Genomic DNA, 72089 nt, shown 5'->3' with positions numbered 1-72089 from the left:
TATTGTAGAGTAACACTTAGTGATGAAAACACTATATTTTTGGTATATTTTTGGTTTTGTCACTGAAGATTAAGTCACAGAGAAATTCGGTCCCGCAAATTCCATTTGGGTTCTAGTTTAAATATTCCCACATTTCCTCTGTAACTTTAACTGTACTTTGCCTTAGTTATCTTCCTTGTCACAATAACTAGTCACAGCAAAGTCTTCTAAGACTTCATTTATCTCTATCGTCTCCTTTACTTTCACCAAGGCTTTGTATAAAAAATAGATTTTTTTCTGTCATTTATTTTCCTTTCTTTTCTATTAACAACCAGAAGTTTACTTTTGCTCTAACAGGATTTTTTTTTTTTTATGGAAATCTGAAATACAGGCATGTTGTGTTCTCTCTCTCTTTTTAAAATTTTTAAATTTGTTTTTACTAGAAAAGCAGATTTAAAGGGAGAAGAAAAATCTTCCATCTACTGGTTCAATCCCCAGGTGGCCATAAGAGCCAGAGCTGAGCTGAGCCAGTCCAAAACCAGGAGCAAGGAGCCAGGAGATTCTTCTGAGTCTCCCATGTGAGTGCAGGGTTCCAAGGCTTTGGGTCATCTTTGACTGCTTTCCCACGCCACAAGTAAGGAGCTGGATGGGAAGTGCAGCAGCCAGGACATGAACTGGCACCCATATGGGATCCCAGTGCCGTCTAAGGTGAGACGATAGCGTTAGGCTCTCATGCCTGGCCCATTTTCCTTACTTTTCCATTAATAACCAACAGTTTGCTTTTGCTCTAACTGGATTTTAAAAACCATATTTTGTGCATACTGGAACAAAAAAATACACAGTTGTCAAATGAGTTTTGAGAAATGATGGACCCAGCACCCTGGCTCAATTTTCTAATTCTCTACCTCGTTATGGTAGAGAATTAGGCTTTGCATAATTGGGCTTTGCCCATTTGGCAACCGTTCCTGTCCTGAATACTCCAACTTCCAGCCTGTGGCCTTGAAAATCAGTGGATGATGGCCCAAAGCCTTAGGCCCCATCACTCACATGGTAGACCCAGAAGCAGTTCCTGGCTTCTGACATCAGATTGGCTCTCCTCCAGCCATTGTGCCCATTTGGGAATGAACCAGGGAATAGAAACTCTCTGTCTCTGCTTCCCTCCATGAGTTTGCTTTTCCAATAAAAATAAATAAGTCTTGAAAAACAAGAAATAAATCTACACACTCAATTTTGTGGAAATATGGCCTGGGGATTGAAATTAAATATCTTTTTGTGTCACTGGGGAAATCTAGATGGACAGGGAGAGAGAGAGACAGAGAGAGAGACAGAGAGAGCAAGACAGAGAGAGAGAGAGAGAGAGATGGAATAAGATAGGATGTTTATATATTTCTTTGTTTTATGTGATAATTCTTTTTTTAAGTATTTTTTTTATTTACCTGAAAGTCCCTAGATGGCTTTAATGGGCACACCTGGGAAAAGCTGAAGCCAAAAAACAAGGATTTCTGAGTATCCCACCTGGGTACAGGTGTCCAAACATGTGTGGGTTATCTTCTGCTGCTTCTCCTAGACCATTAGCAGGGAAAGGGTTCAGTAGTGATCTATCAAGACATGAATCAGTGTGTAAATTCAATGTTGCTGTATTAAAAGGCAGTTTTAACTAGAACACCCCTAGGTAATCATCTCTAACTTTAAGCCTGAAAATAGTATCTGGAAAAGTTAAGGAAATGTATTTCCAGCATTTTAACAAATATATAGATAACATGTGCAATGAAACAGGTTTATACAAACAGCAGGTCACTTATGGCCATAGACAGCTTTCCAAAATGCAGCCATTCAATGTAGAACTTTAAGGTACTTCTGTGAAGATTATGTAGCTGTGTTTAAGTGAGCACAAATGAAGTAAAATTCAAGCTCAAAGGGAAGTGGAGAAAAGGCAGTGAGAGAGTTGTGAAAGTATTTACTGAATGACTATATTTTTTGGAGCCATGAGTCTTGATTCTTGATTTGTGTTTCACAACATTTTAGGCACTTTTGTATAAAAGTGAATGCAAAATCTGGATACCAGCTCATTTGATACAGAACACCCAAGACTTAGAACTCCAAATATTGAAGTAAACCAATAAACCAAATTATTTTGCAATGTTATATTGCAATAAAACAAATTATTACAGAGTTGGGTAGTATTTCTAAAACTACTAAAATAATAATCATCATTATAATAAAGCTGATTTACACATGAAGAAATGCTACCATTAGTATTGTCAGAAACAACTTTTGTTCATTGAAACATAAAATAGAAGAGTAGTAAAACTGAATATTAGTAATTTATATACTTTTGATTACAGAATTGTTTATCCATAATAATAAATTCTGTATTTATTCTCTGAATGCATTACTTCTTTAAATACTAAATTTCTTCCCTGGACTTTTTCATGTTAATCTATATCTATCTATCTATCTATGTAACTATATAACAATAAATATATAATATGAACATTATATGTTCATTAACAGGAAATATAGCCATGCCTCTATGGTGATGTCCTTGCTCTTACTTTCCAAGCGACAATAATCGACACTTGACTCTTTTTCTTTTACACTGTGTCACAAGAATCTTCCTTAAAGTCATTTTTCGGCTGCATATAAAATTTTGGTATGTTTTCCAATCACAGCAAAGCATAGATATGTCTATAATTTGATTAACGATTTCTTTATGGATATTTGTGTTCCCCATAATGTTTCATTGTAAAATAATCATAAAATAATTTAGACTTTGCCATGCGAAAAAAAATTTCATATGTAAGTTTTCTCAAAACCTGTAACTAACTGTTACAGAACTTGACAAAGACATAGGAAAACAAGTACAATTCTGTACTAATACCGAGGAAAGAATTGGCAATTTTTCAGTATCTAAAGCAAAAATAAAACTTGGAAGACAACACAACAAATTCTTAACTGAAGTTATTTCTGGGAAAAGAAATTGGTTTATAGGAAATGGAGTAATTTAAAAAGAATTTTGCTTGCTACTTTACATAATGTCATGGTGTTTAAATTTTTACACTAAGTTTATGTATCTTACGTCCAGCATGATGGCTCAGTACCTAAATCTTCACCTGGCATGTACCAGGATCCTATATGGGCACCGGTTCATGTCCCAGATGATCCACTTCCCATTTAATTCCCTACTTACAGCCTGCAAAAGCAGAAAAGAGACTGATCTAATGCCTGAGGACCCTGCACCTGCGCGGCAGGCCCAGAAGAAGCCCCTGGCTTCTGACTTTGGATCAGCTCAGCTCTGGCTATTGTTGCTACTTGGAGAGTGAACCTGCAGTTGGAAGATCTTTCTGTCTAGCCTTCTCTCTGTAACTCTGCGTTTCCAATAAAAATATGTAAAACCTAGAAAGTTTGTATATTTTTTGAAATTAAATTATGTTACGACAATCTGTGATCAAACTTTTTTTATTGCTATACATACTATATTTACACCTTGGAAATTTTCAAAGCTTATTAGCACAATTAAACTTTGAGTTTTATCAAATGATGCCAAGATGCACACTTTTATTAAATAATTTCTATTGGCATGTCAATAATTGTGCACGCCTGTAAAAAAGTAAAAACATGTTGATTCATGAGAGGATAGCTACACAGAAAGAAAATTTTTCCCAAATATCAAATTGTTTAAAATCAATCCATTTCAAGGTTTCCATGAGTAACAGACTCATGTGTGTAGTGGTTTCAAGAGGAAACAATCACTAAAAGCAAATGACACTTCCCATGTTGGCTTTAGTAATTAACTTAGTGCTCAATTAACTTTATTTCAGGGCAGTGTTTACTCCCCACTACAAGGATGTGGTCCCCGAGGGAAGTCAAGTATCCCCAGAGCCACACACAATGAAAATCACTTACTCTTAGATGTTTAAATGTGACTTGAGTGTCGGGCTTTAAGCACAATCCAGACATAGCACAGCGCCTTCATTTTCTCAGACTACAGCTCCTTTCAGCATGCCTCCCCTACTAAAGCTGCTGACATTCAAATTGACTTTTCGCATTTATAATAGCAGTTTCTGTCTTGGTTTTAACCATTGTCCATCGAGACCACTGCTGTGATTTTCTGCTGATGCACAAGATAGCAGAAAGTGTCCCGGAAAAATGCACCACTTATTCCAGTCATTTTGCTAAAGGACACTCAAGTGTGGGCGAAGTTGTCAGAGAAAATGACAGAGTTGCAAGCTGCTGTCAGGAATTGCTTCCTCATCAGTGGCCCAATTTTCAGAAACCAGACCAAAAACTCACATGCTCTCCAGCTTTCAGACAAGAAGTGAGCGAAGACATTTAAGCTAAAGAATTCAACAAGGTTGCTTTTAAAGAGAGAGAGCGAGCAAGCAAGAGAGAGAAGAATAAATGATGAAAAGAAAATAGAAGATTAAAAAGAAGCTCAGTGATGCCAGGCTCTGGGCAGAGATGCTAAGGTTTTGAAAAGACAACATTAAGCAGAATCTGAATGTCAATCAACGATATTGAAATTTTTGCGGAGTGCTTTATGTTCTGCATTTTCTTGTCCCTGAGAATGAGGCAGAGAATATGGGTGGAGAGAGTAGAAACAGGAAGAGAATTGAATCACTTTTCTGTAGTAATGAGATGTATGCAAACCAAAAGATAAACACACAGCAGAGATGGGGTGGGGGGAATAGCGAGGAAGACAAAGAGCTTCACCCTCCTCAAAATATATTCCAGGAGACAACAATCTATAAGATGCTGATGGTGTTATGACAATAAAATTAAACAAAGTAGAGTGAACAAAAACCAAATTTGAGATCTGTAAAAAAAATATCAAGCTTCTCAGAAATTTAAAGATACGTCTATGTTTTCTAACTTGCCAAAACAGATCTGTCATTTAGTTCATTTTATATTGGAAAATGTTTTATTGGCACCAAGTACATTGACATTGAAAAGTTTTGAAGAGGGTGGGAAATGAGGAGGAGCAGTCATAAGGCTCTAGCAGTGCTATCATTGAACTCAAGCTATCTGACTTGCTCTTCACTGAATGATCATCTTCTCATCTTTACAGTTGCCAAGACAGTTTTAGAGGACTCATTCTTCTGTGGCTTAATCATGCAAGACCATCCCGAGGTCCTCACTTATGTAAAACAATCTAGAATATGATATTATTGCTTGGGTAATGTTCCCCAGGCCACATATCCCAAGAGGGTTATAATATTAATAAAATCAATGAAGCAACCAAAAATCTTTGGAACTGAACATTGATTCAGAAGATGCAATGGATGCAGTGACAGAGCCACTGGGTTTGATCTTTGATGATCATCAAAGTCTTCTAGTTAAAGTCAAGAGTGAACATCTGACCTACTCTTTGGTACACTACAGGTCACTGCTGAGGCCTAAACCTCAAGTCTGGGTCCTTGGAGACCTTCCAAATGTCGGGACCTCTTTCTACGATACATGCAACTTGGGATTTCTGCTTCATTATGTATGAAATAGAGATTATCAGCCATCCTTTAACAAGACACAGGTGGACATATAGGAAATGATTCCTTTGGAACGATCAGAGAACTGAACTTGCAAAGTGCCACTAAGAAAACTGGAGAGACACAGGGCAATCAACGCTTCAAGCCTGAGATTTGCTCACCTAGACAGAAGCAGATGGAGCAAGAAGCTGGGAGGAAGACTTACTGACGGTGTTGACAAAATGATGGAGGGCAAGGCTGAATGCGTGATGCCTGGGACAGTAATACTACAGAAACTGTACACTGGCTTTCGCACAGTCAATCCCACCAGAGTCCCACAGTGAAAATCCACATCATTCTGGCTGCCATCCTGGAAAAGAACAATCACTGTAACATGAGTAGGGAACAACTTAAAACAAATGTATACTCCTTAGGGGAAAGCATTTACCAACATCTTAGTTTAGGCATGGAATATTTCATTCACTCACACTCCAGCCACATCTAGCATACTGTCTCACATAAGAGCAGAAATGTATAGCCAAGAAGATCCAGGGTTTTAAGGCTGTAGCTTTGGAATTTGACATCCAAGGAAGAGAATAGGGACATGGACAGAAAATTATATATTTTTAATATTTTTTAAATTAAAAGTCACAGTTACATATATAGAGAGAGATACAGAGAAAAATAGAGAAGTCTACCATCTCTTGGTTTACACCTCCAAATGGCCACCACGGCCAGAACCCATATGGAATGCCAACACCACAGGCACAGAATTAGCCTGTATGCCATTGACCCACTCTGTAGAAACTCTGATGAATATCATAACAGGTGAGTAATTCAAGAACAAAAAGATAGAAATTATGTGAGACTTAGTCATGATATTACTAAATAATTCTCCTAGCACATATGTTTAGCAACACCCTCACAATTCTCCAATGTAGAAACTGTTCCTTAAAACTGAGTGGACTATAAGACATAGAATTTGTCTAAGAAAAAGTTCTTAGGGAAGATCCAAGACAGAAGGAGAGGCAATACAAATTCTCTAGGGAAAGGTTGAGTCTCTTCACCAATGTCCATGGTCGATTAGTTTAGTGTCTCACTAGATTAAAATGAAATCTCACAGAAAATACATTCATCTCATTCCTAAAGCCTAATGTATCCAGTTCACTTTAAAACAGTATCACAAGACAGTCTGAAAGGCAGCAAAAAGCATGTTCTGAAGAGCCAACTATCACAGCAAGAGTTATTTATGACAAACCTTGGATTTATCAGGTTATATAGAATGTGCTTAATAATGCTAACAGGCATATACATATATATGAAAAATTTCCTATTAAGAGGAGAATGTTCTTATCAAAGTGTAACTGTTTAAAGCAATAAAATAAGAACATATTTTTAAGGACGGTATATAAGTGAAAGAAATAATGTCAATGTCACAAAGAACAGAAGAGAACAACTTAAAAATGCTTCTTATGAGGACTCCATCCGGGGAAGGTCCTGGGACACACTTAGTTAGGCTGTTACTTAAGACTTCCACATCCCAGTGTGGAGCTCCCGGGAAGGAGGAGAAGAAGAATAAACTACTGATAGGAGTGAGGTACAGCCATGGCATGGATGGTGTACTTCAGAAGAAGGGTGATTATTATTTGTGAGTGAATCCAGGAGGTACTTGCCTGTTTGTATTTCCGCACTTGGCTTATTTCACTTACCATAAGGTCCTCCATATTATATGGCTAACTAGGTCATTCAATAACTATTATATGGCTAACTAGGTCATTCAATAACTGTTTCTTTGCTGTTTCTCTGAACCCACATCCCTTTATGTGGGTCCCCATTCTTTGGCACCAATGTTCATCTGTTCTGTGCTCCTGTGACAGGATACCTCAGCCTGGGTGTTTCATAAAGGACATTTATTTTCTTTCAGCTCTGGAGGCAGGTAATGTGAAGAGCAAAGCTCTGTTTTCTAGCGAAGGACTCCTTATTGCATCCTCATGCTGTGGAAGATAGAAGGGCAAGTAAACCAAATGCTGCATGAAGCCTTTTACTCTCACTAGCGGAGGAGTCTTTACCATCATGCCACCTGCAGCACCACATCTTAGGGTCACGAAGAAGCACATGAAATGACAGTAACAGCAGAGTTGTTGAAGCAGTTCTGCTTCAGAATCATGAGTACAAGTTATTTAGAGAAAGAATGAGAGTGTCCTATTCTGTTTCTCAGGAAAAAGAAAATAGTTCATAAACTTCCTAGTAGACTTCCACATTTTCCAGCTTTGGGTTATAACTTACTGCTAAACTAATTGTTAAAAGATAAGAAGATTGGACCACAGGACTAACAGACTTCTCATTTGGGGTGCAGAGTTACCACAAAGATAAACACTTTGGTGTCCAAGATGTGATACACATACATTCAGTAGCAACTTATCTTAAATTTTGAATTTTGAATTTTTCCTAGGCTACCAGTAATGCAATATGATCCTGTGTGTTGGTGCTGGGAAGCAGCAGCCAACACACCTCCCAGTGCAATGCACCTGCAGCTGTGAGGTACACAATTGCCACCCAGCTGTATCGCTACGCTCTGATGTGTAAGAAGATAGGTGTTTTGATACAGTTTTAATGTACACAGTTCTTATTCTACAGCATGTATGTTAGGACATAACCTGAAAAGTATCTGTTATCCATGTGAAAAATATGTAGGCAATTAATAAAAACTAATGATAAAGTATGAGGATTTATTTTATGCATAAGCAATATGTGGCCTATGACGCACCTGCCTTGTATTCCTGTGTCATGAAATAAGTTCATATTCAACATTTGAAAAGCTCATGATAATTAATTGTTTTGGAAGTGCATCAGCAAAGCTCAGGGTGTCACAATAATTCATCATTATCAAAATACGTTTGTTTAATGAAATAATGTGATAGGGAATATATCAACATGTACATAGGGAGTCACAACCTGGCTTGGCATCTATCTTGTCACAACTGTATATGAAATAATTCACAGAGTTATTCTGGAGAAAACTTTTTTCAGGTAATAAACTGTATCTTCATTTTATTTTCAATAAACTGGATCCAGTTTACTGATTTCTAGTACAAAAATAGTCTATTGATTTCTAGGACACAGACATGATGATAACAGGACATAGGGTGTGTATCCATGTTGTAGTTATCTTGAAGGACAGTATAATATCATGATGTAGTTTTGGTTGCAAAAGTGAAAATCTCCCCAACACAGGAACAAATTTGGCAGGATTGTTTGGAAGCCCAGTAGCATCACAAATGCAAATAAAACTGCATTAAGAATCTAACTCTTCTTTAAAAAGGGAAATCACACATAACATTATATTGAAGCTAGTGTCAAGGCAAGTATAACATGCAGAGACATATACAGTATAAATAAAATGCTGATTTGCTTATGTACATGTGCATATGTTACTATTTTGACTACTGAAGCCATTGTGAACAATGCCATATTTTTTTCTTGCTCAGTCCAGACACAATTCTCACAAATATGGTGATCCAAGTACCTAACGCTAATCAATCAGAGTTCATGGAATGGAGTCTATATATGAAAAGTTATATGTACTGCCATGTTTACACAAGCTCAGTTAACAATAGCTAAGGCTTGTAATCAGCACATCAGCCCACCAATTGATTACTGGTTAAAAAAACAATAAGATGGTACATACAAACTATAGAGTATTATACAGCCATAAAATGAATGAAATCCTATATCCTGCACCAAAATGGGTGCAACCAGAGATGTTTGAACTCAGTGAAATAAACTAGACACGAAAAGACAAATACCATATGCTTTCATGGACTTGTGATGAATATGTGTAAAAAATTAATGTACATGAGTAAAATTTACATGTAGAGATTTGGTTGCTGTTTATAATCGTTGTCTGTGCTCATGTGAAATTATGTAATTTCTTCCACTTATTAACTGATTTAGTTGGTGGAAAATGAAGTCTGTAACTAAGGTAAAATGAAAGTCTGTTGTAAAGATTCAAAGAAGAAAAGGAAAGAGGGAAGTCAGGAAGGAAGAAAAGGAAAGGAAAGGAGAAGGGAGGCAGGAAAGATTCATTACGTGATTAAAGTTGTCAATTTGAAATATTGACATTTGTTCCTCACATAGATTTGATTTTTAACTACATAAATAATAGCAATTGTGCAAAAATGTTCAGTGACATTTTTCCATCATACACACTTCTATGAACTTTTTGAAATTTAAAAAATTGGGCAAAAAAATGAATTTCGCTTTTAGTTTAATTTCCCCACAAATAGCTTGAAGTATCCTTGTAAGATTAAGATAGCACTAAGTTATAATAGTTGCACAGGACTTTTTCTCAGGAATGTTTATTGCTTAGTTTGTTGCCCATGTAATTTATCTTCAATTTCTTGATAATTTTTTTGAGTAGTTTGTGTCATATTTTTTTACTGACGACTTCAAATTAAGTAGCTCCTAAGAAATGCTTGTCTGAGGAAAAATATCTTTTACGTATCATGGGACTAGAATTTTGGACAGCAGTATCATCCTGCTAAAAAACTACAATATAACATAAGGAAGAAGAGAAATAAATTTTCTAAACTTGACAAAACAATAGAAGAGTGATATATATCAAATGGATGAAGGATACAAAGACACGGAACGTAATTGGCAGAAGGCTAATGGATATTAAGATTAATACTAGATTTTTACTTGGTGATAGGAATTGAATTTTTAGTAAATTGTCTTTTGTGGTCAAGAGCATGACAAATCTGACAAGCTATATTTATCTCAATTACATAAATAGGAAAATTAGACTTTAATTGATGCAGTAGCCCAGTTGAAGTCATTTTAAGGATGCAACCTGCTTCTGCAATTCAGACCTCCAGATTTTTGGGGTCCAGTTCTGCCATGTTGTCTGCTAAATTAATGAAGTTTTACTCAACTGAAAATTATCTATACAAGACTCATTTATTAAGAGAAAAATTCCTTAAATACCATCACTGGCTTCTGAAAAAAGGAATTCAATAGAGGTGATATCCATATATTATAACCAGGAAATGATGTGGAGTCTTCATTTCTGATGATTTTTGTCATTCACGACATCATGAGGAGGTAAATGAGCTATACAATGTTGTCTTCACTCCATTGTCTTTCATTACTACACAATTCGAACGCATGAACTTTTCTAGGTCAAATCATTTGCAGGATATGAGAACAAGCTGCAAGCATTTTTTTGAAATCCAAGTGTCATCATTTTGTCATATTAATCAATTAAAATAATAGGCCCCAGCAATTTCTTTTTCATTATTATACATTACCATTCCTTTAAAAATATAGCTTTTCTTCTACATGGTTTAAGATTCAGCCTAGTGAATTGAGCAACTGAATAATTATCCAGTTAGTTGAATCAGGTTAGACTATTGATCTACATAATATTGCTGGAAATATACATGTTAGATTGAACTGATTGAGAGTTTGAAGGCCATTTGGCTATATAAGAAGCCTGTTAAAATTTATACCACTAAAATTTATATCTCTATCAAAGGTAGGCTGTCATTCGTCTCTGCATAGATGTGATCATGTGTAGAGATAAGTTTAGAATCAGAATTAGGCTTTTTCTACATCAAAGTTGGCAACCTTGGCTGTATACATGGAAAGAAACTAACAAGTAGAGATTTTTCAGTCCATATACCAGACTAATTAAATCAGGATGTCTTCAGTTAGGACCCTAGAATTAGTAGTTGTTAAAACTCTACAGATAATTTTAACAGGAAAACGGAGTAGATAAATATTACTCTAAATATTCTTTGATGGCATAAATGTGGGCTTTCCTACTCTCCTTAAAATGAGTGTCACCCACATAAGCATAAATACTCCCATGTCAATTATTTATGTCATTGGAAAAATCTGATCTCTCTCCAGTTGGCTCTTCTGTGGACAATCGTTTAGTTGTATTCAGTGTGTGCCTTTGTGAAGGTCCTGGCAAGATTGAACTATTCAGTCCCAATCCCATCTCCCCCATCCTTCTCACATACATCTCTCTCTTCAGATTATCTTCAGCCAAATGGAAAGTGACTAATAGCATGGCTTCCCAAATCCCAGGTGGACAAGCATATAAAACAGTGAAGAAGGTCACAATTCATTATAATCAATCCTAGATTGATCAGATAGCCAAGCTTCCTAGTGTTCTCAGCGCCTTAATGTTCTTTCTGCCTGGCCGTAATAATGACTCTATGGAAAGACTGAAGTCAGTGATTCATCATAAAGTTTTATCTAGGCTCTTTTATTCTTCACATTTATATAAATGGTGACTTATATGCATGAGCAAACTTCCTTGGAAAGGCATATAAAAAGACAAGAGTACTAACATTTAGCTAAGCATATAAAATTCAAACATGATAATGTGAATCAGACAGATAAGAATTCAACTTATTTTTAAAAAGTCTAGCACAAAACAAATAAATCAACAGCTGGAGCTAAAATGTTTGAGATTTAGAAGACAGAATGAAGTGAACTAAGAAACCTGTCCAAACAAGGAATTACCCCGAGACCTTAGGTAGATACAGCCATACTTGCCTCCAAGAGGCAAGCGCCAACAGCATCATGGGTAATGTGCACAAGGGTGATGCTTTCTGGGCAGTTATATCTGGCCCTGCTTCCCCTAAGAGATTGAACTCAAAATTGGTCTAGCCTGGCAGAGGACACCCATGTATATGAAATTTCAAGGCCTTTTGTTACTGTACCAAGGCCTAAGCTGTTTTAGCACCTAGAGTAACAAGATTAACAGAAGAATTAATTAACCAAATAATCACAACACATCTGCTATTGTATTAAATTAGTATTCAGATAAGATTGAGGGGTAAATAGTTTATCATTTTCTCCAATTAATTGCTTTAAAAATATTATTATTATTATTTTGGAAAGCAGACATGCAGAAAGAGAAGGAGAGAGAGAGAAACATGGAGAAAAGGGAAAAGAGTGATTTTCTGTCTGCTTGTTCACTCCCCAAATGACCATAGCAGCTGAGTCTGATTTAGGGGTCAGGAGCTCTGTACAGGTCTCCCTCGTGGATGTCAGGTGCACCAGCACGGGAACCATCTTCCACTGCCTGCCCAGACACAGTGGCTGAAGAGTAGCTAGGAAGGGAACATCAGGAACTCAAATGGGCTCTCATATAGGACACATCAAAGGTGGGGTCTTCATCCACAGTGCCCCGATATCACCATCTCCCATTCTTCTTTGAACAGATCGCTTTCTTCCATTAGTTAGGTACATACAACTATCCTATAGTCTTGAAGAGTCATTTCATTTTGAATTTCCTTAAATCTACATATAGCAGTAGTTAGTTTACAGTTAAATATAACTAGAGTCATGCTATCTTATTAGATAAATGCTGTACTACTGGGATGTGTATTGTGGTACAGTGGGTTAAAACGCCCCTGGTGACACTCACATCCCATGTTACAGTGCTTGGGGTCAAGTCAAGCCTCAACTATCCATCTAATGTCATTGTAATGGGTACCTGGAATACAGCAAATGACGGTCCAACAACTTGATTCCTAACACCGGCACGGAACATCTAGATGAAGCGCAGCCTCTGCTTCGTGCCTAATCTAGCCTCACTGTAGCAGGTGTCTGGGGAGCAAACCAAGGGATAAAAGATTTTTCTCTTAGTCTCTGTCTACCTTCCAAATTAAACAAACATAAATACATAAGGTGAACCTATGCTTCCTGATAGAATCTTAAGATATTGTTCTAATAATACTATGATAAGGATATGAAGAAACATAACACAGAACGGTGTATGCTCAATACCATTACCTGCCTAGGTACTCTTGCAAAACTGAAGAATATTAGTACAAAATGATGAGCCTAAGATCATGTTGTATTTTTATTATTAAATATTAAAAACAATTAAAATATTTCTCATAACAGAATAAGAAGATAAAATGTGGATTATCTGCATTCATGTGATACATTTGGTAAAAGCCAAATGGAAAATAATGTTTTATAGAACCTCATATCTGAATATTTTAAAATCTTGAGCCCAGTATGGTGGCCTAGCAGTTAATCTCCTTGCCTTGAACACACCAGGATCCCACATGGGTGCCAGTTCATATCCTAGCGGCCCCACTTCCCATCCAGCTCCCTGCTTGTGGCCTGGGAAAGCAGTTTAGGACAGTCCAAAACCTTGGGATCCTGTACCCATGTCAGAGACCTGGAAGAGGTTCCTGGCTCTTGGCTTCAGATTGGCTCAGCTCTGGCTCTGGTGGCCCCTTGGGAATGAATCATTGGATGGAAGATCCTCTTTCTCTTCTCCTCTCTGTATACCTCACTTTCCAATAGAAATAAAATAAATCTTTTTTAAAAATCTGAAATTATGTTGCTGTATATTTTTGCTTATACAAAACTGGCAACAATTATTTTTAAAAATTCAAACCAAGAATAAATAAAAGAATATGTGGCAGCTATACATCAGAAGGGGCAACAGCACAGAAACACACTTCTCAGGCCTCCTTATTAAAAAAAAAGGAAGTGTTTTGGATAATTTTTTTTTCAGTTAGATATTTGCTACATTTCAATAAGTTCAAAATATTTCATATTGAATACATATCTTACTGTAACGGTTATTTATATGAGTTGATTATAAAAATACCATTGAAATCAGAAGTCACTTCCAATGTTCCCAGCCATCTGAAATCCCTATGCTTATCTGAAATCTAGATCTTGAACGTGGCAGATTCCTTTAAACTGTCCAATTCCTAATCTCTGATCACATCCGGGCCTTCCAGTCAGGGGAGTTATCTAGAGTCCTCATTTGTTCATAAACTGTAGGAAGTGTCCAAGTCAGTAGTTGAACTGTGTGATTTGCAAATTGACAGTACATTTGTTTTTTGTTTTGTTTTGTTTTGTTTTGCTTTGTTTTGTTTTTACAAATAATCTTCCTGCTGCTTCTAAGGGAAGTCATTCTCCACTCCTTTAAGGTAAGTAGCACCCTCTTCATTCTTCTGTATTGAAATGCAAATCATTTTGGGTGGGATTTACATTTTTAATTAAGCCCTTAATACTTTAGAGTTAATGAGTTTAATCTAAGACTCTTCTGACAGAATAGTACAAGGCGAACTGAAAGGCCTTTTGATCATTTTGCAAAAGTCTAAGACTTGCACATGTTACTAAAAAAACAGGGAGGGGAAGTACAAATTAGGGACAAAATCATACAAAGTGTTTACTCAAGAGACTTGACACTCACAGAGGGCTGTATAGAATTCCTCACTTTCATTCTTTTCTTACCTTTTAATCTTACCTTTCCCTCACTTTTGTTCAGAAGGAGCTCACACATTTACTGGCCCAATGAATGTACCAAAGAAGCAGTGTTGTCTTGTGTCTTGCATGAATTTAATGATAACTTCTTCAGTCAACTTAATAAAACATGATGGGAAGAATATATTTACGGAATTCCCCAAGTCCTAAGTTAAAACCTTAACCACAGGTGTTTTACTAAAATATCACTGAGCTTCCAAATTCTCTAAAATTGACATCATAACATCTGTACTATGAGCTCCCAAGTTGATCAACTGAATGAAACTGAAGAAAACCTGTGACAGCTGTTAATAGAGTAAAAGTGATCATTTTTTAAATTATTTTATTATTGCAGTTATACGGCTCTCTCAAATTAGTCTAGACACGAAAGGCAACTGTTTACCCATATTGCTAGGAAATCCAGGAATTTTCGTTGCAGATTCAATTGCACTGGGTGTTTGTTTTCATTTTTCTTTTATTCCAGCACTGTCTCTATCGTTTTCTCAATGCCAGCTCCACCTTCCAGTTAGTATTCTCATTGTCACAAAGTGTTTGCTGAAAGTAAACACATGCATTTATTTTCTAATTAATTTTCAGCAGATATATGAAGGGAAAAGTCAAATATCAAAACCATTATGCATGTTTCTAGGTGACATGCTGGTTGTTTACTATTAAAATTACTGACTCTGGGGTCCAGCATGGTGGCCAAGCAGCTAAAGTCCTTACTTTGCATGGTCCAGGATCCCATAAGGCTGCAGGTTCTATTCCGGACAGCCCCTCTTCCCATCCAGCTCCCTGCTTGTGGCCTGGGAAAGCAGTTGAGGACGGCCCAAAGCTTTGGAAATCTGCACCAGTGTGGAAGACCGGGAAGAGTCTCCTGGCTTCGAATTAGCTCAGCTTCAGCCATTGTGGCCACCTGGGGAGTGAATCAATGGACAGAAGAGCTTCCTCTCTGTCTCTCCTCATCTCTATACATCTGACTTTGCAATAAAATACAATGAATCTTAAAAAAAATTAATGACTCTGTAGCCAGGGTCCTGTAATACACTGGCTGGCCTAGGCATTGCTGAAGAATGCCCAAAGAGTAATGAATTTTCCAAGATTAGCATAGATTAACCAGAACTTCTTGAGATAAAGCTAATATCAATCAAATTACAAGGAGGGCGAATAACATGGCTATCCACTTACAAATAAATTATCATCATGAGATTTTTTTTAACCTATTTCATTCATATTAATTATATGGTCATTATTGTCATCAGTATTACTGCCGTTTATATCACCATTTTTTTCCTACCATGTTAAGTATGCTTGTTTTCAGGAAGTAGCTACGATGCCAGGAGCCACAGCTTTGGACCATTCTCTGCTGCTTTTTCAGAGCATAAGCAGGGAGCTAAATGGGAAGGGAAGCAACTGGGCCACAAGCCAGTGTCCATATAGGAGTCAGGTGATGCTTTCAAAGTAGAATTGTCACTGAGCCATCACGCTAGGCCCTGAAGTAAGCTTCAAAATGACTCAAGATTTTAACATAAATGATTATAGCAATTGATAATGCAAAATGAGATTTTTAAATTCCAACTTGTAACAATTCACCAGAACAAAAAGTTTTATTACACATAAAATTATTGTGTATCCATTTGTTTTCTACCTGTTACCATTTCTATGAGAAGCTTCTTCAGCATAATAATGTCACAGGTGCCTCCAGGCATATGTATAAACTATGACATTAATCTCAGACCTATATACTTCATTAGTCCGTAAGGGGGAAATTGACAAAAATTGACTCAATCAATATATTTACTTGGATTTTGAAACTGAGACTAAGTAGTTTCAGGATAGTATGTTTTATTTCTCTAGAGGTGGAGATTAAAATGACGGTGTCATTTCTTGGAATATTCAATTGTTAGTAAACAATGAGTAATGTACGTTAAGTCCATATGCTGTGTCTATGTGAATGCAGAGGAATCTGTGCTCTGAATCAGTATTTCGTTCTGTTTCTGTGATCAAGTTAGAACTCTGCCCTCAGGTAGTATAGTTGCATTATATTCTCATAACTGCTGGTTCTCCTTACATAAACAGATTTTCAGGACTTAGCAAATATGAATAAAGAACTTCCAGTTAAATTTGGAAGTCAGATAAACAATGAATGATTTTTTATTCAGTTTTTAATAAAAGTGTGGCCTGTGTAATATTTAGGATGTTCTTATGCTTAACACTGATTTATTTAGGTCTTTCGTTTTACTCTCTGACCTGACTTCTATGCCTTCACAGATAGCCCTGTAGAGCTGATTACTGTCTTTTACAGCCTAGTTTTTTTTTTTTTTAAGTTTATTTATTTGTATGTGAAAGTCAAGTTTACAAAGAGAAGGAAAGACAGAGCTAAAGATCTTGCATCCACTGTTTCTCTCCCCACGTGGCCTCAACAACTAGAGCTGAATGCTTCCAAATTCAGGAGCCAGGAGTTTCAGGTTTCTGACACAGCTGTGGGATCCCAAGGCTTTGGGCTCTCTTCTCCTGCTTTCCCAGGCCACAAACAGAGAGACAGGAAGTGAAACATCTGGGATACATACTACTGACCATATTGGATCCCAGCAGTTGCAAGGTGAGGATTTTTCCACTGAGCCATTGCACCAGGCCCTGCAGCCTAATACTTCTAAAATGGCATTATTGCAGTTATGACAAATGATGGTTTTTCCACGGTAGGAAGTAAGACACATCTGAGAAATGATCCTTTGAAGAGACCTACAGTGAATTCTTAGTCTTCCATGAAGACTAAGTAATCATATCTTCAATTTAAATAAAAACAAAAACCTACTTTGGCTATTGTTTATATAATTTACACTGGGGTCATTCGTCAAAACTAAGGCACTTGATAGCAGAGAACATAGCATTTGTGTTTAAGCTTCCACAGCACCTAACTCAAATCCAGCCAAACTATGAATACTACGTAAATAGTAGTAAGATTGAAATTTTCATCATATAAATTACAGGCATAATTAGGTCTCCTTTTCTCCTACTTTGATTTTTTCCCCCTATGCCCTAAACTACACCGGAGATTCTTTGAAAGTTGAGAAGCCAACGAGGACCTCACAGTGTTATAATAGATTACAATGAAAAGGAAGAATGGGGTGTGCAGAGGGGTAGGAAACAAAAGCCCAAAGAATAATCTGAATGAAAGCCTAACATTCCCACTAAACACTTTGAGTTCGCCCGCTTCAGCCTCTGCAGGCAGCAATTACATTCCGAAGGAAAATGTTTTACAATTGTAATTACACATAATAGAAGGAATGTATTTTTCCTTCATCCTACTCCCATGGTGAGTCAATTTAATTTTTAAATACAAGAGACATAATTGATTTTAGCCCTAGATTAGTGCTGAAAATGATCTATATATGTTCTTGCTAACGGAACAAGAGAATTGTCCTCCTTGGAGATTTTTACCCAAACCTGTTCATGTAACAATTACTATAGCCTGACAGGTTAGTTTGCAAAGAGAGAGATGCAGGAGGGAAACACCCCACTGGTTAACACTGGAGCGAAATAATTAATATTGTGTTCTTTCCCGTTAATTAGGGATTAGGCACAAATATATCATCATCATCATCATGGAGACCAAAAACTGATGAGAATGGCTGGAGAATGTCCTTTTCACCAGAAAATGGGCTTTTTTTCAAGTGTATCATTGCAAAATCATTTCTGGATTAGGCTCTCATGGGAGAGGATGGATTAAAGATGGACTCACTTTTTCTAGTAATGACAGAGCTATCTCTTATCTGGCAATGAATTTTCTGTCTGGTTTTCTATCAGACCACCATGAAGTTAATGACTACAACAGGTAGGAATATCTCAAGGCGAAGAATAAGTAGTTCATACCCTGCCACTGCAACATCAAAACCAGCCCTTGAGCACTATTTTGAAGTTAAATTCTTACGCTGAATTTTCAGCTAATCCCCCCTAAAGCAGGATTAGTAACTGGGATATTAGCTTCTAAGTCTATAATTCTCAGGTATATTTGCATTTTAATCAATGATCCCAAGAAGGCAGATTTGGCATAGAACCATCACTGGCACTTCAAGGTATTGCAGAGACCTAGGATCCAATCAGACTCCCCTATTCACAACTAGGTAATGTCTAAGCTGTCCGAAAGGATCTCTCCTGTCCTGAGATTCTAGACTGTAAGATAAAAACTGCTAGCATATCCTGAGATTGCTATGACAAACATCCATGGTACGGTAACTAACGTCTGTGACTCTGACTCAAGGAATGGCAGACACCTTCAACTCTAAAAAAAGCAGCTGTAGTGACGATGCTGTAGGACCCTGGCAGCCATTTCATCTGCCAGGGCTTCATTGTAAAAAAAGAGTATTCAATTGGAAGATAACTAAGATAACTAAAATAAAGCTCCAAGACATCCTTTCTGCAGATCAGCAGTGTACTCCTTGAGTGGCACATAAACATATGAGAACACCCAAGCACAGTTGTAACTTTCGTTCATAAGGACAGTCTTGCAAAGCAGTCATTGAAACATGAGCAACCATTGCAAACATGTTCAAGGCATTCATTATTGACAGTTGAACATTGATTCCTGAGAGAGGCACAGATGCGGATGCTTTATTGGGGGGAGGGCTGGCGAGGTGAAAGTAAAATAAGTAAATGGCTAATGTATCAGCAAATTCTCTCAATTCAACTGGTCAGAAAGCTGACTTACATATCTTGCCTCTGTTGCATTGCTTGATGATCAAATGTCCTCATGGAATATATGGTTAAATCTTAGAGGCACCTGCCTTTAGCATCTCTGATATCCCATATCATCCTTGCATATAATTTTACATCAACTCAAGCATAACACTTTAGATACATTTGAGAAATACAATGATAAACATGTGCTTCTACTTCATGCAATTTTGTTTGTATGTTTGTGTCTATGTTTATGTACGTGTTTGTATCTGCTTGCATTCCCAACTAGCTTGTCTTTAGAAGATTCAGAAATCCTGTATTTTGTCTTTAAACAGAGCAGTGGGTATGTAATATGTAGGAAAGTATCTGTATTGTTACAAATACATTGGAATATACAGTTGACTGATGAGCTAAATTATTTGTGAGTGATTTGATGTGCCTTTAATGTTAAAACTCTCAAACTCAAGCATACTCAAAATAGTTGCCAATGACAGTAAATTGGGTCTGGTAAGTTTATTTTAATCACTAAGAAAAGTGGGAAGCCATAGAGGATGATAGCTTTCACTCCAATTCATATGCTCCAAATCCCTGAATATCAATGGCTTAGCCTTAAGTGTCTTCACTTTCATTTCCTTATATAAACTGATTCTCAACAATACATACAATTCAAAAGGCTGGAAAGTGTTAACTAGATATGGTCAAACTTATCATGCATAAATAGAAGAAAAATATATTGATACTGAGGTAAGTGTTTTAAATATTCACTTAAAGAGATTAGGGAAATCTTAGTATCTGAGTATACCTGAACATTGGGTGTACTTTCTAGCTCAGTTAAATAACAAATTAATAAAAAGTCTAATTATTTTTAAAAATGAAAAAACATGAATGACAAATTCCAACTTTGTATGAAAGGAATACTGAACTCTGGAATAGAGAGAAAGAAGGATTCTATGAAAAATAGGCTGCTCTGTGTGAAATACTATCTTTGCTTTCCTACTGTGGGTTTTCCAATAGTTTCACATTCATCTGTGGTTGCACTTACAAGACAACCAGTTCAGATTAAAAGAAATCATTCGTTCCTCCAATTATTTTGCTTTCTAATTTGTTGGCACGTATGCACCCTTTGACATCTCGTATTTGTGGTCTTTATCTGGCATTTAGCCTCTTGAATAAGAATACTTAAATATCCAAAACAGTGACTAAAACCACAAAGAATTACAGTTGGTGATTTTTATTTTGTCTCTTCCTAACAGCATTTACATTTCTTGAAAAATAACGCTATAGTTAGTGCTAATTCCCCACAGTAAATAACATGCGATTTTTATATTAGACAATCATCAATTGAATCAATAAATTCACATCTACTTAGTTTTGACAGTTTAGAAAGGCATTGCAGATCCAAGCCATTGAGCTATGCAGTGATACAAACTGTATCATTGGCCTCATTATCACCTGAGTGACTGGATAGATTACTCACCCTCGGAAGGAAAGTTTTTTCTCTGCCCTATCAATTGATAGCACTGAGCCTATCAACTCAATTGATAGGAAAACTGAAAAGTACCTTATTCATTTTTCAGCTGCAAAAACTATTCAGAATGATTAAGTAGCAAGACCAAAGTTACAAGGCAAGCAAATGCCAGAAACAGGATTTCAGTCTGGTCCTTCTATTGAAATAACAAGGCTTCTGCTTTTAGCACGTAATTTCCAGAAAATTTCAAGCCAGGAATGTACAATTCAGTTTCCTATTCTCTCACTTTCACAATAATACTGGAGTGTATTTCAACTGTCTTAACTTCAGAAGACTGCAGTTAGCAAACAGTAGACCTGATACAGTTTGTATCACTGCATAGCTCAATGCCTTGGATCTGAAATGACACTTCAGTCACCAGTAAGGAAAACCCTGAGGATAATAGCAGTATCTTGAGGTTAGTTCACCCTCTCATGAAGATGAGGCTTAAAAGCAGGAACTAGCTTCTGAGGCCTGGAGAAAAGAGGAGATATGAATATCACACCTTCACCAGAGGCACTTCTTTCAGCTGACCATGCTGTCCAGAGGAATGACCAGCAGCCATGCAAAAGGTCAACCTAAGTTAGGAACCAACGGAAGGAAACTCAAGTAGTAAAACTGAATCTCTTGCTAGTGCTTCCCATTGGTCACACCACGGAGAAAGCTATAGAGGAGGGGTTCTATTCACAGATTTCCAATAGATCAGCCTCTCTGAGGACAGTAGGCAAAAAGTGGTGGAGCCAGGATCCAGAAAAGCAAACAGAACTTTCTAGAAAATCAGCCACAAAGGATAGATTAAAAAATGAGCAAATAAATAAACAAACAGAATTTCTCTATGTGATTTGGGGTCTTTAGAGATAGGGCCATCTATAAAACAGAGTACATCTTGGCAAACTTATAAAAAGAGAAACCTATTAAGTTATCAGAAAATGATTGTTCACTGCTGAGTTCAGCTTAAGCTTATTTTTTCTTTAAGGAAGAGCATCCAGAGCAAACTTATAATGCACCCAAGATATTAATTGGAAAGCAGTTGTAACCAAGAATGAGGGCAGAGAAATCATGGCAGTACATTGAACACAGTGGGTAGCTTTGCTTTGTCAGACCAAAATGGCCCCCAGACTAGGAGTGATGCATTTCAATTCCACTCTAACAGTCATGGCACCCTGGAGGAGGAATGGAAAAGTGCCAGCTAACATGTTTAATTTTGCCCTCTAGAATCAGTATTTCTTCTCTTTCGACTCAATACTCTGCTTTATTCAACATACTGATAGGAAAAAAAAATGCTTCCTAGCTCAAATTCTAATTAATGTTACTTGGTTACTTTCTCAGTTATGACAACATATCCATTTCCACTGACCTTAGAATGTCCCTTATTTTGTATCCCAGGAGCTTCTTCCACTTTCTCTATCACCAACACTGGGTGCCCAGCATGGAGCAATGTGGCATGTGTAGCATAATGAATTGACACATTACACAAACGAATACATAGCTAAGTATTCAAATAAGTTATAAATGACTTATCTTCCTCCATGTTAAGTGAATAAAGAGCAAAAATGAGAGAGAGGAGCATTAGCTCTCTCTTTTAGAGCTGTATCTGTTCTGCAATTGAGAATCTCTATGAAGGGTCTTCAAAAAGTTCCCCGGGTTATTTTGCACAAAAATTAACTTAGCTTTTAATTCCACTTTATCACCAACTTTAGGAGTTTTCTCATTTTTTCAAATGTGGCTCTTTAAAAGTACATGCCTTTATTTCTCTAGTGCTACTGCCATAGCTGAGGTTAGTTTAGCTGTGGGGAAGAAGAGGAGCTGCAGAACTTGAGCTGTGGCACTTGAGTGGGAAGAGACAATGGATGTTTCTTATTTCACGATAGATGGATGTTTTCTCAAGGGGCGGTCCAGCAAGGTTCCAAGGTTTGCTAACCTAATGAATTCTTCAAGCTGCTTGATCGGCCCTCTGCTGCCTGTCACACAGACTATATTCCACAAAACTGACAAAAAGCAGTCGGCAATGTCTGTGACGTCCCACTAAGAGTGACTCATTCAACTGAGCAGGCGTTTCTCTGAGGCTATTCCCAAACATTTTCAAAAGCAGCCTGTTCGGATGAGTTTGAAACAAATTTTAAAGCTTCCTCTCGATGTGAATTCTATGGGTAGCATCAAGGGTTTCTGTGGCTGGAGCCAATGGAAATTCATTGTACAAGTAGCCCATCAGAGGGCAATTAATGATTTGTAGTTTTAACTCATTTCACTATTGTTTTCCAATAATTGTTGAGGCTTTTCTTCTGAGTTTAAGAATATCTAACACTTTTACCTGTCCAGAGACCAAGAGTTTACAACTACTGGGAAAAATTAATTCCACCATCAGGTTTACCCTGTCATTTGAGTAATCTGAAGCAGCTGCAGGTTTGTAACCCAACAGCTCTCTCTGCATACATAATTGTATTAATCAGTGGTTTCTGAATGTACCAATGTTTCATAGAATTTCTTATAGCTTCTTGAAATTAAAAAAAATACCAATTGTAATAAATATGTTGTGATAAAGTCTGGATTTTAGTCCTTCCAGGAGAAAAGTCAAGAAAAATTGCCAAGTAAGTTTCCTGTTTTTCTTACCCTTGGTCCCTCAGAAATTTCAGCCATAATTATTAAACTTGATTTTTTTTTAAAAAAATAGAAATATATGAAAATTTTAACCTTCTTATTCTGTTGTCATTATGAAAGATGTATAATGTTTGAGCAATGCTATGCATTTTGAGGCTTTCTTTGGCTTTAAAATAAACTGTGTAATTGTGAAGAAAAGATAAGCTAAAATATTTGCAATTTCTGGGCCTGGTGACATGGCCTAGCGGCTAAAGTCCTCGCCTTGAACGCCCCGGGATCCCATATGGGCGTCGGTTCTAATCCTGGCAGCCCCACTTCCCATCCAGCTCCCTGTTGTGGCCTGGGAAAGCAGCTGAGGACAGCGCAGCACTGGCCTTTGCAGTCACTTGGGGAGTGAATCATCGGATGAAAGATCTTCCTCTCTGTCTCTCCTCCTCTCTGTATATCTGACTTTGTAATAAAATAAATAAATCTTTAAAAAATTTTTGCAATTTCTTAGGGGCTGATTTAGCTTATTGCTTTTTTTATGTTCTGTGTTTTCCCTTGTTTGTGTTCCTTGCTTTCCTTGTTCATATTTTTAATTTTGCCTGTGGGTGCTTTGTATACAACGTACACATAACTTCTACAAACTGATCTTATGGGATCTAGATTCTGGAGTAGACATGAAAGACATCAGATTAGATTTAGCCGGACTTTGAGTTATTCAGTGAGGGTGTTTACTGTTTACCCTTCAGCGAATCCCCCCACAAGTTAGGATCTGGCCTCTGATGGTCCGGTGGGATTGACAGGAATCACTCCATTCCTTGCTGTCGGTTTTTGCCTAGACTGTTGTATGTGCAGTTGGCAATTGCAGAGACTAACTGCAGTTCTTCTATCTTATTTGGTAGGATGTGGCAACTTAAAGTAGCAACTTAGTAAAAATAAAAAACTTTCCTCAATATAAAAATGGTGATATAAAAGAGGAAATATATAAAGCATGTATTTATAAATCAAGGAAGGTTCAGCTATGATTTCAGCTGAGATAACTAAGTTGCAGATGCCTTGGGCTATAAAAAAACCTTGACAGATCTTTTGGAAATCCATTTCTTCCTTACACTTAATGTAAACAGGAACTGTGTCTGTTACGAACCGTACACTTTTGAAAAAGACTCCACTAGTTCTCAAGGAACCAGTTTCAATAGTTAACCTTGCCACCATCCAGGAGTCTTTTACACTAATATCTTTCCCACTTTATTTCAACCCCCTTTATTTTCAGCTAGGAAGACGCAGAGAGAAAGAGATAAACAGTTATAAAGGAGATTTTATTTTGAAAATGGTTTAAGGAACAAGTAGATGTGGACTACATCTTACATATAGAACGTTCCCACCTGAGTTCCAACCGGTGTCTATAAGAAAATGTAAGCTTTTGGTTAGGTATTCAGTCATGACTGATTTTTATAAATGACCACAGGTTACAAATTACTGGCAGATTCAGATGCTAAAAATGGACTTTAGGAAGTCATTTTTAAATTTACATGTTTTGGGGCCTGGTATGGTAACCTTGTGAACAAAGTCCTAACCTTGTATGTGCCAGGACTCCATAGGGGCACCGGATCGTGTCTCAGCTGTTCCACTTGCCATCCAGCTTTCTGCTTGAGGCCTGGGGAAGCAGTCGAGGACAGGCCAAAGTCTTGGGATCCTGCACGGGTGTGGGAGACCTGAAAGAAGCTCCTAGATCCAGGGTTAAATCTACTCAGCTCCGGCTGTTGTGGCTGTTTGGGGGATCAACCAGTAGATGGAAAATCTTTCTCTCTGTAAACCTGAATTTCCACTAGAAATACTAATCTTAATGAATAAATAAATTTATGTGTTTTTAAAACATTTCCATGATTGTATATACATGAGTACAGTAGGAGATTAAAAAACATGCATACAATTTGTATTGAAATTATTGGTGAAATTCACATTTCTTCCCTTTGTCATCCAAAAATCCTTTGCCACAGGCAGTTTGTAAAGGAAAATAACAGTGTGACTTGACATGGAAAATCACAACAGACAGTCTAGAATCTTGAGTTAACAGTCTTGGTGCCAGAGACTGAGGTCAGACTGTGCAGACAAGGGTCTACAAACCCACAAAGTTCAAGACTAACATCAAGTCCTACAGACAAGGGGCCACAATTGACAAGACTGTGTGCTGTAAGATATCCAGAGACAGTAATGAGACCACATGAACTAGTTTCTGTACTTGGGCTTGCTGTTGTTTCCTGCTCATCAAGCATTGGGTGGCTAACATTAATATAGGACATAGTTATCCAAATTCATATAATTTCAATTCCTGTCATTTAACTTGCCAAGCAGTGCAACAGAAGATTGAGGCAGCAAGCCTTTTAGGTTGAGCTCTTCCATTAGAGAAGAGGGCTTCTCTCTGGCTGCCCTGCTTCTGCAATCTATGCTGGCTTTTATTGCCACAAACCCAAGACACCAGAAGCAGTAAGTGAGCCATATGAAAGGTCTCTATTTCGGTGGAGGAGGTAGCTGCAGGGCAAGAAGAAAGTGGGACCAGACAGAGATGGACAGAAGAGAGGGGTTGAAAGAGACAGGTCATAGAGAACAGAAGAGAGAAAGTCTGAAAAACGGCTCCGTGATGGGAGACAGCCCTGGGTTATTTCCACATGACAAGGTGACCCATGTGCGGGAAATGGCCACCTAGCATATACAGCAACGGGCTTTTACACATTTTAGATGTAGGGGTAAGGGAATGTGTCAGATCCTAAGTTTGTGCATGCCTGTGATGTGCTACCATGGCTGGCGTTGATCTTCTGCGCAGGCTCAGCATTTGAAACACTTCTGGACAGGAGTTTCTGCTTGACCTTGGCAAAGAGAGCATTAAGGCTACTGAAACTCTCTTCTGTTTGTTTTGCTTTGTTTTGTTTTGTTTTGTTTTGTTTTTTTGTGGGCAGAGGGAGGAAGGAATGAGCACTAGGCCCAGGACACATTCTGCTGCTTGGTGTACTTGGCTTCTGATAAGCTCTCTTGTTCTCTGGTGCACTCAGCTCCTTCAGGAGTCTTTTCTGCTAAGCCCAACAGTCTGTATCTTGTGTCTGTCTTGTTTCTGATTTTTGTAGTTGTACACTGCCTACCTATCCAATCCTGATCATGCCACAATGATGGTGATAAGCTATAGAGCTCTCTTATTTGCTCAGAAAATATATAATAGGTTGTTAAAAACTGTAGTCTAGCCGATTTGTGGTGAAACAACAGGAACTTATCCCTTCTACGTAATCTTGATCTGATATCCATTGTCTCATCTCCTTCCTACCCATATCAGACTCGGACAACTATTATTTTTTATATAGGTAGATATTTAATGGTTTATTCAAATGGGAGAGGACACATCTTACATGTCTTTCTGTGTCTTGCTAGTTTTAAATAAAATAATGCTCTTCAGTTATATCTTCTTTTTTTTTTTACTGTAATGATAGGATTTCATTTTGTTCATGGCTGAGTCATATTATCACATTTTCCTTTATCCATTCAACTACTAATTAATACCTACATTGGTTCCAAATCTTGGTTACTTTGAGTGCTTTAGCAAACACAGTAGTGCAATTATTTTATTCCTTGTTTATATACAAAAACATTTAATAATTGGGGAATATGCAAAGATTTTCATTTGAAACTTTTCGCCAATCTGGATTGCACTCATGCACCAAGATTAGTAACATCCCTACAACTTAAACGCATACGCATAGACATCTCCCCCCATACACACACAGAGGCAGGCCAACTCCAACATATAAAGGATCTAAGACAAGAGTTCATAGTGAACTGAGTGGGTTTGTTACCCACTCCTCCTAGGGTAAAATCAGAAACGCAGGTAAGGGAAAGCAATAGCAGTCTTTTCCCGATGCATATCCAAAGAGCTACAGGTGAGAGCAGAGATGATGGAAATACTGCATTTTCATTCTGAATTTCTATTTTCTTTTTCTCCTACATTTCTGCATGTCCTATAAGTTTTTCTATTGGTTCACCTGGAAACACTTCTTTTCTGAAAGATCTTGTATCAGCCACCAAACCCTCGGATTAATTCTAATCATTTACTGCATCTGTGTGGGTACTTGGCACAGTAGTTAGCACTCTGTTTGGGAAGTCTACATACCAGCTTCCTGTTTATGTGCGTCACAGGAGGTAGCAGAACCAGAGAGCAGAGACTGTCTCTCCTCACTATCTCTCTGCCTTTCAAATAAAATGAATGCAAATAATGAAAATTACAAGAGTCAGGAAGTATTAGAAGTCATGTTCTTACAGAGGTACTTATGAATTACTGGAATTGAGTAAATTTAAGAACTAAAACCTTGTGCCTCTTAGTTCACTCTCCACACAAATGTAACTTGACCACCAGATTTTCTTTATTAGCATAATTTTAGTATTCCAGGAGTCGCTTGCTATGAAGATGAAAATTCCTAAGAAATGTGTTACAATATTTCTGAAACTTCTAAAGACCCATCAACTTTTTAATGAAAGTTATAGCCAAAGATTATTTTAATCCGTTGCCTTAAACATCCACCAAATCTTTACTATAATATCACCCAATCCTAATACATTTTCTGCAGCTGAATCATATTTCTTCATCTTAATAAACGCATTGACTTTGTTTTTTTTTCACTTTCTGAGCGCATAGTCTTTGTTATCTTGATAACTAACATACTCAGCTTTGTCTTAGCAGCACGTTATTCTGGTGACATGTGGAAAGCTGGTATTCAACAAATTACTTGGGCTTCTATTTTGGCAACCATGCTAAGAAAGAGTACAAGAACTCATTACTCACCATTGGTTACAGTGGCCTAAATTGTTGGAAATTTCTTTGTTCATTTATATCGAACATGCTGGGATCTTCTGCTCAAGCCAGTTTGGTGAGTGTGTGTCTGACTCTCTTGCGTATGTGTCATGTCTAGTAGTTACATAACCATGTGTTGGATTTTCATCCCCTCAAGCAATACAGATTAATTACAGATGGACAAAAATACCAGCTTCTCACAGACCATAATGATTTTGTTTGTGCAAAGAGAAACAAATGCTTTCTGAGCCAGGAATTCACTGAACTGTGTGTAAAGCCCATAAGAGTTCAGAGAAACTTCCACCTTCACGCTGACACATCCACCACCTCCTCCACACTTGCTACAGAAATAAACACTTGTGTCTATCTCAACTGGATTTCAATTCCTTGGTACTAAGAACGGCTATCTTAAATGCAGTGTGCACAGTTGCAGTGTGTGAAATCTACAATTTGAAGTGAGTCTGTTAGAGATTTACTATATAGCAGAAAAGGACTTGATAATGAAAGGAAGAATCAGGAAAAAAGGCTTGCAGAACAAGGGGAGATTTGAGGCCATGAAGGAATATGATTTGGATATGGCTTTTTTGTATAACTTTGTCTTCAGAAATTTCCTCAGTTTACCATGTAAAACTTTTTTGAAAGCCTCAGTGATTAATTTTTCTGTTCACTGAGGATTTTGATTTGATAAAAATTATTTTTCAAAGTAAGAGGAAGAGCAACAGAAGGTGATGAATTCTGGAGCCAATGCATGAGATAGGAGAAATTCAATCACTTTTTACTGTAATTACTATTTATTTCCTCTGAATTTTCTCTGAAATCACATACTACAGGACTAAGTGCCAATCTCCAAAGTGAGCAGTTTCAAGGATGCACAGTTCTGCTTATTTGAAATAAGCTTGGCAGTCAGGGAGAAAGTGACACAGATAGTTAATGTAGCTTTGAAGCCACTGCCTGGGTTGCCTGCACCCCATACTATAGGCTCTGGCTTCTAGGTCCAACTCCACTTCTGAAAATTCTTCCTGCACATGCACTCTCTACATGGTAGCAGATGATAGCTCAACTAATGGCTATCTGTTGTCCACATGGGTGGCCCTGGTTGAGTTCCGGACTCCTGGCTTTCATCTGGGCCTGTGCTGGCTCCTGTGGACATTTGTGCACTGAAATACTTGTAATACCTCTCTGTTCCTCCTTCAAACAAAATTCAGTAATAAAACAGGAAAATAAATGAGCTTTGAGTTTTGCAGTTAAGTGGCATACAAAACAGATTACGATCAATTAGATATTTGTATATTTATTTATCTTAATTTATTGGTGAGAGAGAGAGAGAGAGAGAGAAAGAGAGAGAGAGAGAGGAGTAGTATCTTTCACCCACTGGATTCTACCATTTTATTTGCATAAAAACTGCTTATATAGGATCCAAGAGAATGTTTAGCACAACTACTCATTAAGTCATGAGAGTTGGTGAAGAAGGGAAACATGATATTATTTTCAATAGAATTGATTTTCTGGAATCTATTTTACCATACAGCAAACTTTATATCAGATGACTGATCAATCATGAGTGTTTACTAGGTTGGGTGTCATGTCTTATAGGTCATTAAAATCTTCTTGTGTACTTGGATACCCAAGCAAAACTTTTATCAAATGTTTGAATACTGTGGGAATAGCCATAATGCTGAACTCAACGGAATACTAAGAAGCCTCGAGACAGTTGGGGGAGAGCAACTGCTGCGGATTGAGTTAACAAGGAGCCACATAATAATGTGAGAAAATTTGCACACACATGTGTGCTGGTGTCTGTGTGTATAAACAATTTATGTAAAATTTTTATGAGAGCTCTAGTGATTATCCCTTGTATAGATAAGAAAATTGAGCTCTAGGAAGCAAGGTACAGAGATCACAGATAGGCAGGAATAACACAGGATTCAAACAGCTGACTCTGACTGAAAAGTCATTGCTCTTTGGAGCTTGCCTGATTCCTTGAGATAAAAAAAGCGGGGCGGGATTTTGTACTTGAGTAAGCAGAGTTGACATCCACAAGCATGAGCACAGTCACTTCATGTCTGTGTCAAAACAAACTGACAGAGGCATTGGAAGGGGAGGACCCCTCGACTGCAGTGGTGACCGCTGCCTCTTGTACATCCTGACCTCCATGTTATAAAATGTAGATTAGCATGACTGGTCCCTTTAGTGCAGAAAGGCACAGCAAGCCACTAATGAACTTTTTCAAGGAACGAAAACTATTCTACCTCCAAATAAATGGGGCACTTAGGATGTGAATGTAAGAAGATGAAAATAATAGACTCAGGTGGGAGAAACACATCTGTGGAATTTACTTTTGGTATCTTCAGGGATTCGCAGTATTACAGTATTACAAAATTGCATGAGCAATATGAAGGGGAATGTGAGAAGTCTGGTCTGCTTGTCTGATTGCAGCAAGCATCCTGCTGGGGATGTGCGATGAGAATGTCTGGATTTCCAGCAGAAGAGCTCATAACGGAGCATACAGTTATGGCTTCACATGAAAAGTAATGTATGGTGCGAAAGATAACGAAGAAGAGTACAATACGATCTGCATGCATTCCTGGGTTTATAGCCAATCAAGTGAAGTATTACAATCTAAGCACACTTAATTAAATGTCTCATTTTGAGTACCATGATGAATACGGGTCATGAAATGGTAAGTGCTGAAAATGGAAAGGCAAATGCCCTAGATTTCATTCCAAGCACCATATCCAGTTCACAGTAGCGCTCCAAGAGGCATGAATTCTGTTCTCTCAACTTCGCCTTAAGTCCTGCAACATAAACCTCAAGCTATCAGCCTTCCCTGTCAAACTCTCCACACACTTGGGAGAAAATAACTTAGCCTCTTGAGTATGAAAAGAGAAAAATGAACCAAACCACTCAATTCATCAGGAGGTAGAGAATGGCTTATTCCCATCTTTACTAACAAATATGAGTTTCCTAAACACATCTTTCTCCAAAAGACTAATAATTTGTTTTTAAAGCTTGTTTGTTGAGGCAACTAGAAATCACCCTTGGTAACTGCTGTTTTTGATTATGAATAATTTGGGGGGGGATACAGAAATTCATCATTTAGGGAATCAATGAAATTGTTCTTCTTAGTAACTTTGCAAATGCAGTCTATTTTGAATACTTCAATTCAAATGTGATGGCTTCCAGAAAACTGTACAAATTTATAATTACCCATCAGTCTTTAAGTGTTATAAAAATGTGATTATCAGCTTTATCCTTTGGCAAAAATTACATTGGATTTTTAAATTTTATTTCCATATATTTGTAGCCTTTCCTGATCTTTCAGAACTTCTCACCAATTTTATGTTAACATATTCACATGAAAAGATCAACAATATACGATAATTTAGGAAAAACATTTTATAAGTATCCAGTAATCAAATGTAGAATCAAAACTGCATGATCAAAAATTACTTAGCACTCACTTTGTGTACGAGAATGAAGCAACTTTTGTGAGTGATATAAAGGGATTTAAAAGTGGAAGTCTAGATTTATCCTGTATCTCAGTACCAGAAGTTCACTCTCTTCACTATTATGTAAATTTCCAAATTGTTCCAAGTACTTTTAGAAATAAAATCTTTGCTTCTATAAAGGCAAAAAAATCTTTCTCTTGTAAAGCCCTTGGCAATTTCCAAACAATTTTCTATTCATGATCTCTCTTCATAGCCACAGCAGACCTGTAAAATTAGTAGGGCAGGTGTTACTGCATACATATATTTTCCTCCTCAGAAGCTTAAGTGTAAAGAGACTGCAACTTTCCATAATACAGAGCTAATAAGTGAGGATGAAGATAATGGAGGAAAAGTATTCTAGCTTCTAATGTGATATTCCTTTTTAGCCATATACAAAGGGTTAGGGTAATTGGACAGTTGGACAACAAGAAAAGGGAGAAGATGGTAAAGGAAAGAAGATAAGAGGTTTTAAGAGAGTTATCCAAAAATAGCTAATGATTTGTTCTTGCCTCTAGACTCCTCTTGTCCTATACATGTTTAATTGGGACAACATTCTCACCACATCTGCTGGCATCCAATCACATTTGTAAAAAAAAAAAAAAAATAGCTGATTCCTAACTCTATATGGATTATTTTTTACATAAATATCCTTTGTGTAAAATTGGAAATAACTGTTCCTCTATGATGGTAATTTGCTTTCACATTATTTCAGTTTGGTATGATAGAGTGTCCTGTATCCATGGCTAGGCTATATGCTTGCTGCAGGCAGTTAGCAAGAAATAAGCTCATTTCTAATCTTCTTCAAAACCACTAAAGATATCAATATAGGTATAAACATGAGTGAAAACAGACCTTCAAACAGAATTTCAACAAAGCAAAATAGAGTCTTTAAAAATTCATGGAGCATCAGTATTAGGAAAAATCTATGTAGAGATTCTATACCATGTTTTTTTTTTAAAACCAAAAATCAACTTATTTTATCTCCATTTTCTGTGAACTTGTTGAATAATGCCTACTTTGATTTTATCTTGATCTGCTACCTATATTTCCTAGCTCCATCTATTTGATTCACATGACAATCTACAGTCAGGTGTCAGATTGTAAAATACAGCTACCATTACTCATCTGGCGCTAATCTTAAAATTTGAAGACAGATTTATTAAGAAATACTTGACATAGTCTGCACAAAAAATGTACAGTTTTATAATTTTGAATTGTGAGTAACCTTTAAATATGTCACTTTGATTACAAAAATGAACACACTATTCCCCATGAAAGGTACCCATGCCTTTTGGAATTCGCTCCTGCTACTTCTTGCTCCAAATACATGTTGATCTGCTTTCTGTCATTGTAGATTAGTCAATATTTTCTACAATGTGGTAGAGACGAAGTCAGATGCTATGTACAGCTTCTTTTTATTTCTTCTTCTTCTTCTTCTTCTTCTTTTTTACTGACCTACTTCCAATAAGCATAGATTCTTTGATACTTACCCACTGTTAAGTGTGCATCAGGACTTGATTTCGTACAGTTCTTGGATGACATTCAACTTAGCAGAAGTGTCACAAGCCATTTATATAATTGTTTCTTTATTGACTGTTGAGTTGTTTTCAGAGTTTGTTTTACATGGGTGATTGCAAGAACGTAGCTCTGAACATGCTGCTCATGTCTTTAAGCAAGCATATTTTTCCATTTCTGTTAAGCAAATATCAAAGTGTTATGATTATCTGCATTATATGGTGGTTGCATATTTAAGATATAGTTTAATAAATGAATATATTTTAATTATTGTGAGGCTGGCATTGGAAATGAGATGCATATAGTAAAAAATAATTCATTTAAGATTGTTGTGTAGACTTGTAAGTAAGGTTGATATAGATAATTTTACAATTGTATGGGTTTACTATTAAAGCTTAATTTGTATCATATCAAGAAATTACTAGATTTTTCCTTTCATCCCTGTGTTCTAGGACATTTTATGTAATGCAAATTTATTCTTTCACTAAATATGATCCAATAGAAAATACTATATTTTTCTGTCAACTTTTCTTGTTCATATTTTGGAATGTGCTTTTATAAGAAATTTCTTATTCTTGGATACTTTAGGCTGAGAACTAAAGCCATCTACTTCACATAGTCTAATTACTATGACTGTTAACCAGGACCATTTACATCAGCATGACTTCACTATCGTTACGAGAAAATAATTGCCCAAGAACATAAAGTAATAAAGCAACCAATAACTGCATTATTGGCTTCAAGGAAGTATTAGAAATAAATTTATTCATTTTGCATATTTTGGAAAAAGCTCCTTTTGATAAGCAATGGGTTGGTCACCTGAATAAAAACATTGCTTTATCCCAACCGTGGTTCATTTATGAAGACTTGTTTCAACACACTCACCCAACAAACTTCAAACATTGTGTCATTTATTTATTTCATCCCAATCAGTCTCCCATCAGAATAGACTCATCTCAGAACTGCCTGATCTCAGAGCCATAAACCGATTGGACATATGTGTCAACCCTTCCCTTTCTGAGACGCTATTGAAACAAAGTCAAGACCGTGCCCTCTCTTTTGGCAAACATTTAGTAGACTTCATTTTGCTTAGTTAATGGGTTATTCTGGGACAGTTGTCATTACTATGTTTTTCTGGATTTCAAACATTTGAAAACCATTTCAAGCTGGTTTTCAACGATTTGAATATAATACTTGCAAATAAAATAGCCCCTTTATAAATATGGTAGAGAGGCTGGCAAAAAAGTTTTAAAAAGTCAATATTTGCAAAGCATATCAGTCTGAAAAATTTGGGACTCTGATGATGTACTTGAACAGTAAGAGTAACTTTTGAAGTATGCCGCCTCAGGAGATTATTACTAAAATAATTTGAATCAGGTCTCTCTGATAATTATTTTCAAGGAACTCTAGCTGATAAATAAAGTGTTTGTTGTCTTTACTTTAGATTGTTTATAATTTCAGTTTCCACTGTTCCCTTATCCCAAGAATTGCTCAAGTAGTTGATCCTTAATTTGTAAAATGTTAATATGTGAAGAATACTTTATGTGAAATGTAACACTGAATTGTGATAAAAAAAATTGTGCACTGAAAATGTTTTCTTTAAAAAAATGTTTTTTTATAGACATGATATGAATGATTTCTCTTTTAGTGTATATTTTCCATTTCCTAAATCCATATTTAGTGGTTATATTGTATATAAAAATCCACCCTTAATCTGCTAGGCTTAGGTCCATTTTCCAAAATTCCCTGTGATTTCCCATTCATTGAATTCTTCTTCATTTAGATTTCTTTTTTCTGTCATCTGGCGTTTTAAGTTCTTCCTCAAATCATTCATTCTTTTGGGCCATTGATTAGTAGGTACTCTGATTCTTTGATTATTGAAAACTAACTTTTTTTAATCCTATAGATACCTTGACTGAAATTGGCACTCAAATTTTGAGTTCTCATAATTTAATAGAACCAAATGAACATGATTTTCTCATTAACCAATAGCTATCAGTAAACTTTTCATGTAAAGGCCTAACTTACAAAAGAGTTTGCAAGCCAGTCTCTGTTTCTGCTACTCACTCTGCAGCTGTGGCACAAAAGTAGTCACAACAATATGTAAGCAAATCATAATTTTATTCACAAAACAGAATCAGATTGGAGATAGTCCAAGGGCCAATGCTTGCCAAACACTGCTTTAAAACTTTTGCAAGTAATTTTTGCATTTGAAGAAATGTTTTTCAACCTTTTCCTTGTCACTTGAATTAAAATATTGATAATATATGCTAAGGCATATGTCTTCCTCAACTGCTGTTGTGAAATGGAGTGCTATTTCAAAGCAGACTTTCAAATTTTTCTTCAGCTAGGGAATGAATTCCTTCTCTTGGCACTTTGTTCTTCAACAATGGGGTTTTCTAATATTGACATGTTAGAACTCCCAAATATCTTTCGCATTTTTTTTTACCTTAAGCTTTCTGTCATTTTGTAATTTTGTTGTTGAAATTTCCTCTACTTCATCTTCTGAAGTACAAATTTGTATCTTATATCAGTTATCTACAGGAGAAATAGTGCTACATCATGAAAAATATCAATCAGTAAGATTGGGTTAAGTGATCAAGTTCCTTGTCTATTGATCAAATGTGACTAGGCTGATGTAGATAAATGTGGGCCATCTCAGGCCTAGCTTTGTTCTCCAGCACAGTATGCTCTCATTGTGGAGGTAGGGGAGCAGAGTGCAAGTGAAAACATCTAGGTTTCAGGAGAGCTTGGCTTAAAACAGGTGTAGCATCAGTCTTCACTCTATCGACAAACCCAAATCAGAAGCCAAACCTAGATGCGCCATAGGGACTAAATACACACCCCTTCTCTATGGAGTATAACAAATTCCAGTGGCAAATGCATGGATACTATAAAGCGAAATAAAATTGGGGAATCAATAGAATCACTAAGTCACTAGCCTCTACACACCTTCTTTACTAAAATTTATTCATTGAATAGCTTTAAATCACAAACTTCACTCTCTTGGACATGTTTTTGCTCATTTGATTTTTCTAGTTGATGATGCTAATATTTTGGTTAGATTTCTACTTTGAATTTTTGAATTTTGTGGCACAATTTCGTATAAAGAATGTTAGCCTCTGTCTTTTTTTCAACTATATACGTATGCTATTTCTTTGAAAAATAGGGATACAGAGACACAGACATCAAATTGCCAATACATGGTTCTCCAAATGCCTGCAACACTCAGGGCTATATAAAAATCAAGAACTGTGCAGTGAGAAATTTAACCAAGGTTTTCCACATTGATTAAAGGCACATAATTTATTCCTGAGATATTATTATTCTCTCAAAACAACTCTTCTACAAGACTAAAACTTTCTCCAGCAAACAGAAATTTCACATGGCTAGACAGAAGTCTTTCCAATCCTGGCAAACTTGAATTTAGCATCCATTCTTGGGCATAGAACTTTTCTGAAGTTATCAGGGTGTATGAGGTGGTAGATGGTATTGAAAATATGAAGGGTATGTGGCAGTGCAAACTATTTTGGTCAGTCATTTATGATTTTCTGACTTGTATCATCTCAGCACTAAAACAAATACTTACTCTTCTTTGAATCATGGATTGAATAACTTTGCTACACAGAGTTCAACTAAGTACTCCAAGATGTACCTAATAAACACAAATTCATGTCCCTTGATGGATCCATTCATAGATATGACTGCCATTAACAGACAGAACAACTGTTAGGCATCCTCACAACCAGGAACATCCCAAGATAGCATATAGAATGATCCATTCCAGAAACAGCCAGTCAAAAACACCGATTGGGACCACACATTGACTCAACTGGATAATTCTCCACCTCAAACACCAGCAACCCATCGGGTGCCAGTTCTTGTCCCAGTTATTCAACCTTGGATCCAGCTTTTGGTTATAGTTTCAGAAAGCAATATTTGATGGTCCAATACCTTGAAACATCGCACCTGTATGGGAGACCCAAAAGTTCCTGGCTCCTGGTCTCCGATCAGCTCAGCTCTGGATGTTGTCTCCGTTTAGGGAGTTAAGAGGCAGATGGAAGATCTTTCTGTCTCTTCTTTTCTCCACAAATCTGCCTTTTCAACAAAATAATTATATCTTTAAAAAAAACTCCAATCATATATTATTTTATAAAATAAAAGCATTTCTGTCTGTTCCTCATCTTCTTCCTGGAAAGATTTTCAGTCATGTACTCTCTAGGATCACTGCAAAAATGTTGCCATGTAAATTATGGTCCCATTGATCAGTACTTCTCCTCAACTTCATGTTAACTTAGACAAGCCTATCTTTACTTCTGAGGACAGTTTCTCTAGGGAGCTGTATATGCTTTTGCATCAAAATACAGGATGACATGACCTCTCTCATAGCCAGGATTGAGGGACCCAGACACCGAAAAGTAAAAATGGAGCATTACCACTTATTATTGCCCCAGCCCCATTTCTCATTATCATTTTTCTTCTTTGCTTACAGAGACATAGTCCTATATGATTGAATATTCTGGAGGAAGGACACGCAATGCTCCCATTGAAATAGTAGCTAGAACTGTGATGCCCTGCTACATAATCACTGAGTAATAAAGGGATTCCCTGTGCTAGGTGAAGAAAGGACTACAAGTGTGCTTCAAGAAGTTAGTTTTAGGCAAAATATTTGGCTGTAGGCAATATTTTAACCATAATTTCACCATTATTGCATAAAAACAAACCAATGACAACTAGAGCAATATTTTTTTTCCTTTTTATTGCTGTTTGAATGTTTTTATTTTGCCTCTTTGTAGCTAATTGTCCAAATCCCCGTTCTGGTTGTTTCCAAGAAATGTCCCTATGGTTTGTCAAACTATTTCAAATCTGTTCTGTATCAATCACATTGAGACATATTCTCTATGCATTTTCTTTTAAAAAATATATGTTTATTTATTTAATTTGAAAAGAGCAGAGAGAATCTTCCATTTGCTGGTTCACTCTCCTATTGTTGCAATATTTAGTGCTGAGCTGATCCAAAGCTGGAAGCTGGAAGCTTCTGGATCTCCCACATGAGCACAGGGTCCAAGTACTGGAATTATTCTTCAGTACTTTTCCCAAGTCATTAGCATGGAACTGGATCTGGCAAGGCAAGGATTTAGCACTGAGCCACCACCCCAGGCCCACTATGCATTTTCCACAAGCATATTTCTTTTGTTATATCACACAGGGATAAGAAAAAGAGAAATACACATAAAACAGCTGAATGTTGTGCAAGATTAGCCAATCTGAAAATGAAAGTCCAAAGTTTCACTGCTGCTCTATCTGTAGTTACTGGGTTGCTGCTTATGGCAGCCAGAATAAGGTTCCTATATCCCTGCACCAGCATGACACAAACACAAATATTCACTTCCAAACTGTCAGAATGATTGTCATGGGCATGTTATTTTAAATAGCACAGGGAAATCATGCTTGTTGATACAACTTAAAATTAGTTACCCATCAGTTGACTGTAAATGACGGTTAGGTTTATTCAAGTTCACACAATATAGTGATAAGGGTTATTGAAAATAAAAGGAAAAGGTTGAGAAGAAAATCAAAATGATGCTAAGTATAATTGGCTCTGAGTGTAGAGGAAAGGGACATGGGCTGAGGAATGTAGAATGCCTCCAAATAAATATGCAAAGTGGATTGAATTCTTTTTTTTTTAAATAAATACATGCGGATTTTTTTTTAAAGATTTATTTTATTTTTATTACAAAGTCAGATATACTGAGAGGAGGAGAGATAGAGAGGAATTGGAGCTGTCGGGATTAGAACCAGCGGCCATATGGGATCAAGGCAAGGACCTTAGCCACTAGGCCACGCTGCTGAGCCCAGGATTGAATTCTAATTAGTGAGTCTGGGAAGGGGCACAAGCCTGATAATACCTTGATTTAAACCCTGTGAGATCTGTGTTATACTTCTGATGTCAAGAACTGTAATGTAACAATAGGCTTATTGCAATCTGTTACAGCATCAATAGAAAGCAAATGCACTGTTCACACAGCAGTTATTCACTTTCTCCATTTCCTTTTACATATACATGTGTACTCAATTGAAACACTACCTTTGCAACTAGATATTGTGTTTTATTCTTTTGGTAAAATCAAGTCCTCTCCTCTGCTGGTTCCACACACATACTCAATAACTGCTCAATATTTCTACCTTCAAAATTCATGCGACCAAAGTTTTCTGAGGTATGCTTTATTATAGGCGGTTGATTCTATCTTCTTTTCGTTTCATGTGAGCATGTTGAGTCAATCACAATGTAATAGACAAAGCTAGGAAATAATAATCCAACAAAAATATGATCTAACATTTCAAAACATGTGTGTATCTACTTTAGGTATGTGCATGAATTAACACATTTAATCTTCATTCCAATTACTTAGTATCTAATCTCCTAAGTTTTATGACTGACTTGGCATTTCCGTTAATTTCTGCATTTTTTCCATTTGGATTTTTTGCAGGACACTGTCTTCAGCATGGAGAGCATAGTACACAGCTTGGTGGCTTGATTACTGTTATGACTCTTTGTTACAACTTTATAATCGTATCACACAGTACGACTCACGAAGCTTCTGATTCTGAGACTCTTCATGTCGGGGGTGCCCAGAGACTAATGTGCCTTAGATTATTGCTAATCCTGTACAAGTTTCCTTCATGACTATATTCGGAAAAGCATTCCTAATCAAGTAATAAGCATACTACTAAATAGGTAGAAGAAAGAGTTCTGCATATGTATCATCATTTCATAGTAATTAGAATTGTCTTCCAAAGTCCTAATCAGTACAATGCCTGGATATTTAAGAAGCTAACAGGAATATCACAGAACTGTCAAGAAAGTAAGCAAAAGAAGTAATCATTAGATATTATTGAATCAATGAAAAGGGGAAGTTAATTCTTTATACGACAGTTCTCATGTCAAGCAATGTTGAGTCACCTTCATAATAATCATTCTAGATGCAAAGGCAGGGACAAGTCCAGAAATGTATTAACAAAAAATCACCAATAACTCTCTGTGCCTCAAAATACGTAAGTTCTAAGCATTCACAGTTGCATGGGCAATGGTTTCTGCAGATGGCTATGGTAGGAGCTTGGCTTTGATGTACCCTGCCTTGTGCATTTATTTAATCATTCATGGTAAAATATCTGAGGCTAATGTTTCTGTTGCTTACATTCAGCCTTGAAAATTATCATCAACTGAATCACAGAGCTCTCCAATTTAAATCCCTGCCTTTTTAGACAGACTTGCTGCAGAAGCTGACCTTCCTACATTAGTGAACCGGGATAAGGTAAAGTAATTACATTATCAGATATCTCTGTCATATGTGAGCAATAAGGCACAATAATAATTGTATTCGACATTTTGAAAGGAGGATATAATTACAAGGCAATCACACTCCTGGGGATTATCCGATCCTGGATACATGTCTTCCCTTATAATGCCCTAAGGATGTGATTATCTCAAGAACAGAGAGAGAGGAAGTGAGAAACCCAGTGAATAATGTTGTATTCTGTTATACAAAATTTATAGGAAAGGGAAAAATGTATTTCATTTGAGCCTGTGACGTGACAGTTCAGAATATTTCAAGAGCAGCTTCAGATGAGTCAAGCTATTTGTGGAAGTTGACATGCCCCTTCAGAAAACTAGTAGATAATGTTAACTCATTTTGTAATATCAGATTGAGTTATATTAGAATTGGAGCCTAGTTTCTTAGCTCAGAGAGTGGTTTGTTGGAGCTCCCCATTCGTGTCCAGCTATGCACATTGTGCTTCCGTTCCTGGGTAGCTCTAAAGAGGACATGAGTCACGAGGCAGATTACCATCACTGGCTTTTGTCTGATAACACTGGAAGGTAAAAAAAAAAAGATGTTTTTAAAATTTAAATTCAAATCCAAACAAATCACATTTCACCTATGGTTAAGTTGAGTTACCAGGCTGATGCAAAAATAGGGTGGGGAAAAAATGTCAACCAAAGAAAGGTCACATTTTTACTTTGAAAAACATGGGGGCTTCAACACAGTCTGTGTGGCTAAACCAATGAAATGATTTTGTGAAGAACTGAAAATTAAAATTTCTTCAAACATCTTAATGCAATTTCCGGGAGAATTTCCTCCAAAGTTTGAAGTTAGAAAGATGAGGTTAAAGAAAAATTATGTGATCATCTTTTAAATCGTACCAAGAAAAGCATTTCAATCATCCCAAAACACAAGAGTTTATGACAATAATTATTGCATAAAATGGGAAAATTTGATTAATTAAAGAAGTTTTAGTTAAAAAATACAAAACTTCTCTTAAGACAGAAGCATCTAGCTGTTAACACATAATCCCATTGTGGAGACATGTTCTGTGATATGTATAAATCTAACATGGATGTAAACGTTTCGAACATTATTTTTATTTAGAGACATTTATAAAAGTTCAAAGTCTTAAGTTATATGAAAATTTAGTAGTCCAATTTAATTCGTTTTTGTTAGTGCCATTCAGCTGTGAAAACACGTGGGTTTCTTGTCCAGTAATATTACTCAGCATCATCTTTATCCATTATGTATAAAGCCTGGACCAGGTGAGTGCTGAAGCTGGATTCCATGAAACATGAACAATCATTAAATCCATGCAATTGCGGAGCTTCAGATGTGACGAGATCTCTTTGGGTGTAATATAAATCTGAACTAAGTGTTGAAAATAAATTAGAGACCCAGAAGTGTCTGCCCTCAAGAAATCTGACATCCTAGTTTTTCTTATCTATTTTTGTTCTCTTATTCCATGTCAAGTTCTCCGTACGAATAAACTCAATTTCCACAAAATTCTATGCAATAGAATTGCAGAGATAAAAGAATTAGGAGTTGGCATTTGGTCAAGAAGTTATAATACTGATTAGGTTGCTTACCATTCCAAATTTAGTACTTTGATTTGACTCCTAGCTCAGCTCTTGATTTCAAACTATTGCCTATGCAAATACGGAGAGGCAACAACATGACTTAAGTGATTGGTTTCCTGCCAGCCTTGCTGCAGATTTAAACTCAGTTTAGGTTCCTTTTGTGTTATTCAGAAGCTGCTGCATGAAAGGAGTTGATGCAAGCAAAGAGTACTGAGATAATATACCTGAAGTTATGCTACATGTAAGTCAGGGATGGGGTTTTGATCTTACCTATGCAAATATAGCAATGTGTATTTCAACTCACTAATATTTCTAATTGAAAAAAATGTGCAAAATAGGAAGGGAATTAAGTTGTTTCAAATACTCTGATAAATGTTTGGAAACATATATGCAGATATGAGGAATTTAACAAGGCACTGTGGTTAATTTTAATATCAACTTGACTGGTTTAGGGGATGCCCAATTACTATATATGAGATATACTAAACACTGTAAATAAGACTGGATAAAATTGCCTGAAAGTCTTAAAATGACCAATTCCTGTATTTTGGAGGAGAAAGAAGAAATAATCAAAAGATCGCATTTGAGGATATTTTAAAAGGGATAATTAGAAGCAAGATTATACATCTACTAAGAAAACATAGTTTCAAAAGACAGTGAAATATAGAAAGTATCACTTGCTGAAGGAAGTGAAATGAAAATCCAAAACATACCATGGTGAATGAGTAGAGATTGACAACTTAAACAAAAAAGAAAAAAAAATCCAGTGTTTTTGTGGGACTGAATCCAGGCTGTTAATAAGTACAGTGAGCCTGACTTGCAGAAAAGGTTGTGTTTCCCTAAGATAATATATCCATGAAAAATGTCAAGAAACATAATTCTGTGAGATTACTGAGTGAACAAGTATGTAACATAAATCCCCACAATAGTAATTTTGAAAGCTTAATTTTTGTGAGAATGATTTAGCCTTTTTCTCTCTTTAAGATTCCAGTATGAGATTGTTTAGTGTATTAGACACTCATATACATTCCAGGTACAGTAGGACATTCAGTAGATGGTATTCAGAAGAGAAATATGACTTTTTTCAGTCTTAATGAGAAAAATGTCTCCCCCAAAATATGCAAAGTGTTAAATTTTATGAGTATAGATATGTATTTTAAGATGTATTTTCTACTTATCCCTACAGTGAAGACATGACCGTTTGTGGATTCCATTCATAGGCATGACTACTTGTTTCCAATAATTCTTCACCAGCTCTGGATAGTGATGGAAGAGGGAGGAGAAAGATGCAGCGATCTGTCTCACTTTGATACAGACACCAAGGTCAATCATCAATTGCCATTCCTTTGAATATGAGCTATTTGAATATTTTGTTTATCTGTATATTCATTCAGATTACTGATAAACACTCATTTAGTTTGTGTATTTCTTTTCTAATTCATTAAATTTTAGTCAAAAAGTTAGATACTGGAGTGTTAACATTTTTCCTGTGAACATACTAACTAAATATTAAATATCTTATGGACAGTCTGGAAAATACACACAGGAGCCCTGACAAAGGTCCTGTGATGACTTTGAAACCAATGTCTCATGGAATGCCTTATTTTAAAAAATGTTTGCTGACAGAAAGGGGTTAAATTTTTTAGTGTTTATGATTTTGAGTAGGATCAAAGATAATGATTAAATCCACTCATACACATTATTACAGAGGATGCTGGTAGTCTCCTATCAGAAGTGAAAGTGGCATTTTTTCTACCTAAACAGAAAGCCTTGCAGAATTACAGATGTGTTACTGAGAAGTCACAATGCCTTCCTCAGCATGGAGTGCAATGAGATACAAGTGAGAAGGACTCCCACAGCCAGCCGAGTTATTGTGTATCTGGTTTCTGGGGCGTTTTTTTATCTCATCTTACTTGCTCATGCCTAAAATTCTTATCCAATTTGAATCAGTGTTCAATTTTCCTGGGAACTAATCATATTCTAAACCAGTATGAGCTTCTTATGCCTTAGCATAAATCAAGTGTCCACAAGCAACTGTTATAACAAAGGAAGGGGAAGAACTTGCTCAGGAGTCCCAGGATTGGAGAAAAGGAAGCAGGAGTGGGAGAAAATGTAGGCAGAAGTTTAAGCCAAGGCTTTTAAATTGAGATGATTTGTTCTGATGGACTCTGCTTCATAATTACCTGGAGATTTTTAGGAAGAAATTTGGGAACACTGCTTCACATCTCCTGATGAAAGGTGAGCAATTTGTCATGCCACATGGTGACGTGAAGGAGACTGTTGAAGATACAAGTCCTTGTTTGTGAAAAGGCTTGGAGATTTTTGGATGCTGTGTAATTGGAGGATTAAGAAAGCAAAAAGAAAGTAAAACAACCTGACAACTAACTATGATGGTAGCAGATGCTCAACACCCTATCGTAAGGATATTCGTCAAACCAAAGTTAATGCTTTAGTGGGTAAAATGTTCTCATTAAACTCTAACAGAAGTCTCCTCCTTCAAGAAAATAAAACACTTTTTATCTTCCAGAGTCTTCAAGGGGAGCTCTGTTATCAGGATAAAACGTCACTAATTCAGTTACTCCACATAGAAATTATAAAATTCCAAAGCAGAGTATTTTTGAGAAAGCCTTTTTCCCTTCATAGAATGTGTTTTATGTATTGAAGACAATAGTGTGATACAAATGCAGTTGGAGGCTTTTCAGAACAGTCTGTTATTATTAAGCATTGTCTGTAATTAATATCAATTAGGATCTATTAAATTTAATAGACTTTGACTTATTGAGTTTAATTCAATTTCAATAAATTTCAATTAAGTTCAATTTGTTTCTATTACTTTTATTAATTCTAGTCACTATCAATTACCTTCAATTAATTTAATTTGATGGCAATATATGTTCAGGTAGTTCTTATTACTTTCAATTAGTTTCTGTTCATTTCAACGGGCTTCCTTAGGTGCTAACTGATTTCATAAATACAAATTTGCAGCTCTGATACAGTTTCTACAATATAGAACAGTCATACAAACTAATTAGCTTTCCATTCAAACTTACAATTACACTACTAATCAGACTGCTACTCAACTCTCACACAATATGTACTCACCTCTACCCATCATCTCCCTTGAGGTAATATATTTGCACAGAGTCTGGAATTTGTAAAAAGATGTCATATTTTTCAACTGATTCGGAGATCTATTACAATTGATTTGTACCTGAAACCTTGCCTGGGATGAAAGTAATGCAGAGAAAGATGAGTAATTTTAAAACTTCACAATAAGGAGCTAGTGTTGTGGCATAGCACACAATCACCACCTGTGACGGCACAGGCATTCCATATGGTAGAAGATCAAGTCTTGGTTGCTCCACTTCCAACCCTGCTCTATCAGTTGCCTGGGAAAAGCAATAGAAGGCCAGAGTGCCATGGGATACCTGGAAGAAGCTCCTGGCTCTTAATATTGTCTGGCCCAGCCTCAGTTATGATCATCTTGGGGGTGAACCTGTGGATGGAAGACATTTCTGTCTAGTAAATCTTGAAACTTTTTGAAAAGATGCAGGAAGACTTCCCACAATCAGCTTGATGTCTGAGGGAAGGGGGTAGGTGTGTCCTAAACCCGTAGCACTGACTATATAAACCCAGTGCTTCACACACAGTTAATATTCAACAAGTATACATGTTTCTCAGGCTTGTTAAAGTCAGTGTTGAACTGAAGAAGCAGAGTGTCATAAGAAATTCTAGGTTTACCATTAGGTGTTCCTTCTCCATAGAAGAAACCATTATATATAATTATCGAACAAAAATGGTACAGGGAAAACTAAGCATTATCAACTATGTTCACTCTGTAATTGAAGCTTTAGATAAATAAGTGATATGATATGTATTTTACATTATGCATTTATAGGCAAGTATTTATTTTTAAAAATATCAATATATAGTTTCTCTGTGGTTTTTAAGAGCATTTTTCCTTCCATAGCAAATTTATCAAAATCCCTACGAAGAAAACACTGTAAATGTTGTTATCTGTATTGAGTGAGAAAGCAAGCCATACGAGATAGAATTGTTTTTCAATACTAGATAAATGTAAGTGACCGAGTTTAGAAAGAAAGAAGTCATTACGAGAGAAGAATCCAGACTCAGTTTTTCAGAATCTCCCTGTAGAAAGAGACCATTCAGATCTGTGTGTGAACAGATCTTGCCCACTTAGCCCTATCATAGTGAATGCTGCCTCTTTCAGAGGCTCAGGCTAACGTAAGTGGGCAGCCATATGTATTTCCCTGAGAAACAGACATAGAAAAAAAAAAAAAAAGACTCTCTTACTGGGCCTTCTGCTCTCCCATTTAAAATTTTCTTAGAAACATGTACCTGTCTGAATGGTAGTGATGGAGTGTAGGACAGCTGGATAAAGAAAAGTATAGGAATGGGACACGTACCTCACCAGGAGACTGGCTGCCCCACGCTAGCAGCAGAGGTCAAGGTGAGCAGGATTCTTCCGCAGAAGAGAACAAGAACTGGGCTCGTTCCCAACTCATCACCGGTCGGCACAAAACTCTGTGAGAAAATCAGGGAGGAATTCAAAGCTGAAACCAAATTAAGTTGCCAGAGCCCTTCAAGTCAGATGTGGGAAATTCTGTGGGAAGGAAGCTAGAGACTTTAATATTAAAAGGAAGATTGGCTGCAAGGAATAACAAAGCCAATGGAAATAAAATTGAAGGAATCTCAACATGGGGACCTCTGCAATCCCAGGACCATCCTTCCCTCAGTAACGGGCTGACAGCAAAGAATGGATAGAAGACAAGGTAGAGATCATCCGAAAATCAAATATTTAGTAATGGGGCCAGGGACAGTAGACAGCTACTCTGTAATCACTTCACCATTTAATATTCTGTTTCTCAAAACCCACTCTAAGTTAACATAATACGTTTCTAGAAATGCTAAATGAGACATGCTCCAGGACAAATTATCTCACTTTCCTACACTCTTTACTCCTGCTACACTCTCCCAATTCCCCACTTAGCAAGACATTATTTATCCTTGACAGCCTGATAAAATCAAATGCTAAGTCTGTAAGAAATCTTCCTCACTGATATCAGTGAGCATCAATTCAAAGATCTTTAGGGTTGAGCTTCCAGCATACGCCAGATATGGAGAGCTGAGCTGTCCTTTCTACCCAGTAATGAAATAGAGAGGTCCTGGGGAATTCTTCCTCCCACTGACCTACAAACACTTTCTTTTTCAGAGCGATCATAGAATTCAAAGGCTATACCACCCCATTTGACATATACAATTCTAATATTTGTATGGTATTGCACATTTAAAAAGTGCTTTCATGTGTCATGTCTTTTGAATCCTATACTAACTTAGGTGTTTCTCTAGACACACTCTGTGAATAGACTACCCAGTCAGAAACTGAAAATAGAAGCTACGATCCTTCTTTTTCTTTATAGTTCAGAATATATAACGTCTGGAAGATAAACGATAAGGGTTTATTATGCGTTGTTTTTAGCTGACTTTTCTAAAAGAATGGATCAATAATCATTTTAATTCATTAGTATTTACAAATACTTGTGAGTTATCTAGAATGCATAAGGTGCTCTGCCAATGCTTTGATCACAAGGGAAGTCTCAGGTTTTTCAAACCAATATGATCTTGTAACTCCCAAGGGTAGATGAAAAGGAAAGACTTCTTTCCTCAGAAAACTTTTCAAAAACCTGTGAACTTCAGCAGAGAGATATATAGCTAATTGTGTATCTATCTGCTGATAATTCTTTCCTGACTCTTACTACTTGATGTTTCAATCTACATTGTGCTTTATATTTATTTGATATTTTTCATGAGCATTTATTTTATTATACACCTTAGCACACTCATCTATTTTCCATCTTCCCTTCATGGTACTGGTATTCATATATATATATATATATATAGGTTTACTTTTCTTGATTCATTGCTTGGAGAGTTTTGTTACTGATGCTTTTGTTACTGATGCTTTTGTTACTGATGCTTACTTTAGCACAGCTCCTTCAAATTAACCATATGTAAAACCTCCTTAAGAAACTTACAGTATAGGCACATATCTGGCCCAATGGTTAAGATTCCTGCAAGAGTGTCTGGGTTTGATGGTTCCTGGTTATGGTTTCTGACTCCAGCAGTTTGATAATACAGATCCAGGAAGTCAATACTGTTGGCTCCAGCAAATGGACTCCTGCTACCTGCTTGGGAACCCTGGACCCATTTCCATAAATTACAGGCAGCTGGGGAGTGAACCAGCAAATCAGTTCTCTCTCTCTCTCTCTCTCTCTCCTTCTATCCCTATATCTCTTCTCATCCCTGTGAAAGAAGAGAGAGAGAGGAAGAAGAAACAACTTAGATGGTTATACAACAGGACCAATTCATTAGTGATCATTTTAAATCCTGTTAGATTCTGCATTTCCCACTATGTTAACAAGAAGAAGTGTTATAAAAGTTACCACATTATTATCTATTCGTTTTATTCATTTAAATGGTTTGCTGATACTCAAAGGTGCAATGATTGTGGATTCTTTCTTGTATCAATCAGAGATGTTTCATATGCACTAAACGAGTTAAAACTATGCAGAAATTTTTTTATGAAAATGGACAGTGTTTTGGTAAATAGTGATGAAACACTGACAGTGAACTTTAGCCTGAGATACTGGATCTTAATGAAGTATGTCAAGGACATGTAAACGTTTTGAACTTGGAGAAATCTTCCTCTTTTACTCCAACTCCTCCAGAGTTGGTTTTTTTGTTTTTTGTTTGTTTGTTTGTTTCACATCAGCCCCTGGGCCAAGGATTTAATTACCCCACAAGGAGAAACCTTAATTTTGCTTGCTTGGCTGTCTGTGTGTAAATATGTTCTGTTAGTCTTTGGCATTCAGTTTATATATATGGGTTTTCCCCACTCCGTAACATCAAAACTCATATGTGTTATAACCATAGGAACACTAAAAAGCAGTGTGTTCTTGCTCACTAGAGTTTAAAATCAGGAATGATATCTTCCTCAAGAGTGTTCTAGAAGATGGCAGCAGAAAATACAATGAAGGAACCCTGGGGAGAACACAGATTAAAAAGAAGGAAGCTTTCCTGTTGTTGAAGATGTGTACTGGTATCTTATTGGAGGGGATGATATCCTGCCAGCTCTACTTTCAGACCAAAGATGCTAGACTCTCCACATGGTCCATGCCCACAATGAAGGACTCATGACTGGTTTTGATCTGTACTACTGCAACAACATGGAAGAATTCAATATGAGGGGAGGGCTTGAGAAAGGGTTAGGGGATTCCAGAGCCTATGAAACTGAGTCATAAAATGAAACAAACAAATAAAAGCAAAAAACATTTGAATCAGTACTAAGTGAAAGGACTGACTATAAGATTTAATAAATAATCTATGATAAATGCCTCTGTAAATTCCTTTCATTTATGAACTTTCTTTATAATTCTGTATTCCTGATATTTTAAGTGATATTAGTTTTTTAAGTTTAATGAAAATTGGTTTTGGACATAAGTAAACCACCTGTCACTATGTAACCGCATGTGCTGCCAACCATGGAGTTCCTGGCTTCAGCCAGTGACTGCAGGTTTGAATGAGTAATGGTTTCCTGAAAATATTTTCTTTGAATTAAAATAATAATAATGGTTTTCAGGATTGTTTTTGTATTCTCTTAACCATGAAGTAAAAATGAAACAATTGGATGTTGTGCAAAAGCTTGTGATGATTTCTGTATAAATAAAGAATGCAGCTTTTTTTTAGTTGTCCATTATGAGTATCAAAAAAAAGATGAAGAAAAGGAAGGAAGCTTCGGGGCTATTAATTCAAACACTCTAGCCTGCTACTAGAGAAGTGCATGTGTGTTTAATACAGGGGACTTTTGTTTATGGAGTTTGCTGCGGTCTTTAAACAAAATGAAATCAAGTAAGATATAAAATGAATGATAAACGCATAACGGGCTCTTAAAGTTTTACAAGTCATTTTGAGAGGCATCTCAGTGCAGTAGACTCAGAGCTGGCCTTCTTCCTGTCCAAGGAGCTCTACTCTAGTTCTTTCAGCAAAAAATTGCCCTACTCTTTAAGATTTTTGTCACGTTCCTGCAAGATTAGAAACTTTCTTCTAGCTTTGTTTATCATGTTTTTCTTATTTAAATTTTTTACATCCTATATTTGTTAATGTACAATATATTTTATGAATTTCATAGATACGATTCTAAGAACACAAAGATACTTACCTCTCTCCCTCCATCCTCCTTATTTATTTTTCATTTTGTCTTAATAATTTGCAATTACAAGTTTTAACTTTTTTTTATAATTACAGGCACAAGGTACTCTAAACAAAGAGCTCTACCAGTAAAAGGTAGATAAACCACTGTTCCACAGGGATGTATCTTGAGTTATAACAACAATCAAATCGAAAGATGTCAGTTTAGCTCGATAGACATTAAAGGTTTTTGTATGGAGAGTCCTCTATTTTTGCTATAATCAAAGAAAACATGATACTTATGTTTTGGGGTTTCCGTTGTTTCACGAAGCTTAATGGTTTCCAATTGCATTCATCCATTTTCTTGAAAAATCTTGGATTTAATTATTTTTATGCATAAATAGTGTTCCATTGTGTGTATGTACATATTTTCTGTATCTAGTCATCAGATGATGCACCTGTGTGTTGATTCCAAGTCTTAGTGATTGTGAAGCAAAGAGCTATAAACATGAACATGAAGCTATTTTACAAGTTATTTTATGTATTTGAAAGGCAAGTAAAGATAGAGAGAAGAGAGACAAGAGAATTAGAGAAATAAAGCCAAGCACAAGATGGAGTCTGGGAATAAAATACACGTCTCTCACACGGATAACAGGCTCCCAAATCCTCGAACCATCGCATTCTACCTCCTAGATTCCACAGCAAGGACTTGAACTTGAACATTTTAATATGAAATACAGGAATCCCAACTGGCATCGTAAACATTATACCAAATGTTGATCACTCTACATCAAATTTAAAAATTCATTTCTATTCCTTCAACACATGATTTGCTTCCAAGGCCACCGCTTATACTCTCACATTTTTCCATTTTTTTGTGAAAATCTTTCCTCTACTCTAGCTTTTCAAACTGCATGCATCTGCCAAAATGGTGCAAAATGTATTCTTTCTTGAGGCTCTTCTTGACACCTCCGCTGATGACAGCCTTCTCTTGGAAGAGTCTTTACGAGAACACAGACAAAAGCAATGGAGCATAATGTCATCCAACGTTGATAAGTTACTTAATTACAAAGGGATTAATGTCTGCCTCAAGTGGAGACTTTGACTTATATGCCTTCCGCATCCACCTTAGATTGGAAGAGAATAATTGACAGATAGAAGCGCTCCTCTCAACAGTTCCTGAAATAGATGCTTTCCTGCATCTCAAATAGAAAAATGCAATCAGTAAATAAGTTAGTAAAATGACGTATGAGTATGGAGACCCAAATGCTGACATGGGTCTGAAAGCATCATTTTGAATGAGAAACTATCAGTCAGACAAAATCCTTTTGTTCACTGGATCCAAATACTACTTTTTTTTCTGCCTAGGACATCTAATATTTCATAGAAATGAAACACACAATTCGGCAACCTTTCAAAAATACAAATGCTTAGTTCATAAGGGTAGAGCAAAAATTCCCATATCATTCAAAATCTGAGTTCCACCACCCCATAGCTTGTATTATTTTGTCTGTATAACACTTTTTGGAAAAATAGTTTTATTTCCAATGAGCGTGTATACTAATTTCTCCATAGATCATTCTTCCCATCTCAATCTTTATAAATACATTGGACTCCAGAGCTTCAGAGTCCCTCCGACAATTCAATAATATACCATCCCATCGATTAAAAATGCCTCAGAAACCTCAAAGCCTCAGATGCTCTCCAAAGAATCACTGAGCAAGAGACCAATGAAGCTCAGGTTTAACTACTTGTGCTAAGAAGTCAGATCAATGCCAACAACACAGCTGCACATACAGTGGTAATTCAGCATTTTCTGGTAAACTACAAAGAAATGACATTGTATGTGGACAGCAAGAAATCCACACAGGGCCTTGGAGTTCTTTCTAGCACTCCAGGTCCACGTCGATTTAACAGAGGAGTTGAATCTCATTGTACTTTTCCCATTACTATTACTATTATAGTTTCTACCATTCTTTGATTTTATGGTATGCTGGTTACGTTGTTTTCTTCCACTCACTGTCATCAGGTGCTACTGCTAAATTTTTCTCTGCTCTATTTTTTTGTCCCAGCAGATTGAACTTTACCAATGCTATCACCCTGCCTATCCAGTCTCCCCGTTTAGAATCAGGTTCACTCAAGGAGAGAAATCAGCAAAAGCTGAGAGGGAGCAAAGTAAAACAGGATGTGCCGTTGCTTGTCTGTTCTGTCCCTTCTGTGATATGTTTTCTTGTAGTACATAAGTCCCTATAGAACTATAACTCCTTTCAGGTTACACATCCTCTGAAACACCATGACTCACAGGGTGCCAGCAGAGTTAGCTGCCCCAGGATTCTTCAGGCTCACCTTTAGAAATGGCCTTCCATTTTGAAAATCTCTGGACACCATAATATTCCCTAATTAAGCAAGGACAAATCAGTTCACTCAATTGTTTCCGAAGGTCTGTAAACTGCTCATTCCTGATGTGTATGTCTGCATGAGATACGTGAGTTGGACTGATTTTACTACCTGAATCTTCGGCTGATACATATGTCTACATTCTATCAACAGTATATTTGTAGGAAAACAATTCATGCACTAAGCTTCAAATTATTTAATGGACTGATACCAGTTTCACTTTCTTCCCTAAGGATGATATCGTTGAACTGTACAGCTGTCAGAGACCGTTTATTTGGTTTTTTTTTCTTTGGCATCTAGAAAGGATTGGATAAATTTGTTACTGTTTATTTCTTTAATTTTCTAGATATTTATTTTAATTGGAAAGTCAGATATACAGAGAGGAGGAGAGACAGAGAGAAAGCCCATCTGTCCACTGATTCACTCTCCAAGTGGCTGCAATGGCCACAGCTGTGCTGATCTGAAGCCAGGAGCCAGGAACGTCTTCTGGATCTCCCAAGTGAATGCAGGGTCCAAGAGCCTGGGGACATCTTGGACTGCCTTCTGAGGCCACAAGCACAAAGCTGGATGGGAAGTAGAGCAGCCGGGATTAGAACCGGTTCCCAATTGAGATCCCGGTGCATGCAAGGTGAGAACTTTAACCACTAGAATATCACCCTTACATATAAGTTTCTTATTGATACTGTATTAAATTACTACAGATTAACAGTTCAAAACTAAGCATTTACTCTGTTTTAGAGCTCAGAATTTAAAGTTTCATATGACTGAAATAAAGTTATTGACAATATCATATTTTCTCTAGTACCTTGAGAAACTATCAGTCAGAATCCTTTTGTCCATTGGATCCAAACACTACTTTTTTTTCCTGTCCAGGACATCTGATGACATTCCATACAAATGAAACATACAATTTGATAATCTTTCAAGAACATGTGTGCTTAGTTCATCATGGTAGAGCAAAAATTTTCAAATCATTCAAAATCTGATTTCCACCACTCCATTCCTTAAGTTCTTGAATATGCTAAGCAGAATTATAGAGACATTTAGAATTTCTTGATACATCTATTTTCTGTTCATTCAAGAGCATGTCTAGTAGACATGTTCACAGATTGAGATAGCTTTTACTTTAAGAAATAATATCTGTTTAATTGAAAGAGAAGACTTGAACATATAAAACAACTGTCACAGATGAGTTGAGCACCCAGAAAACTTGCAAGAGGGAAATATGTGACAAGATACAGTATCCAGTATCTTTCCTGAAACCCACTGGTAGATTACAAGCCAACTGGATTTGTGCTATTTCTGACCTTTCCAATTTGCAGAAGTTCAGGGGTTTGTATAGATGAATGTGTGTGCTTAGACTGACATTGTTGGCACAGGTGGATGGGGTGGGGAAAAGAAGCCATTAGAAATGGATTTGGTATTTCAAAAGCCGAACATAATTGGTAGCAAAACCTAATATATTAAGGCCTTTTCTTTTTCTTCGCTGTTTGAATAACACTGAAAAGAAATTAGTCGATGCATAACATATCATGAGTATTTTTAAGCAAATTCTTCTATAAATGCATGATTTGAAAACAAGAAAGGATGGGAAAAGGTCAAGTATCTTTCATGTGACCTCACAGTAGTACTAAAAGAAGATAATTTTTAGAACTTAGGAGTTATTTTTTAAAGATTGAGTTATTTTCATTGGAAAGGCAGATTTACAGCGAGGAGATACAGAGAAAGATCCTTCATCTCCTAGTTCACACCCCAAATGGACAAAATGGCTGGAAATAAGGGAAGTCAAGAAACCCCTTTGGGTCTCTCCAGCAGCTTCAGTGTCCCAAGGCTGTAGGTCATCCTCCACTGGCCCACAGGCAGGGAGCTGGAAAATGGAAGAGCTGGGGCATGAACCCATATGGTACTTTGGGCACTTATGGGTAGAAGATTATCCAATTGAGGCTTTACACTGGATGCAGGAGTTATATTTTTACACATATTCTTTGTCAGAAACAATTCTATATATATATATGTTGTGAATTGTGTTATTTTTATTGGAAAGTCAGATATACAGAGAGGAGAGACAGAGATGAATATCTTCCCTTGGATGATTCACTCCCCAAGTGACTGTAACGACTGGAGCTGAACCAATTTGAAGCCAGGGGCTTCTTTTGGGTCTTCACGCGGAAGCAGGGTCCCAAGGCTATGGGCCCTCCTCGTCTGCTTTCCCAGGCTATAAGCAGGGCTCGATCGGAAGCAGGACCACCAGGAATAGAATCTGCAGCCTTATGGGATCCTGGCATTTGTAAGGCAAGGACTTTTGCATTAGGCTACCAGGTTGGGCCCAACAATGTAATCTTTTTATAAATTTATTTTAATTTTTATTAGCAAAGTCAGATATACAGAGAGGAGGAGAAACAGAGAGGAAGATCTTCCATCCAATGGTTCACTCTCCAAGTGAGTGCAATGGCTCGAGCTGAGCCCATCCGAAGCCAGGAACCAGGAGCTCTTCCTCCGGGTCTCCCACGCGGGTGCAGGGTCCCAAGGCCTTGGGCCGTCCTCAACTGCTTTCCCAGGCCACAAGCAGGGAGCTGGATGGGGAGCAGCACCGCTGAGATTAAAACCAGTGCCCATATGGGATCCTGGCACGTGCAAGGCGAGGACTTTAACCACTAGGCTATTGCGCTGGGCCCTACAATACACAATATTACAGGCAGAATCAGGAATAACATAGAGTATGGGGATGGTGAGGAGGTGAGAAAACCCTGAGCCTATGGAACTGTATCACAAAAATTTTAAAAATAGAACAAAAAATACTTTTTCTTGCTATCTGAAACACAATCAGTTAGAAGATCCCTAAATTTTTATCAGGTGACCAAATTTAATTCATACATGTAATTATCTACTGACAGACTTTTCCAGCATGTTCACTGAGTTTCAGTTTCTATACCGAAAGACAGATCATGCTACATACTCATTCTGCCTTAAGATTTTGTTATAAATAAATGAGAAATTAAATATAAAACAATCCACAACAGCAAAAACATGTAGAGTTGTATGACTGTACTCTGACATTCCCGTCATGGGGCTGTGGTTTTCTCATTTAGAAAGATTTGCTTATACTGAATGATATTCAAGATAATGTAGTTTAAAGTTTGTGTATTATCAGTATCTTTGTGACATTGTTTGTGTTTCAAGTCTGTTCTTCAAGCCTTTAATAATCTCACAAAAAGAACTGTTCAGTTATAATTCACTATATTATATGTAAGACACATCTTACAGATTCTTTTAAAATATATGCCCTTTGCAGATCGGATTTTCAAATCCAGAGTGAAAACCAAGAGAGGGTGGAGCCACTTACATACTGTGAGCAATCCTAATGCCCTCTGAACAAAGAAAACTTCTAAATAAATATCCCTCCAGTAGCTTTTTGACTCACAAATTGTTCTTTTGATTAAGGAATACATTTTCAAAATACTGATCAGGAGTAAAATAAAAATGACCTAGAAGTGTACCAGCAAATATGTAAAAAGACAAATACACAGCCTTCTTTCCAGTTCTACTGAACCAAAGTTTCCAGAAGTCCAGGCCAGATGTTAAGAAGCTCAGCAGGTAATTTCAAAGCAAGTAAAAGTTTCACAACTCTTATTTTTCATTTGCCCCAGATTCAGGAAAGAATATGCAAGTTATTTGTTTCTAATCCAAAGCAACAGAAAAATATTTTTTTTTCAAAAATACCTGCCAGCTTGAGTAAACTGACTTGCTTATTGTTTTTCACTTTCAAAGAGAATTTTGAACAAACCATTTTTTTTTTATTGGTGACCTGAATAAGAAATGAATTTAGATCCTGACAGGAACTGTGAGATGAGCCTCCGGAAAAATCCCAAGCAACAAGAGAAATGATGCGGCGTTGAATGGGATGACTGCAGACGACAAAGACGATTGTAGGAGAACAAAACTTCTCGTGTTTTCCTAGGGGCAAGTCACACCACAAGTCCCTGACAATCAGGCTGCTTGGGTCACTTTGCTTTCAGTGTAATTGTGCTCAGGATTCGTCTCTTTGGGCTTCTCACTATGCTAGTGAGACTGGCAAGGAGACAATATAAAACAGAGCTTGCAACTTCTCAGCCTCGTAGCTGTCCAAAGCCACAAATATCATTTCCCCTTTCTGTTGCCACATTTGCAGGAAAAGCTTTTTTTTGGTTCAGTAACTGAGAATATTATTCCTTTGTTTCTTTCAGTCTCAGACACCTTCATGAACAGTTGGTTTTACTTCTGCGCAAATGCATTAACTACCTGTACAGTATGCATTATACTTTCTATTCTTGGCATTTCCAGCTTGGTCCTTTAGGTTACTACAACACTATGTCTAAGAAAGAGGAGAAAGTAGGATGAAAGGAACAGAAGTGGTGGGAGGGGAGGAAGACACAGCATCAACAGAAGGGAGAAAACCTGTATTTTCTGAACAATCGCCATTCATTGTGCACCTTCACGTAGAGATGAGAGCACTTCAAAAGGCTTTGAAAACATGTGTTTTGAAAAAATAAAACTGTGTGGACTTTAAAATTTTTTGCCTCAAAATAAGATTTGCTTGGTCTTAATTTTTTTCATAAACTTTTTAAAGTTCCCTAATACTATTACCTGATAAAGAAAACATAAATTTTCCCTCATTTCTAAAAAATTCCCAAACTAAGAGAATTTGTAAATCATTCCCCAATTCAAATTTGGTTTCACTTGACCTTAAGGCCCATCATTCTTAGTTTAGAATACAATTTTCCTTGGGAGTATAGCAAGATAATTCTCACCAATGAATACACACAGGTCAAAACACACATCTGATTCTGCATGAAACTTGAGAAGTACTTTGCAGAGGAACTTTTGCCTCCTTAGTGAATTACGTCAACTGAGAATCAGCTGATATTGAAATACGTGATTTGGTTGTATGAAATAAAAAACGAATGGAGTATCACATGCAGCAAGAATAAGAATTTTTCATAATCTCTTAGATTTATATGTGCAGTCTCTAACTATGGGCAAGGCAGAGGCACGCTGTAAAAAACAAACTTTAGAAAGCTGGTGTATGGTAGACCAATGCAGAGCAGTTACAAGTATGCGTTTGATTGTTTTTCACTCAGAGATTGAAGAGAGAAGCATAACTCTACGGAAGTATTGCCAAATGTGTTGAATATTTGTTTTTGTATTTTTAAACTTATGGAGTTGCCAAAATGTAGAGAAGAAAAACTCCTGTGTCATAGTCATGTCTACAGACCTCACTTGTGAGGAAGTTTATCTTCTATCAAAATTTCCTTTTTTGGAATTTTATTATTAATTATTATTATTATTTATCCCATCCCTGCAGAATCAATATTAATTTAGTGTTATCAAATTTTGTCTAAAATAGGCAAGCTATTTTTTTTAATTTCCTCTGCCTTAAAGCACATATTCATCAGTTATTCAGGACTCGCTGATATACATGCTCTTTATTTTTATTTTCTTACTTGCTCAGAGAAAAAAAAATCCTGGTGCATTTTCTCCTTTCCTCTTGGATTCCATGAGGAATGACTAATTATGGATAACAAGCATCAGCTGTTCTTCTGTCTTGGCCGTGAGTTGACTGCCCATTGTAGAGACCAAGGGAAAGTAGAATGAGGCTTAATATATGGAGTAAGTTTCAGTGTACTTAGGTGGCCATTCAGAATATCATTGCAGCCTGAGACTGTCACAGAAAAGGAAGCATACCATGGAGTTGGGGATGATGGCTTTTAACGAATAACTTTATTTGGCCACTGGCAATCGCTTATTGTACCTGATGTTGTGGGAATCATTAGTGACACTAATGCTTATTATCTGTATAATGACTAAAAGACTGCTTCAAAGCAACTTTGCATATTTATTTATTTTTCATTCTTGCAACAGTGTTGTGTGCTTAGGGAAGTATTATCTGCATTTCTACAAATAAAAAAATGAGGCCCAGATGAGTGAAATGTTTTATCCGTGAACAGATGAATTAGTTGTATAAATGGAGCAGAATCTGAAACTGCCAACTCCCAGTCCCACGGTTCTCCCAATACACAGTAGTGCCTTCGTCGCTTTGCCTCATAATAGTCCCACTTCTGTCTCCCCAGCTGACCTATTTCATGAAAGTGTTTCTAAAACTTTATGCTTAAAAGGGGAGAAAAAGGAAATAGAAAGCAGGGTGATTATTCTGTTATATCTGCTGAATGCAATTAATTCAATAGTTACATGAATATGAAGTGGTCTAGAGGAATATGCATCTATTTATGTAATGATCACATATGCTGGGAAAATGCATGTGGTTGAAATACAGATAGATTGGTTTCAATTCTAATATCGGTTTGAGTAAATTATATGTTAGGCTGCAGCCAACAAATATATCCGTTACAGTTAACTTCTCTAATTTAGTTAAAGAGGCGTAGGTTTATTCAGCAGAGCATGTATATCAGGTTATGTAAAATTAATAGCTAAAGTTCATTCATATGGTTTTAATTAAGACACATGGGTTGGGATAAAAAGTAAAGTGCAAGTTCTGGCTTTGATTATAACTGTATCTGCTCCAGCATCAGTATCCACAATGGCAACTATGTGTTGGCTTGCTTAATACATGTCCGGTAAAAAAAAAAAAAAATCATGCGTTGGCTTAATTTTACTTTGAAGGCTTTCATTAAAATATATTGTTTGTCTAAATACTGGTTTCATTCACTTTATTTAATTATACAAGACTTTTTACTGGGCCTGGAATATAGCTGTATACATTGAAAAAAGTGATTGTGTTATATTTCAAAGAAAATAGATTCATTTCTGTGAAAACTTCTTGGAGCTTTTGAAATCTGCACCGTTTCCAAATTTATGTTCTTGTCTCCAAGCATGACTTGGGGAGTCTGACTGGCTCATTTTCTTTCCCAGGGAAAAGAATTCTGAAAAAAAAAAATTTCTTTGCTGTGAAACAGTGTTCCTTTCAGGTGGTTGCTAAAACTTTCCCACCAAAATCAGTGGGGAAACATGCGTTTCCTAAAGTCAATGACTTCTTTGACATTTGTCTTAGGTTAATTTAGTACTCAGGGTCAAAATACTTTCCCATCTCTTCTGTGATGTTTTTGTGATCACTTGGACTCCCTGTGAGATTATTCTTGTGCTGTCTACTTGACTAAATTGTCATGACTCAAAGGCAGGGGGTCATGTTCTGAATTACATTTTAAATTTTCAAGCCTGTGCTCTACACAAGCATGATTTCCAGAGTTTGTTGATGAATGTGTTTGGGATCTGTTAGGTGAACGAAGCTATTCTCTGATTAGCGTGAGATATCTTCAATAGCATGACCATCTAATTGCAAGCTGAGCCTCCCCAATCGTGTAGAGACAGAGAACACAAAGAATCAATGCAGGAGGAAGCATAGACAGGCAGATGCGGCATCAAGGATGTGTGATTCCTGATTGGTCGATGGACCTCTGAAATGACAGTAGATCATCAACCAAGGATTCTGCTGTTGTTGGCACATTCACATTGCATCAAGGCAGCACAAGCCACATGGGTAGCCTCATTGAGGGAACAGGCTAAGGCTTGGGATGAATAGAGTACCTGAAATTTATCAATCTAGCATAAGCTAGAGCCAAACAGATTATTGAATATGATGTAAAACCTTCTGCTAACTCTATTACCTGGGAAAAGTTCAATCCACCTGCACCCAGGATTTTCTTCTCTGAAGAAATGCTTATAAAATAATTAATACATCACCTAACACAGAGCTAAAGCTGGTGATTTAATCTCTAGTTGTCATTGACTCTCTCAATAGCCTATAATACTTAGATTATTACCCAAATTGTGGTAACCAAAAATTCAGGCCAAACATAAACCACTTCTCCCATCTATCACATTAGTGGTGTTACTGGGATCTAGATCTTGCTCTTTCCCAGCTACATGAAACATACACATGTGACAAGCTGATGGTCTACACCCCAGGGCCACTGTATATTATGTGAAGTTACTGGAACACAGAGTGGCAGCGGAACCTAAAATTTCAGAGTTAAGTATAGATTGGTTGGTTATAGATTTTTTTCTTTTTTTGCAGAGTTATTTTCAATGGAAATAAAATGTCTTAACTGAATGTTTAAAAATCTTCTGGAAAAGGAGTGCAGCAGGTGGTAAGGAGGAAGCTTGGATCCCAACCATGAAGACTCCCAGACCTTCACCACAAACTATTAATACGAGCAACAAGGACTATATCCCAACTGCCAAGGAGGCCACAGGGGATTGGATGTCTTCGGAGGCCGAGTACTCTGAGGTCACCCACCCCCAACCGGAGCTTCCAGGGGATGGAAGAAGTCCAAACACTACCGTGCAGAAACCAACGTCATCGGAAAGACAACCAGAAGCCCTGAGCAGTACGCAGAAACAGAAGAACAATAAATGTCCTTCGGGACCAGGAAGGAGAGCTTTCTCTGGTCCGAGCCTGGCTCCACCTCTGAACCCCCACTCTCCCTCGCAATGACCATCAGGATCGCTTCGAAAACCCTTCATAGCAAACAAACAATCATACAAACTAAAAAATCCTAAAATAAATAGACAAACAACAAAAAGTAGAGCTTGGAATCTGACAGGAAAGAGCTGGTGTGGATTGGCTCATGCCTCGCTGGGTGGGACACAAAGATTAGTTACGCCTCACCATGGTGTTGGGGATTTCCCTGCATACCTCCCCCCCAAAAAAAATGTTCTGCACCTTAAATGTCGACAAATGTCTTGTTAGAGTTACAAGCCAGTCTAGATTATCCTAAAATCTGCCAAGATCAGCAAAATTATACTTCAACACAACAAATGGCTAAATACTAAAATGAAATAGACATGAGACAGCTGAATGGTACCTTATAGCCATTTTAAGGTATATAGCAGCCGGTCCTGTATATAAACTAAAATTGAAATGTCAATGAGCTAATCTTAGGTTGTGGTTAGGACTTGCTTTTTTTTTTTTTTTTTTAACATACTGGTTACTCAAAACCATGTCAATTCCATAATGTTGCAAATTGCTGTTGATGTTATATTGGGACTCTTAATTGACTGGGATGATATTCTACCAGCTCTAACTTCAGACCAGAAATGGTCTCCCCAAGAAACTGTTCAACCCATCTGGACAATAAGTAGCTGGACTCCATGCTTGGTATATGTTTGTAAGGAAAGAATCTTGATTGAATTTGAACTGTAATACTGCATCTAGGTGGAGGAATCCACCAGGGGGGAGGGGAGGGGGAGGGAGGGGAGGGGGAGGGAGGGGGGGATTCCCAGAGCCTATGAAAATGTCACATAATGCAAAATAATTAATAAAAAAAATATAAAAAAAAATCTTCTGGAAAAGAAGCCAGACCACTCAGCGCAGACCTTGTCAGACCCCACTTATTTTTCAGTCTTTTTTCTCCTTCTTTATTTTCTTTAAATCTATTTTTGGTTTTGTTTAAGGTCTAACATGTGAGCTACACGTGAACAAGAACATAAAAAAAGGGATATGTAATGTGGTCAACAATCCATATGTCTTCCACACAAATTATCTCAGTGCCAGAATCCCATCATACAATATTTATTGCTTCTGATCTTGAAATATTTTTAGCCTCCAAAATGCCTTCTACTTAAAATGAAGCTGTCCCTTAGGGAAGCAAGGACCTTTTTAAGCTACTGTCAGTTAAAATCATAATGCATAGTAAGATTCTGAAAATTGAGATTAAAATTTCTCCAAGAACTGAAGGCACAGTCTATGCTTCAGAGAACAAGGAGAACTAGAGGAGAGAGGGAAGATGTCACATATATTTTCCCATTGAGCTCCTGTGGTTTGATGCTGCTTTATATCACATGCCCTTCAAGTCCTCTTATTGACATGTTAGCCCATCGACTCTCCTACAAATATTCCGTCCTCTTTCCAGAACTCAAAACACCACAAGAGTGTTGAAGTAAAATGATAGAGAAGACAAGAAGGAATATAGGAAGATTTTAGATGTGATGAAAGTTTCTGCATTTTCAATTGTAAAATTTCAATAATTTCTGACTAGAGCTTGTAGGTTAGTAGGGTTGTTTGGAGGTATAAATAATCAAGGTCATGTTCCAAACTTGAGCTTTCCTCTTCATCATCTCTGTGACCTTAGACAAACACCCTCTCTGAACTCCAGGTTTCATATCTTGAAGCAAATTCTAGGTTAAAGATAGTTCTGAGTGTAACTGAAACAGCACAACAGGTGCATAGTAAGTGCTCATTATGGAACAATTAATAAACACCAAATGCTGGTGTAGCTACAAAAATTGCGACAGCGATATGAGGTACTTCAAAAATTTTATGGGAAATGGAATTAAATTTAAGTTAATGTTGGTACAAAAAATCATCAAACTGCATGCACACATTTTGTCATATACATTTTGCCTGAACTTTACGAAAAAAAAATAACTTTGATATATTATACTGAACCTTAGCATGGTCTTTGCTTTGAATTTGAATAATCACACTTCCTGGACACATGTTTACTCAAATTGTGTTGCTTACATTAGGATAGGGAGCTAAAGCCAAGGTAAAAGAGAGTCAAACAAAGTGTCATTGCAAAGCACATCTGACAGACTTTGATTTACAAGCTGAATCATTGCCGAGCCCGTAATGCCCAGCGTGGTGACTCTAGGCAAAAAATGAGAGTGGAGCTTAAGCATTTTCACATAGACACAAAACTAACTATGAAATGATGAATGTTTTAATTAATTGCGTTGTAATGATCATTCCACCACGTATATAATCATCAGCTTATCACACAGTACATGTCAGATGTACTTGGTTTTGTCAATGATACGCCAGAAGGTGCAGCCAATAAAGTAGATTATATAGATTCTAAGAGAGTTGTCTAAGTCAGCTGTTCAGACAAGGAGACAAGAAGGAAAATCTGTAACTAGATTGTGTTTAAGGGAGTGCTAGCCACAAATTAACAAAATAAACTAATGTGGGAGGGTCGCTATCTTCACTTAATTATAAGCTCTATCTCAAAATACTCGGATCATATCTAAACATCAAGAAAAAAATTTTTTACGAACAAGATGTAAACGCATTTATGAGCACACAGCTCAGTAAATGTGTGGACTTCATGAAACAGAATGCACACATTTGATGGACAGTAACACAGATTGTTAACAAACATATAGTTTCCTACTACATGCATTCAAAATAACAAAGTGTGTTCTGAGCCAAACAATTTTCAGCAGGGATTATTAATGTGACAAAGAGGATTGCTAACACTCCCTATAGAAAAATGTCTTCTGTCAGAAATTTCTGGGACCAAAGATATGTTAGATATTGAGTATTTTCAGATGTTGACTAGTTACACATATAAAATGAGGTCTTTTGAGGGTAGAACAAAACCAAAAATAAATATTAATTTATATTTCACATATATTTTATACTCTTAGCCTGAAGGTAATTTTATACAAAATGTAAATCACTTTGTAAATGAAACCATATTTCTGTACATTAAACCATTTTTAAATTGAGACCCATCATGAATACTGTATGTCCTCTCATGTATAAGGTAACCTTCATGTAAAATATAAAGCAAATACATAAATAAGTATATACGCATATTCTGATAGATTAACTATATAACAGAGATTAACATACCAGGAAAGGAAGATATGCTGCAGTGTGCATCTTTCCTGTCACAAAAAAGGACTCCCAATGAAACTACTAAATATACTTGACGATTGGATATTAGATTTTCTTCCATTGATTATACCTACAATCACATAATACACTTAAAAAGCAGAATTTTAGACTTGCAACTGTCGGTCAACTATTGTGCTATTGTCAAATTTGGGAGGAAATGTTGAAGGAAAGAGAATAGGGAGGACAGAAAGAGATATATGGGGGAACCATTATACCTATCTACACAACTCTATCATTAAATATAATAGCAATTAGCACATCATAAAAGGAATTTTTGATGTACCACATTATGTTGTTATTCAAAATTTCAAATTTTAAATGATTCCAGCCTTCAGATCTTTGGATGTAAGATGCTCATTTTATATGTTTTTATAATCTTGACATGTAATTAATAGTAACACCCAGGATGACTCAATGTAGAAGTTGTACTTTCAAAATGACAATGAAAATTTGAAGGTCACACAATGAGCAATACTGAACAATGTGGAAAACAATGTAGAACTCATATCTGGAGTTAAAATTTTAAGACCTTTTCCTTTAAACTGTACCATGTTCAAGAAGACATTAGGGAAACCCACAAAGTTGTCCAAAATGTATTAACAGGGCCTTCCTAGAAGAACAAAGAGTAAAGAAAATTAAGGCGCCAACCTTGATGCTAATCAGTCCCAACACAATTCATTGAAAATTGACTAGAACATTACACGCTAGCCAGCTCTTCACTTGAGCAGACATTCTTCTCATATTACACACTGAACTTGGCCTGCTGTAGTCGCTCTTAACTGGAGTTTGGTCCAGGCTCTGGAAATAGTTGTCTGTGATACGAGCTGAAAGGTAAATGTCCTTTCACATTTTAGTAGGTCAAAATGAAAGCACCAGTTTTTTTCTCCTGCAAAATGACGCTCTGGACTTGACCTTGTGCACACCTCTATGAGAAAAGTACAGTCAGTGGCATAGAGGAATTTCAAAGTAATTTTGTTTTAGAATCTTGCTCGATGAGCTTGGAGTTTTATATTCTGTTTCCGGGTAATATTTTCTAGGAAACAGTTTGTATTTTATCACATTAATTTTAGCTTGTCAGTTTTAGTCCTTTTGAGATTTTGGAAGCAGGATGAATTCCAAAAGGGCCCTGCTGTGCATTACACAGTGAGCGAGGTGATCCTGAAAGTGGAAAACAACAAAATCATATTTCCCTTACATGGGTGCCACAGAAACAAAAGTTGAAGTTATCATGCCAGGCAAGCTGGTGGTAAGAAGATAAGCACAAATCCATTTCTGATAGACATCACATATAGGAGATTTTGAGTGGTTATATTTAATATGGAGGAGGAAGAAGAAAAATTCAAAAGATAATATGCGCATTGAAGACATAGCTTTGAGGGTGCAGAATAATTAGTGTGGGCATCTTGAAAATTAATTCTCACTCCCAATTTTTTTCTTCTTTCTTGAACAGCATAGTAAAGCCTGAGAAGCATGGACATCACAATAGTAGCCATAAGTCTGAAGGCAGCACGATCGTCCAGTGGCTATCCTTGCTTTGCATCGACCGGGATCCCAAATGGATACAGGTTCAAACCCCAGCTGCTCCTCTTTGCATCCAGCTCCCTGCTTATGGCCCAAGAAAGCAATTGAGTATGGTCCAAAGTCTTGGAATCCTGCACCGGCATGGGAGACCCAGAAGAAACTCCTGGCTCCTGGCTTTGGACCAGCTCAACTCTGGCTGTTTCAGCACTTGGGGAATGAACCAGAGGATGACATATCTTGCCCTTTGTATCTCCTTTTCTCTGTATACCTGCCTTTCCAATAAAAAACAAAACAAATCTTTTAAAAAAAGAAACAATCAGGTAATTGTAGTACAGGATGATGTCATCAAAATTTCCAGGGTGAAAAAAAAAAGATATATTATTTACCCAAGTGAAGAAAATTGAAGTACATATTTGGCAGGTGTTGCTTCTTTGTAACACATAGTTTCCTAGAATCTCTATCATTTGTTAAGATGAACAAAATAATTTATCCAAGTCTGATGACTAACTGGGACGGGTGGGACGGTTAGTGAAACTGATTTTTCCAAGGGCAAGTTGAAGCAGCCAACGAATCACTCTCTGCCCAACCACTGCCATCGGGTTGGGATTAGACCAGAAGCCATTCCCTCCCTCCAGCCTCACCGAGGCAATACTTCCAGTTTGACATCTCTTTAGTGTCATTTCTGCCATTGTTCTGTGGGTCTAGCCCTTCTGGTCACTCTGCATCTCCCTCTTCCTATTTATCTGGCATGTGTTTCTTCCTTGCCTGTTCCTCATCCCTTTTGATGGTGCTGTTAGTGGTAGAAGCTCTAGCACTAAGATTTCCTTAGGAGCAGCACTTCTGTGCTGCTGAAAACAACTCAACCTTTCTACCGAAGGTAGTAGTCACTTCACTCTCAACACTGAGCTCCATTTTTCTCCTCTCTGATCTCATGTGAGCTTTTTTTCACCTGTGTTCCATTCTTTACCCGGATCCACACAGAGTAAAGCTGATGTGGCCAGGTGTCTCATAGAATCCATATTTTTACATGCATGTATATGCTTGTCACTCATCCATTCACCAATTGTTTATGGAATGCTTTGCATGTGCAAATGATTAGAAAATTGAAAAGAAATATTTTGAATATATTTTGACTTTTTTCAATTCAGTGAGGAATTGTGGGAAGCAAATACAACCTGTAACACAAGTTGTTATTTTGTTCCTTTCTGAAACAAATTACTGATAGGTGGACTGGAGTTTTCACTTCTCACACCTTGTGAATGCCACATGTAGATTTTCATGAGCAAGAGTAATTGCTGTGCGTGTTTCACAAATCTATGCAGAAAGGTAGAGTTTGAAAGGAAGTAGATGTAAAGTAACTGGATTTTCAACAGTGGAAATGACCCCTTTGCTCCCTAAGGAAAAGAATAGCATGTAATTACAGTATCACACAGTATCACTATTCTAAGTCTACTCAGCCAGACTTACAAATATCCCCAGTGCTTGGAAATACCTCCAGTGATTGAATACTGCTGAGAATTCCATGCAGCTACCTCATCTTGCAATTAGAGGTTTAATTTAGGCCATCCAACTGAATACTAACAACCAGAAATACATTGGAGTTCTCACTGCAGGTGAAGTGTTCTCCTTCCTGCATGCTGACATCAACACTCCAGAGGATCGCACACGAGGTAGGACCCCTAGAGCTTCCTCACTCCATATGCATTAGTCACACTGGGCACAGTTCTGTCATTAGTGGCTCATTCTCATTCGGAAGTCAAGTTCTCCCATCAGCTATTCGTCAGTGCTGCCAATCAATTTCCATATCCTACTCTCAAAATCGATGGGTAAGGAAAGCAAAAATATTCAAGGCAAGAAAATGAGCACAATCAGAGGCAGTCAGGCCACCTGTGGCTGCAAAAGGGCAACGGGAATTCCTGTAGATGGACACTTTTTAACAAACTGCAAGAAAGCAAGACCCTGCTAGAGTATTGTGTGAGAAACATTGCGGTTGGATATCGGTTTTAAATTACTCTTCCTTAAAGAGTACCAGATTGGGCCAAAATCAAGGAAATACAAGCGAATGTGTAGGATTTCTTCACTGCAGCCATTAACATCATTACAGTTAGGAGAGATACAGTGTGCAGGATAATCTAATGTAGACACTTACTGAACTAATTTATATGCTAGAGTTTGAGCAGGCGAAAGAAGTCTGGCAGGGAGGTTTGAAACAATAAGTTCAGTTAGAAATGCTAAATGCCAAACCCTGACCCTGGAGACGTGCTTTCCTGGCTGTCCTTTCTTTATGAGCTTCAAAACCAACAGACTCTGAAGTGTATGCACAGAGACGTGAGTACAACCTCCACTGCAATCAGATGAAAAAAACACGTGAACTCAAGGTGCTTCTGCCAGCATGACTATTTCCCTGAGTTTCAAAGAACATGCAGTCACCTCTTCTTCCTCTTCCCTCTGGGACTGTCAGAGCATCCCTTCATGGCTCCATCCTGCCAGATCTGGACACAGATATGTCACACATGAGCTATTTCAGAGTTTCTGACCCAGGAGGTACCACCAGATAACATGTTGCCAGTCTCTGTCTCATTGGAGTTGCGTGCAGATTTAATTAAATAATACATGTAAAGCACTTGCTAAAGTGCCTACCACAGAAGTACATAATAATGCTTATTATCATTAGCTCAAGTATTCTTACGAATAATTGTAACACATTAACTCGGACTTGTATAATACTAGAACCATCGGTTTTAAAGGTTCTTTGTATTCTTCTATTGAGCTACACAAGGATAACAGTTTAAAATATGTTTAGATACTAAATGAAATGCTGCTTTGGGTTTAGTGGGTGGGCTGGATTCAGCCACTGCTGATCTCAGATAAATAGCCATACTTTTCCTGCTAATCCAGAGGCATGCGCATTCATGGGAATCCCTTTTCTTTGTTATATTGTTCCATTGTTATCATTTGTTACCTGTTTGTTTGTTTGTTTGTTTGTTTTTTCCTGTAGGATTTCAGAGCAAGGCAAGGAGATGTTCTCTGTTTTCCTAAGTCAGCAGCCCTTGCTTAATACGGTTTATAGTCTTGGGAGTGTGTGCTCTCAGCATTCTTACCTCTTCTGCAGCAGTAGCAAAACCCTGCCTTACATGTCTGCATGAGGCCATGCTCTGAGAGAGGTTACTTCTGCAATATCTGTACCTGATGTTCATTGCAACACACAAAACAATGGGATGAAGATCCTTTTCTACCCTTACAACAGGGGTGGAGGACTAACTCCCCTGTGTCTCCTCCAGCAGTGACAGTACTGGGGGGTGGGGATAGTAAAATTTTCTGCTCCAGCTGTAGTACTCTAGATTTTGAGATGGAAGACGCTGCTGATGGAAGTTCATCTGTTTTCCACATGACAGCCACATTTCCCCCTTCCTTCCACAGCGTACCCAGGGCATCTCTTTCTTGTCTTTGTCTCTGCCTTGAATGTTTTTCAGGAGCACCTGGTAAAGGTTCTTTGAAAAGAACTTTCAAATGAATGTAAAACCCTTGTCACCACCAGCCCACAGTCAGCCTTTGGCAAAGCATGGATATTTTGATTATGTCAACATTCCTATGGTAGTTTTGTCTCCCTCCACTACTCTGCCGCAGGTTACAGAGAACAGAACGTGCTTGTAGGTTCCTTATTTTTTAGTTTCATATGACATATTTGCTCTGCAGTTTCAGGTACATGTGATTATTCAGGAAAGCTAAGATTATAGTTCATCCAAATTTGCTCATTGTTGGTGTAGTAGCAGTAAAATTCCTAGCCAATGTAGAAAGCAAAGGAAAACAAACACAAAATGCTTGGATAATAAAAAGTACAACTAACATTCATTTACAAAAACACTGACATATATGCAATTCAATTAAATATACAAATTTAGCAAGGTCACTCAATAAAATGACCATATATAGAAATCAAATCCTATATAACTTATAGGAAATGAATTATAATAAAGCAAAAAATTAGCTAAAATGGATAGGATTAAATTTAGTGGAAGCTGTTTATGATCTCTTTAGAGAAAATTAACTTGTTTTAGTAAGGGCAATTCCCATAGATTGGCTGACTCAAAATCATCATAGTGTTCATTATCTTGAAATTGACCTAGATTCAATATATTATCCATATAACTTGTAGCAAGTGTTTTTGTATTTGTGAAAATTCAAAATCTGTTTATAAGACATGAGAAATTCCAAGAGACCAAATTTAACAACTGCTTTATTAAAGAAAAAATACAGTATCAGAATCTAGATTTCTTAATACTAAAATAACTAAATATTGGTGGTATTGTATCAACAGTGGTAGACTAATGGCAAAGCTTGGAGTTGAGAAGTGAATCCCTACCGGCATACACACTTGATTTGAAGAAGATACTTTACCATAAAGGATAAATACCAATAGTTTAAGATGTGGCTTTAGTTTCGAATGCAATTGCAAAAAACAATACTGACCAATTCCATTTACTCCTCACTGAGTTTAATTTATGGCTAAAATCTCAAAACAGTGTCATAGGATAGTGACAATACAAACAGATGCAGAACATGTCCATCATCATCATAATGCTCCCTCCTGCCTATTTATGGCCACATGCAACCTTTCTCTTACCTGTACCTAACATTCTTAACTTCTAGTAACTATGAATTTGAAACATTTTGCTGCAAATTTAACTTTAAGATTGTTATACAAATGGAACCACACATCAGGTAACATTTGTAGTTGACCCTTTTCATTCTTTATAAACTGTCTCCAGATTTGCCAAAGTTGTTTTCTTTATCAATAAATTATTCCATTTTATTAATAAGTAGCATTCTATGGTATGGATGAACAGTAATTCAATTACTAATTGCCTCTGAAAGCATCTGGTTTGATTCTAGTTTTGATCTGTTATGGTCAATGGCATAATATTTTGGTAAAATAAAAGGACATGGACTTCAGGAATATTTCAGAGTCACACCCGGTAGGTTTTGCTAAAATATTTGCCATGGAAGTTTAGGGAAGAGATAATAATTTTTAGTCCTCTTAAAAACTTGGCAAGAAATAACTTCTCATGTAAAGGTTCCATACTGCCTATGGAATTATGAAGATTGAGCAAGAAGTGGTTAGTAAAAAGGAATTTTATTTAAAGAAAATTATTTTGGTTTGCTAAGATTCACGTGTCAATTATACAGTCAAAAGCATGTTTCCATATTAGAATAACTAATCTATCTATTCTCCTTGTTCAGGAGGCTTTTTGTTGGTTATTTTACATCATTTAGCATTGTTATTTAAATTTTTAAATTAATTTTGGCCTTTTAGGTTATTTTAAAATATTTTAAATTAAATAGAAAATTACAAGCAAATGTTGAAGGACCACACATAGATTTAAGAATTTTATGATTTTAACCACATTTTTCATATGTAAATATTAGATATATATCATATATTCAGACATATGACTTTTCTTGAAAGGAGTGAGCATATTAATCACATAACTTGAAATTCATGACAAAAATCATAAAATTGGGAAGAGGCGAGTCCTATGATATAAGCAGTATAATTCAGTGATGGTAACATTCATAAATATGTGTGTGTATGACAAAAATAACATGGCGTACTCATATTTCAAAACTATATACAGTACAATATAAATACATATAAATCACATCTTATATATCATGTATGTAATTATATGTGAGAGAACATGCATGGCATTTGTCTCCGACTTAGCACAATAATCTCTAATTCTATCCAGCTATTTTGTTGTAAGTGTGAAGATTTAATTCTTTCTTATGACTGAGTAATGTTTCATGATATGTATCACAATTTCTTGATCCAATCATTTATTCACGGACATCTAGGTTGATTCTGTATCTTTTCAAAAGTAAATCTCTAACAAGCTGAGGAATTATTATGTTGGGTGATGATAAAGGGGAAAAAATGCAAGAAAAAAAAAGATACACTCGGTGTCAAAACAACCAGCTGATGACAAAAAATAGAGTGCCCACTTAAAGATATGCAAGGGGTCACCAAGAAAACGTCCACCCACGTCACAA

This window comes from Ochotona princeps, chromosome 18, assembly GCF_030435755.1.
Source record: "Ochotona princeps isolate mOchPri1 chromosome 18, mOchPri1.hap1, whole genome shotgun sequence".
Taxonomy (NCBI): Eukaryota; Metazoa; Chordata; class Mammalia; order Lagomorpha; family Ochotonidae; genus Ochotona; species Ochotona princeps.
This window is presented reverse-complemented; position numbering follows the sequence as displayed.